General features: G+C 37.1%; 1 long non-coding RNA gene across 1 annotated transcript; it reads left to right on the top strand.

Annotated features, from left to right (window-relative positions):
* Positions 1-23,475: 23,475 nt before the first annotated feature.
* On the top strand, positions 23,476-64,391 carry LOC131382995 (uncharacterized). Its single transcript, XR_009212643.1, has 4 exons — positions 23,476-23,528; positions 25,692-25,881; positions 45,684-45,809; positions 64,131-64,391. It is a non-coding gene; the product is annotated as an uncharacterized LOC131382995 (long non-coding RNA).
* The last annotated feature ends 7,698 nt before the right edge of the window (positions 64,392-72,089 follow it).

The following is a 72,089-nucleotide window of genomic DNA, read 5'->3' as shown; positions in this document are numbered from 1 at the left end:
CTTTTACCTTTTAAAAAGTAATTTGAGGTGCTTAGCATTTGAGAGATTAAATTAATAGTGGTAAAATATTACAGCTATTTCAAAGTAGTCAAATCCAAACTAACCATTTTTTGAAAAACATGAATTACATATTACATGGTTGTCTATTTGACTTTTCCCTTTTGAATATACTTTAGTTCAAGGTAGATAATCCTTTAAATTTTAGGGAAAAACGTTAAATGGCATGCATAAATTAAGTGCTTAATAATTCTTTCATGATTGTTAAGGATTTATTGTTCTAATTCAATTTCTAATCTTAAAATGACTCATGGAAATTAAATAGTAACAGAATTCCAGCACTGGAAGAGTTTATAATTGAGTCCAAGTTTCTCATTTTATACATGAGGTACATGAAGCCCAGAGAAATTTAATGACTTGACTAAATTTTATAAATTAATGCATAACACCTAGACTTCTCCGACCTGCAAATTTTCTCTTCATACTCAAATAAGAAAATTTAGACAGAGATCACTTTTTCTGCCTCCAAATATGTACTGCCTGGTGGTTAAGTTATCTCATTTGAATAAATGGAAAAAGAAAAATAGTTCCTATTCAGTGTTAAAAAATAAAACAGTGCATATTCTACTTTAAACAGTTAGAAAAAAAGGCAGAAAATACATAAAACATATGTTAAAAAATAAAGATCTATGAAGTGTGTATTTAATAGTTTCAACAGTCAATGCTATTTTCTGGCAACAGGTGATTGCAAGTTTTTCAAAAACTTGACTACTATTACCAAACTTCAAAAATAATCTACCTTCATAATCATTTTCTTTTTCTTTTTTTTTTCTTTTTTTTGAGACAGAGTCTCCCTCTGTCGTCGCGATCTCGGCTCACTGCAAGCTCCACCTCCCAGGTTCACGCCATTCTCCTGCCTCAGCCTCCCGAGTAGCTGGGACTACAGGCACCCGCCACCATGCCTGGCTAATTTTTTGTATTTTTAGTAGAGACGGGGTTTCACCGTGTTAGCCAGGATGGTCTCGATCTCCTGGCCACGTGATCTGCCTGCTTTGGCCTCCCAAAGTGATGGGATTACAGGCCTGAGCCACTGCACCCAGCCCTTCATAGTCATTTTCTATCTGCAATCAAGGAATTTACAGTTTACCTAACTCACACATTTTCTATCTATTGTTATTGCTGTTGTGTTAATGGTGACATCATCAGTTTGAGGAAATCCAGCCAAACAATTGAGTCTCTGTCTTGACCTATCTTATATTCAGCAGGAAAAGTTAAATAGACAACCAGATAGATTAAATCAAACTCTTGAAATACATGACCACTTTCTAAAATCAAAAGAATTTTACATTCACAAAGCAGAGAAAGGTTTTAGTTCAGAGGACTTTTTCAGAAGTCAGGGCTGAGGACTGATAGGGAGGACCTCCAGAGACCATCTCACTAATTAATCAATCTGGTATCCAGAGGTTTATTGTCTCCATTGGCACCTATTCATAGGCAGAAAATAATCCTAAAGGTAGATTCATTTTCAGGTTTTGTAATGCTAAACAATAAACCTAGTCATTACCCAATATATCACCTATCTTTACTAAGGAACTACTTAACAGATTTAAGATGATGGGTGAATAATATATAAAACATTTAGAAATTATGGCAAGTTATTGAATCATGAGTTTAATTATGAATATATGAAAGGAAAGTATTTTAATATTAAAAGATTATCTAAAATTATAGATTCTACAATTTCTTGGGCACTTGACCTTTTTAATCAAATTCAATGAATCGAAACTTAATAGAGCCACTTCAAATGGAAAATTATTTCCCTAAAGAGACTGGGGTTTAAATGTTCTTAGGGTTAAAGGTATATTTAGAAATAAATTAATGTTTCATGAAGCCAAAGTAGATTATAAATTCAGAGAAAATCTCGCTTTGTCAAAATACTTTGTAATTTAGAAATCAAAATAAGCATGCGGAATATTTTTATAACCAAAAAGTTACAATACAGTTTCTCTCTATTTTCTGAAGCACTAGATTAGCTTCCCCAGTTTTTTCAGCAGTCACATTATTCTCCCATACATGTCTATTTTTGGTGTCTTCTATGTAGAAAACATGTTAACTTACTTTTCAGAGATAACATCCAGAGACAGTTAAAGAAGCAGATAATTTCATAATCAAAATCTTTACTCTCTGATATAGCTCAAACAACATTGCTTTGAGTTGTACTCTGGCCCCAAATAATATTTCTAGGAGAAAAACACAAGAGTCTTGGGGTCATCAAAGACAGAAGAGCTTTCATGTAAGACTCCTACAGAGTTTTGCTACTTAGAGATAACCTAAACCCTATCCAACCATGTTTTTATGAAGGAGGTCCTTAACCTGAAGGTTTAAATAACCGAATGAATAATCTAAATGTTAGATTCTTAAAATGTATTTTATTGATGAATTATTTATATAATACCTTTTACTATTTATAGTTTATATTCAGTACCTCTTCTAAAAAGAAATGCGTGGGCCAGGCGCAGTGGCTCAGGCCTGTAATCCCAGCACTTTGGGAGGCCAAGGCGGGCAGATCACGAGGTCAGGAGATTGAAATCATCCTGGCTAACACGGCGAAACCCCGTCTCTACTAAAAATACAAAAAATTAGCTGGGCATGGTGGTGGGTGCCTGTAGTCCCAGCTACTCGGGAGGCTGAGGCAGGAGAATGGCATGAACCCAGGAGGCAGAGCTGTCAGTGAGCCGAGATCGCTCCACTACACTCCAGCCTCGGTGACAGAGCGAGACTCCATCTCAAAAAAAAAAAAAAAAAAGAAATGCACGTTATGCTTTCAATCTCAAAGAGAGAAGATGAAATCAGTCTTTTAGCTCTTGCTCTTACTCTTGCCTTTTTCATGGTTCCTTCTACCTAGGACTGGGCTGGAGCCCATCTGTATGATACTCTGAAGCTCACTCAAAATCCTCATACCCTTTGGCACTGATACCAACTGATGGGCACCAGACCTAGTCTGGGGAGTCGAAGGCGGCTTCCCTTAGGAAAGGACATTTGAACAGAGATCTGAGTAGTAAGTCCTAGATTAAAAAAGTAGGATGAAACTAGATTAGGAAGACTGTTGCGGGTAGAAAGAACAGCCCTAAGGATACAAAAATAAGGAAAAGAGTAGCACAGAATGAACCTGATCACAGGTGCCAAAGGCCACTGTGATGGGCTTTGTAGACCCTGTTAGTCAAAATTGGGCATGGGGTGGGGAGGGAGAAGGATGACGAGAGGACTGCTAAATTTCTCACCTTCTATGAAAAGTAGACAAAAATATTTTTAACTTTGATTTTTGTATAACTATTATCTATTTGAGAAGATTTTTGAAAAAATTAAAAGAAACCATTCACACATTCTGAAATGTCAGTGAATTTATATGAGTGATAAGGAAATCAATAAATGTGGCAGTAAGAAGAGAAATGTGTAATAAGGCCAGGTAGCATAACCATTAAAAGAGCAGGAGTATTGCCTGGAAAAGGCAATAGTGAACATGAATAATGATCCCACTCTAGGCCCCTACGCATTGGAGACATAATAAACAACTTCAGCAAGAGGGCTGCTGGGAAAGCACTGTCTTCAGACGAGGTAAAAGTAAGGTGAGAGGGTAGAGACAACATTTGAAGAAGTAGTTGAAAAAGTAGGAGATGCTTATGGCCATAGAAAATGAGTTCCCCAAAGAGGGATTTTGAAGGAAAAGATGAACTAGATGAACAAATGAGAGTTAAAGAAATATAGAGAAAATATGATAGTATCGTGCGTTTCCATGGAGATGGTTTCATAGGGATGGGGAGGGCAGTGATTAAAGTTGGGCTTTTCTAATGAGAATAACTATAGGAAGTGTGGTAGAATTAGCCTACTCATGATCTCTCTAACCTCACTTCACCACAATTTTTCCACCCACATGAACTTAGCTTCTATCTCCACACTCCAATGAAACTACTCTCTAAATTCACCAATGACTTCCATGCTGCTCAGCCCAGTGGACAGACTTCACATAATCTAACCATCAGCAGCCTTAAGCATATTTGACCATGCTCTCTTTCCTTTTCTGTGTCCCTACACTCATGCATTCCCCACTGTTCCATGGCTGCTGTTTCTTAGTCTCCTTTACTGACTTCTCCTCTTACCCTACTATGAGACTTCTCTTTTTTTCACCCTCTTTCTGGATAATATCAACTAATTGCATGAGTTTAAATACCATTGTAATGATCCCCAAATTTATATTTCCAGCCCAGACTTTTCCTCTGAGTTTGAGTTACATTAATCCAGCAGCTTACCTGACATCTGCATTTGGATGTCTAAAAACCATTTCAAAATTAAATGATTCTCCAATTCCTTCCACTTCCATCCTGCCTCTACCATCACAATACTGTTAGTAGAACAAATAATTAAAATGAAAAACTAGTAAGTATGAAAGGCACACTCTCTGTCTCTTCTTGATTTTAATGAGATAGATTTATTTGCTTTATTATAGTTATTAATGACTTTATTTTAGTTATTATTGTTTCTGTATCAGTCAAATAAGATTAACATATCACAATAGTACTGCTTGGTGACTTAGTAAACTAGAGCCACATTGAGCTTGCATCATTTGGTTTGATTCTTGCTCCATTAAGATTGCTATGTTTTATTTTGTTATCATTATTCATCTTTTTTTGAAAGAAGTCTTGCCTTTGTATAATTTATTTCACATTTTTTCTGGAGATTTATCCTTTATAGAAGCAATTTGGAGAGATGGTTAAGCTCGTGGACTCCAGAGCCACACTATCTGGATACTCAGCCCAGTTTCACATCTTTTCAGCCAAATGACTTGCCTCAGTTTCTTCATCTATGAAATGGAAGTGATGGTGATATTATCTATCTTGTGAAGATGATTTATTACATACAAAGCTCATAAAATGTTTTCTGACACAGTAAGTTGTCATAACTTATGTTACCTACTACTCTTACTCAACCATACCATTGTTTCTGATATGCCAGAGAAGGAAGAAGCCTGTACTATCACTCACTTCAGTTGTTTTCAACTAAATATTATTTTCATTATCAACATTATTTTTACCTCACTCTTACATCTACGGTTTCTGGGGGAAAATTTAATAAACTGATCTTTTAAAAAAGGCAGACTATGTTGAGAAACAGCAAACCTATTAAATAAAACCTCTTAGCCCACCTTTTATAAATCTAACCAATTATGTTTCAAAATAGTAAGACAATCAGGTAACTTTTTATACACTTTCAGACCTCACTTTGAGTAAAATAATTCTTTAGGAAGTTATTCACACAACACAAATTGGGTGTAATAAAGAAAAAACCCAGAAAGTTACAAAATTGGATTGCATCATACTCTTCAGTTACAACAGCCTTCTAATTTGAAAAAAAGAAGTTTTAAATATTGTCTCTGAAAAAATTAAATAATTCTAATTTTTTCAACTTGAGTTGATTAATCTCAAATCTAATTTCTAAAAATTAAAAAGCTATTTAAGTAATATAAAATCAATCTCTGCACTTTATTTATTTTAGTTTCATTTTTAAAGCCAAAAATTCTCAGGTTTTAACATAGTATTCTTGTTAGAATTGGTCATCATGCAAGTTTTAAACATTCATATTAAACTCAACTGAAAACAGAAATTACAGGGCAGCCTTGAAAACATAAACTTTTTTTTTACCAAGTAAGGTCCAAGAAGCATATTAAGCAATGCTAGGCTCAGGTACCATTTTAAAATAGTTTTGGCACAACAATTGGAAAAATTGAGAGCTCAGAACTAACTGTGTCACACATAATGCCAGTAAGCTTTTATTCTGCCTAAGTGCATAGATGATAATCAGATGGATTGTTTTAATAAGAATTCCATAAAAGAAAACCATAATAGTTCTTCTAAGGTTTTATATAATTTTGCTGGCTTTAAAAATGGTATGGAAGTGGTTCTCTGGATTATCTATCTATCAATTATTAAACTATGAATACAAGTAATTTGAGTATGATGCCCTTCAACCTTGATAGCTTTTCCTTTTTAAGATGCATGCACAATAAAGTTAATGCTTTCATCAGACATATAAGGAGTACCCAAAGCAAGTACAGTCTTATTGTAGGTTTTACTGCATTTATAAGTGTGATAAAGATATAATTTTTTCTTATGAGGGCAATAATCAATTAGACGAGAAGATTTGGAAATATTTTAAAGGAATATGGGCAAGGCATAGTGGCAAGCACCTGTATTCTTAGCTACTTGGAAGATGAGGTGGGAAGATCATTAGAGCCCAGGAGTTCGAGGCTTCAGTGAGCCATGATTGCCACACTTCACTCCAGCTTGGGTGACAGAGTGAGACCTTGTCTCGAAAATAAAAATAAAATAAAATAAAGGAATAGGTGCTATGTGGATACCACCAGTATTGTGGCTAAATTTCATTAGGATGATTAGTAGTTACCATTAAATGTAATAATTCTGGCAAAGATAATTTGTTTGTTGTCATGAAAATATTCTGCATTCATCAAAATAATTATTAAAATTTATAAAAAGACACATGAAGTTCATTAGATATATTTTAATTTTACATACTTGAAATGTCATAATAATTATTCTCCTCACAGTAAAATGATGGGACAAGTCTTCACCTATCACCTTATGAAGTAAAGGAAAAAAAAACTTCTGAGTTTAAAGAGTAGCTCTAGCAGACACCTCCAATTTCAATGTCTCAAAAACTTCACTATAACTGCATGTTATAATGACAGAAATTCACAAGAAGAGAGGTGAAAGCAGTAACAAATTTTTGGAACCTAAAAAATACATACAACAAGAATGCTTCTTCCAAAATCTGTAGTAAATAAATATATACCATGGAATACTACTCAACAGTTAAAAAGAACAAACTACTGATACATGCAACAAAGAGATGAAATTGATAAATATGCTAATAACAAAGCCATTTTAAAGATCTGCATATTGTATAATTATATGTATACAAATTTTTACAATAGACAAACTGTGGAGTCAGAAAACAGATCAGTAGTTTTCTGATGCTGGGGATAAAAGAAAAGATTGACTGCAAATGTACAGAGCTAACTTTTAAGATAAAAGAAGTATGATTCCAACTATGTAACATCCTGGAAAAGGTAAAGCTGTAGAGACAGTAAAAAGATCATTGGTTACCAGGGATTCAAAGAATTGGAGATAGTTTGGTTATTTTTCTATTTATAAATAAAAAGAGGAGCCGGGCGCGGTGGCTCACGCCTGTAATCCCAGCACTTTGGGAGGCTGAGGAGGGTGGATAACCTGAGGTCAGGAGTTCAAGACCAGCCTGACCAACATGGTGAAACCCAGTCTCAACTAAAAATACAAAAATTATCCAGGAGTCGTGGCACGCATCTGTAATCCCAGCTACTCAGGAGGCTGAGGCAGGAGAATCGCTTGAACCCGGGAGGCAGAGGTTGCAGTGAGCTGAGATCATGCCACTGCACTCCAGCCCAGGTGAGAGAGTGAGACTCTGTCTCAAAAAAAAAAAAAAAACAACAAACAAAAAAAGAGGGTTGGAGAAGGGATGAACAGGTGGTTAAGCACAGGCAATTTTTAGGATGCTGAAACTATTCTGCATTGAACTGTTATGGTATTAATACATATATGACATCATGCGTTTTTCACATTTTCCAAAACTCATAAGACTGTACAATGGAAAGATTGAAATTTGATTTAAACCATGAGCTTCAGTTAATAATAATATAGCAATTTTGTTCATGAATGGTGACAAACCTACCACACTAATGTAAGATATTAATAATAAGGGAAATTCTACAGGGTGGGGTGGGGGCAGGGGAAAGCAAGTATATGGAATTCAATGCTACTACTCTTTATTATAGCCTTAAATTTTCTGTAAATCTAAAACTGCACAAAAAAAGGAAATGCTTTGAATATTCTGATTTTTTAGTTTTTCCAATAATAACTATAAATTAAAAGAATTTCAGATCTATGAGGCATCCTTTCCCTTCTGGGCCCAAGGAATAAAAGTGCATGTTTCCCTCCTACTGCCATCAAATCTGTTTTCCTTTTCCTCATAGCAAATCTTCTTAAAAGAATTAACTATATTCAGTGTCTCCATCTCTTTCTCTCTATGCTATCTAAACTGATTTCACATTTATTATTCTCAAAGAAGGCAATCAATGGCCTCCTTCCAATGGATGCTTTTCAGTGCTGATCTGATTTTAATTTATGCAGCATTTTTGTATTTTTCTCAGTGCTTTCAGGGATAAATAAAATAGAGTAGAATGTATAAATTTTAAATGTGTCTCTACAGCTTTTTAATACCATTGGTACCGGTGCCCAGTGGGGCACCACATAGCGGAGCTGTGAGAAAAGGGCCACCATCTTCTAGACCCCAAAATGGTAGATCCACTGACAGCTTGCATAGTGTGCTTGGAAAAGCCTCAGACACTCAAGGTCAGCCTGTGAAAGCAGCTAGGGGGGAGGCTGTACCCTGCAAAGCCACTGGGATAGCACCACCCCAGACCATGGGAACCCACCTCTTGCATCAGTGTGACCTGGATGTGAGACATGGAGTCAAAGGAGATCATTTTGGAACTTTAAGATTTGACGGTCCCACTGGATTTCTGACTTGCGTGGGGCCTGTAGCCCCTTTGTTTTGGCCAATTTCTCCCACTTGGAATAGCTATATTTACCCAATGGCTGTACCCCTATTGAATCTACGAAGTAATTAACTTGCTTTTGATTTTACAAGTTCATAGGCAGAAGGGATTTGCCTTATTTTGGATGAGACTTTGGACTGCCTCCCGGGTTTGTGCCCTTCTCCTGCCTCAGCCTCCCGAGTAGCTGGGACTACAGGCACCCGCCACTGCGCCTGGCTAATTTTTTGTATCTTTAGTAGAGATGGGGTTTCACCGTGTTACCCACGATGGTTTCGATCTCCTGATCTCGTGATCCGCCCGCCTCGGCCTCCCAAAGTGCTGGGATTACAGGCATGAGCCACCGCACCCGGTGGCTGATTTTCACGTCAACAGCTGCCTTCTAGCAAGCTTTCTGTCTTAGGCATATGGAACTACTGCTATGTCAATGAATTATAATCATTATTAACCTAATAATCAGTAGGTGGTTGTTGGATTCATACTTTTTGACTTTAGTAGTTTCAAAGTCTCCAGTTTGCAATCCACTGTTCATTTTGATTTGTAGATTCCACATTTATTTCTCTTTTCTAAGAATGACTGTTTAAAGAAATTGTACTTACATTTATTCCTTTTTAAATCTGGAGTGTATCTCCCCAGGTTAAAATAAAAAAATTAAGAGAAGCTGAAAACTAATTTGAGATTTTTTCACACAATCTCTCTTCTTCCTTCAGCTTTTTATTTTTCATTATCATCATTATCAATACACACTGATTAAGGGCCTACTATATGCAGGTCATATTGGGCAACATACTCTGATTACAAAAAGAGACCGAAGGCCGGGCGCGGTGGCTCACGCTTGTAATCCCAGCACTTTAGGAGGCCAAGGAGGGCGGATCACGAGGTCAGGAGATCGAGACCACGGTGAAACCCCGTCTCTACTAAAATTGCAAAAAAATTAGCCAGGCGTGGTGGTGGGCGCCTGTAGTCCCAGCTACTTGGAGAGGCTGAGGCAGGAGAATGGCGTGAACCCGGGAGGCGGAGCTTGCAGTGAGCCGAGATTGCGCCACTGCACTCCAGCCTAAGCAACAGAGTGAGACTCCGTCTCAAAAAAAAAAAAAAGAGACCGAAAACAAAGCCTACATCAAGGGTTTTACAATCTTGTTGAGGCTATGTGAAAAATATATTTTTAATAATAACAATACAAGGTAGTTTGGGACTGGTGTGAGGCCCTTTGAAGTTGAATAATGTTATCTAATCTAGGAAACCATGACCAGATACCTTACTCCTCCCTGTTTGAAAACCACTCTGGCAACCTGACCATTCACTGTCACCCAGGCTCCTGGTGGCATCATTCAGGACATCCTCAGAAATAACTTCCTGCTATGATTCACTCTTTATGGAGGAGTCTTCTTGTTCAGTTCCCCAGATGACTACTACATGAAACATAAAGAGTTTCCCTTTCATAGAGTTTTCAAAAAGGCTGCTGAAAGAAGCCATTATTATTAAAACTAAGAAGTTAATATTAATAGGAACAAGAGGGAGACAGAAAAACAGAGAGAGAAAAAACATACAAAAATGGGGCTAGAAAAAGGGTGGCTATGGCATGAGAAAGAGGACAAAGAGTAAAAGGCCAATACTGTCAAGGGAGCAATAGTTCCCTTCAAGTCAGTGTGAGTTACCTATTGCCACCGTAACGATATATAACAAATGATCACAAAGCCTTGGTAACACACAATGAGCATTTCTTGCTCGCACATCTGGGGACATTAGGGAGTTTTGATCTTGACTAGGCTTGCCATGGGTTCTTTTCTTGGCAATGGCAGAGAGGCAAGAGCAAGCCGACTCAATTGTACAAATATTCTACAAGACTATCAAGTAGAAACAGGAGCTCAGAGCCAGAGAAGACCTGAGAGTATACATTATCCTACATGACCTGAGGCCTTGTAGAAATATTGGTGAAGGCACCAGAAGAAACATTGAAGCCAATCTTATCTTGACATTAAAGACAGAGAAACCCAAGCTGATACCTAGTGTATTTGTTTTCTGTTGCTGCTGAAACAATTATGAATTTAGGAGCTTAAAACAACATAAACATATTATCTCACAGTTCTGTAGGTCAGAAATCTGGGTTGGCTTCACTCATTTCTCTGTTCTGATTTCACAAAATCAAGGTTTTTGTTAGCTAGGTTTTTATCACGATGCTCTAGGAAAAATATACTTTCAAGCTTATTTACGTTGTTGGTAGAATCCAGTTCCTTGTGATTGCAAAGGGTACCATATTCTTGCTGTCTGCCAGCTCAGGGTCATTCTCAATATCTAGAGATCACCCACACAGCCTTGGCTCCCTTCACCTTTAAAGTCAGCATAGTGAGTTGAGTCCTTCTCATGCTTCAAATCTCTTTGACCTTCTCTGCCTCATCTCTACTACTTCCAGCCAGAGAAAATTCTCTGCTTTTGAAAGCTCATGTGATTAGATTGATCCCACCTGAATAATACAGGATGCTCTGTTTTAAGGTCCCTAATCTTGATTGCATCTGAAAAGCCCTTTTGCCATGTAACATATTTCCAAAAATTCCAGAGATTAGGATAAAGATACAGGAGGGTGGGAGGGCGGGGATGGGGATTGCCTGCCATACCTGGGGTCACATGAATCACAAACAATTCTTTTTCATGAAAAGCCTACTACAGATTTAATAATCATGGGCCCCCAGATTGTCTATGCCCAATTTCATATATTTTTATCAATTACTAGTCTGTGTGTATGTTATACCATGTGCTCTCATTTGGATTTCAAAAAATATAATTGCTAATAATCAGAAAACGTCTGTTTCCTGCGTGATTACTCTTTCTCTCTGCCACCAGAAAGAAAAAAAAAAAAAACTGGGTCAAATGTATAGCCAATAACTTAACTATTCCTAACACTTCATCTTTAAGAACAGCATTCTGCCAACCCCACCACCAGTCATAGATTCTCAGACCAAAGATTCTAATTCATCTACAGTTTGTAACTATGTCTAGCTATTATAAATTGGATTGTGTGCTCCAAATATCACACATGGAAGTCCTAACTCCCAGTACCACAGAATGTGATCTTATTGGGAAATAGAGTTGTTGCAGAAGTAATTACTTAAAATAAGGCCATACTGGAGTACAGTGGGCCCCTAATCCAAAATATATGATGTCATTATAAAAAGGAGAAATTTGGACACAGTCACACAGGAAGAAGGTCATGTGAAGATGAGAACAGAGACTTACAAACCAGGGAACCCCAAAGATTGCCAGCAAACCATCAGAAGCTAGAAAGAGGCATGGAACAGCTTTTCCTTTACAGATCTCAGACAGAACAAATTCTACGAACACCTTGATCTTGACCTTCTAGCCTCCAGAACTGGGAGACAAAATATTTCTGCTGTTTAAGTCACCCAATTTGTGGCACCTAATGGCAAACCTAGAAACCTTGTACAGTCATTAACTTGGATAAATCTCTGGTGAAGACCTGAACCTAATTAGAGTGTTTTAAAAGAAATGCATGTTTGGCTACTTTTGATTACAATTAATAGAACCTGGCTTTTAAAGAATGTATTACAAAAAAGAATACAATACCTAGGAATACAGCTAATCAGGGAGGTGAAACATCTCTATAATTAGAATTACAAAACACTGCTCAAAGAAATCAAAGACACAAACAAATGGAAAAATATTCCATGTTCATGGATAGTAAGAATCAATATCATTAAAATGGACACACTGCCCAAAGCAATTTACACATTCAATGCTATTCCTATGAAACTACCAACGACATTCTTCACAGAATGAGAAAAAAAAGTTTTAGAATTTATATGGAACTAAAAAAGTGCCCAAAAGAGCCAAGACAATCCTAAGCATAAAGAACAAAGCTGGAGGCATCACGTTGCCCAAATTAAAACTACACTACAGAGCCACGGTAACCAAAACAGCATGGTACTGGTACAAAAACAGACACATAGACCAATGGAGCAGAATAGAGAACTCAGAAACAAGGCCACACACCTACCATCTGATCAGATCACCATGTGATCTTCAACAAACCTGACAAAAACAAGCAATGGAAAAAGGACTCCCTATTCAATAAATGGTGCTGAGATAACTGGCTAGCCATATGCAGAAGACTGAAACTGAACCCTTTCCTTACATCATATACAAAACTCAAGATTTATTAAAGACTTAAATGTAGAACACAAAACTGTTAAAAACCTGGAAGACAACCTAGGCAATACCATTCTGGATGTCGGATCTGGCAAAGATTTCATGATGAAGATGCCAGTAGCAATTGCAACAAAGGCAAAAATTGACAAATGAGATCTAATTGAATGAAAGAGCTTGTGCACAGCAAAAGAAAATATCAACAGAGTAAACAAACACCCTACAGAATGGGGGAAAATATTTGCAAACTGTGCATCTGACAAAGGACAAAGGTCTAATATTCAGCACCTATATGGAACCTAAACAAATTCACAAGCAAAAAACAAGCCCATGAGAAAATGGGCAAAGGACATAAACAGACACTTTTCAAAGAAGACATACATGCAGCCAAGAAGCATATGAAAAAAAGCTCAACATCACTGATCATTAGAGAAATGCAAATTAAAACCACAATGAGACACCATCTCACAGCAGTCAGAATGGCTGTTATTGAAAAGTTTAAAAATAACAGATGCTAGCAAGGTTACAGAGAAAAAGGAATGCTTATACACTGTTGGTGGGAGTGTAAATTAATTCAACCTCTGTGGAAAGCATTGTGGTGATTCCTCAAAGAGCTAAAAAGAGAATTACCATTCAACCCAGCAATCCCACTACTGGGTGTATATCCAAAGGAATACAAATCATTTTACCATAAATACTCATGCATGCATATGTTCATTGCAACACCATTCACAATAGGAAGGACATGGTGTCAACCTAAATGCCCATTGATGACAGATTGGATAAAGACAATGTGTTAGATATACACCATGGAATACCATGCAGCCATAAAAAATAATGAGATCATGTCCTTCATCCGGAGGCCATTAACTTTAGCAAACTAATGGGGAAACAGAAAACCAAATTCCACATATTCTCACTTTTAATTAGGAGCTAAACAACGAGAACACATGGGCACAAAGAGAGGAACAACAGAGCCTGGGCCTACTTAAGGGTGCAAGGTGGGAGGAGTGAGAAGATCACAAAAAATAACAATTGGGTACTAGGCTTAGTACCTGGGTGATGAAATAATCTGTACAACAAATCCCCATGACACAAGTTTATCTATGTAATGAACTTGCACATGTACCACTGATCCTAAAGGTTTTTTTTCTTTAAGAGAAAACTATTGTGTTGGCAAGTTGTAAATGAAATAGATGGTAATGACAATACTAGCCTATGTTCAGAAATAAAATTATATTGATATTTATGCCAAATTATTAGGGTTTGCAGCCTATATTTGCTTATGCAGATATTAAGCCCCTCCCCCATCCCCTTCTCCTTTATTTCTGAATCTCCTCTATACATTTCTGGGAGTCTTCTTTGGGGTCTTGCATTTTTTTGGGACCCACCTGACTGTGTGCCTCAGCTCTGTCTTCTTCATCTGAGTACCACTCCATCACTTCTGCTCCTGGTGCTATCCAATGGAGCACAATCTGGCATGCTTAACAACCCCACACCAATGGCCTTCTGACTCTTAAAGTGACAACACAACATTGGACTCTGTAGCTGGAGAAGGAGGTGAAGGCATGATTGGAGCTTGTCCTCTCATAAAAATCTATGCTATAAGTGATCTGATGGGCCACAAAGCAATGCTGCATGTATCTAACGTCTCAACAAGTCTTTCATAACTACAGTTCTTCCAGCTTCTAACCTCTGCTTCTCTTGCCACTGGGCTCAAAATCTACCCCAAAGGCCAGAAGAAGAAAAATTCAATCCCATCTCCCACATAGGAATCATGTCTTCACAACTTAACTTTCACAAAACGCCTCCCTCCTGCTGCTCCCAAAACAAAAACTTAACAATTCTTGCACATGGTACCCAAAAGGGACCATCGTTCTACCAGTTTCACAACCAGTCTGACTCTATTTCCCCTTTTAGATTCAGCTAGGATTTACAGCTCAATAATAAAGAGTAGCTAAGGAAAGTCAGAGGAAGGCAAGATTACTGAGAATAGAGTCAGTAAAAGAAATTTAACAGAGGAGGAAAGGTTTTAACAGGAAGTAAGAAATTTAGATAAATGGAGAGATGGGGGGCATTCTAGGCAAGAACTTCAAGAAAGAAATGTCACTAGTAAAGAAAAAATGGAAACATAAATTTTGCTGACCAAAGACAAAGGTAATATTTATCTCACTCAGTCACTCTGGCTCTTCACAGGTATCCAATTTTTAAAAAAATCACCTTTAATCTCAATCCACAGGAATCTCCTTTCATTTTCCCTTATTAGAAACAATTTCCACATTCCTTGGAATAATATAAACCAAAAATATTATTTTCTCATTCTCTTAAAAGAGTATTTTTTTAAACCCAGATAACTCACCCTAGCTTTGCCTACAATGAGTTATTTCAGTTTGCTTTACTTTACCTATGACACAATTTTGATTTCTGTTGAGTTTCCATGCTCTCTCATCAGGCAAACTTCTTGTTTTTCACTCTTCTTCTCTTTGGCACCACCACAAGCTCCAAATTGCAGTTTTCGCTCCTCCGCAAACCTATATGGAGTAGACACACCTTCTCCCCCATTAATTCTTCCTAGCAACCTCAACTTTGCCAACCAGAGGTCACAGTGGCAAGAGAACATAGCCACCTGCTGTTTACATCCAAGACAGAGTAGAACATTCCTAGGAAAAAGCATGTCTTTTTCCAGAAACTCAAGGGATCCAGGGTCCTGTGAACCCAGAGCTGATTTCTATCCTCAAGCCTTTATGCAATCATGAGAGCCACCACTTCGGTTCTGGTTTATGCCAACTGCCCTCTGTGTTTGTGTGTGTGTGTGTGTGTGTGTGTGTGTGTGTGTGTGTGTGTGTGTGTGTGTGTGTGTGTTGAGGATGCGTGTTATGAGGAGCGCTCCTGTATGCTCATTTATTTTTCAGCAGAACATGAAGTTATACAGATACTAATCCCAAGGATTACTTTTTTGTGGGTCAATTTATGGCTGTGGTTTTGTCTCAGAGGAATATGTTTTGGTGAACAGAGTTCACTCAAGATTTAAATTGCTCTAATAGTTTAATGCATGAAATGTACTTGCTCTGAGAATGGGAAGGTTACTTGCTTGTTAAAAAAACAAGGATTACAATTGGTTGACAAAACCCAACTGAAATAGTTATGAAAGGTCATATAAACAGGCACATGTTTTTGTAGGGCTCTTTGAAGTGTAAAATGTCTATAGATAGTAAAATAATCCTGGTGGTGATACAGCAGCATTGCAAAGTCTTGTATAAGAGTCTGTTTAACGTAAAAGAGATTAAATTAGCTCTTGCTGAAAAGTCCATTAAATACACACTAATCTATTGCTGAAAACTCAAGTAAAGAATTTAATCTGTCACATTTCCTTCTTGATTTTTTGCAGTCACTGAAATATACTTGGATTAAAAAATAGGCATGGTAATCTGTGACCTTCACAGTTGTTAGGGTACAGCTGAATCCTGTTTAAAGCCTCCAAGAGTTGGATTTTTTTTTTTTTTTTACAGTAAGTGCTACTTGGAAAAAAAAATGACACATCTTTGGGAAGCGTTAACATTTTGTTGTTGCTGTTATTGCTATGACTTTTGTAAGGAATTCATCTGAAGTTATAAAATGTTGGCAGAAAAGAGAAACAACATTTTCTGAAGGTCTACAATGTCTTGGGCACTTTGCCACAGAAAGCTTTAACTTTCACGTTAACTTTCAACACAGGCATTATTATTTTGAATTTACAAATGTGAAACTAAGAGTCTTAGATAAAGGAAATTGCCTGCTTATGCTCATAAATGACCATGTTTATATTCAGACCTAGATCTAACATGCAAATTCTTTCCCATCTCAAAACGTTTGCTTCTGTAAGTTCATGGTTCTGGAATATTCCTCTCCAGAGTCTGGAATCCCTTTTGATCTCAGCCTTTGTTACCTAGTCAGGTCCTAGGAGGTTCCCTCTGGAACCCCCACCTCCACTGCCTTGCCCCATCTCAGCACCATGTTTCTTTCCTGAACCACTTAAGATATTGTTTAGTTGGTTGGCTTTTGCCTATTTCCTCCTCTAAAATGTCAGCTCTGTGAGGACAAGGACCATATTTGTCTAACTCATTTCAATATTACCAAAGTTTAGCACAAGCCTGACGTATAATAGACAGTTCAATAAATATCAGGTGACTCTAAATGACTCCAGGCTTTTTTCACTCACTATGTTGCATCTCATGGATCATTAATTCTATTGAAAATTGTTTTGTTTATTAATTCCCAAAGTAAAAAATATTAAAGATAAAATAATAAGATTTCCCGATTGGATACTTTGGTCCCATATTACTATTTCTCGTACAAATCTTTTTGGTTTCTTGCATCATCTGAAAATCAAGATATTTTCATACTCTCCAAAACATTTCCCAACCTGGAACAAGTAGAGAGGTGACAACCCTGAAAGAGCAATATGTTTTGTGGAGAGTTCAGAGTTTTGTGCCTATAGCACTATTGTTTATCTTCTGCATGATAGGGGTTGGCAGAACAGTATTATGTGTGCTACAAGTATATGAAGGTGGGATTATGTTGTTCTTGGGCAACTAACATAAGTTAGGCATTATTCTCTGTCTGGAGATTCAAAGCACCAATAGAATACAATTCCTGTCCTTAAGGAACTCACAGTTATGTAAATCAGTTTACATTAATTTTCATGTTTTCACCTACTAAATAAGATTAACATTGACAACCACCTATGTCCCAGGGATACAAAGCCTGGGATGTGGAGGGCAGAGGAAATAGCAGTAAATAGCAAAAGGCTTGCAGGGCTTTGCTTATTTCTTTTTTATTATTATTAGCTGCTATGTAGTGCATGTGCTAGAGTTGACCTTGAAGGAAGGACTTGACTTGCAAGAATTTGCCATTTGTTTCTCATTGTTTCCCGTTGCTGGTTGCCTAGTCATAGTCTAACTTTATTTAAAGCCCAAGGGAAGTTTAAAAAGCATATTTTATTTCCCACTCCACTCACAGGAGGGGAAAGCCATGGGAAAGTAGATGTAATAACATTTGTTGCCAAAGGTACAGAAGTCCATAAAGCATAAGCATACCAAGGTGGAAGCTACACACGCACACGTGTGATCACACCACAGATGAAGTGTCAGTTCACATTGGAGAGAATATGTTATGAAAAATTTCACTGGTTTGCCCGTGTTATGACAAATTTCACTAAAACAGTTTATCTGTCTAGAGTTTTATGGCATTCAAGTCCACACTGAGTAGTTTTTGATACTATTCTCTCATGTTATTTTGGGTAATTCTTAGAACAAATGAAGCAGAGACTCAGAAGCAAAGCATAGCAAGGGTTACTGAATTTTGCAGTCATACTTACTATTGTAGTTATACCTTCAAGAATGTTGTCCCCCAATATAAAAATCAATGATGGAAAAATGGCATTACTATCTACAGATGTACACTGATTAGAACCATGGCCTTGAAAAGGCATTTTCTAGTACTTCCTTTCTTTTTTTCATTTTCTTTTTCTTCTTCCTTTTTTCTCATTTCTTTCTTTTTTTTTTTGTTTTCTGGTGTGTATTTTAAAAATACTGAATCATTTTTATAAAGTGAGAAATCCAAAGCAGATTGCTCTAAAGTTTACTTTAGAGACAACTCCAACTAATGTGCCAACTATTACTGTCAATGGTGAAGTGACATTCTTTGCCGTGGATTACTGAACAGCTTATAAATTCTATGGATGTTTGTGATTTTTCTTCAACTTCTTATAATACTCCAATAGCACAGTTATGTGAAAGGTATTTAAAGGCAATGTTAATAGCTACATGGACCACCCAGAAACACCACAGCAGACTACCACCTGTTTGAAATAAAAAAACCGCCACCCCTGAGATTATGAGAGAGTGCCTACAAGTTTGTGCCTGCAGGTTTGAGTTAAAGTGCCAGAGTTTAAGGGCGTCGTATTAGAGTCAGTTATCTTTGTTCTTTCCCTGGAAGGAGCTAGCCAGAGAGCCATCTCAGGATTTTCTTAAGAACTGTAGTTACTTACCTACAGTAGTCACCTGTCTGTCTTTTCCTTTTTTCCTATTCTTTACAGTTTTCTATTTTCTTTTCTTGCTTGAATATAATTTCTATCCAAAAAATATTAACTTTTCGTTTTGTTTTGATTTCTAAAACTCTAGCTTGTTTACTTGGTATTATTTTCGTATGACTTTTCTTTTTAATTTATATTGTAATATTTGATACCTTTTCATCCTTACTTTAGTAACTATTTGCCTGTTTAATCTTTGTTTTCCACTGTTTAACCATTTGCAGAAGAATGAAACTGGACTCTTACCTTTCACCATATACAAAAATTAACTCAAGATGGATTAAAGACTTAAATGTAAGACCTCGGACTATAAAAATTCTAGCAGAAAGCCTAAGAGATACTCTTCTAGACATTAGTTTAGGCAAATAGTTTATCATGAAGACCCCAAAAGCAAATGCAACAAAGTGAAAAATAGGCAAACAGGAACTAATTAAACTAAAAAGCTTCTTCACAGCAAAGGAAATTATCAACAGAGTAAACAGATAACCTACACAATGAGAGAAAATATTTGCCAACTATGCATCTAAAAAAGGCCTAATATCCAGAATCTATAAAGAACTTAACAAGAAAAAAATAAAGAGCCTCATTTAAAAAGTGGGCAAAGGACATGAACATGAAAAAAATGCTCCACATCACTAATTATCAGAGAGATCCACATCAAAACCACAAGACACTAACTCACACCCGTCAGAATGGCTATTACCGAAAAGTAAAATAATAATAATAATGTCAGTGAGGTTGCAGAGAAAAGGAAATGCTTATACACTGTTGGTAGGAATGCAAATTAGTCCAGCCACTGCGGAAAGCAGTTTGAAGATTTCTCAAAGAACTAAAACATGAACTGCCATTTGACCCAACAATCCCATTACCGGATATACATACAAAAGAAAATAAATCATTTTACCAAAAATACATATGTACTCATGTTCATCACAGCACTATTCCCAATAACAAAAACATAGAATCAACATAGGTGCCCATCAATGGTAGACTGGATAAAGAAAATATGGTACATATAAACCATGGAATACTATGCAGCCATAAAATAGAATGAAATCATATCTTTTGCAGGAACGCAGATGTAGTTGGAGGCCGTTATCCTAAACAAGATAACAGAGGAACAGAAAAGCAAATACTACTCACTTATAAGTGGGAGCAAAATCTTTGGCTCACACACACATAGAGATGGGAACAATAAACACAGGGGACTCCAAAATAATGGAAGGAGGGAGGGGCCAAGGGTTACAAAATTTTTATTGGGTATTATGTTCACTATCTGGGTTATGGGATCAACAGAAGCCCAAACCTTAGCACCAAGCAATATACACTTGTAACAAACTTGCACAAGCACTCCCATGGTTGAAAATAAAAAAAGAAATGTTTAAAAACCTTATTTTCCTGCTTTTATTTTCTTTAAAAATATTTTTACCTTTAGAATTTGATATTTATTTTTCCCTCTAACTTATTTTTTCCTAATCTCCGTTCATCTTTTATTTTTCAAACTCTACATTTGTAACTTCCTTTGATCCACTATTACTACTGTGCTATCTGCCCTGAAAGGCAGACGTCATAGATGTTTCATGTTCTGAAGCTTCCAATCATGAGCAAAGAAATTAGTAATTTAAAAAAAATTAAATAATAAAGAATTTTAAAATTAGGAAGTTTGACTGTGAATTTTGTAAGTAAATCCTACTACAATTGTGAGTGGCTATAACAAAACACTATAAATTGAGTAGCTTATAAACTACAGAAACATATTTCTCAAGTTGTGGAGGATGGGAAGTTCAAGATCAAGACATCAGCAGATTCAATGTCTGGCAAAAGCCTGTTTCATGATCCGTGGATGTTGTCTTCTCACTCTGTCTTCACATGGTAGAAGGGGTAAGGGGTCTCTTTTGTAAGGGCACTAATTACATTCATGAGGACTCTGCCCCCATGACCTAATCATCCTTCAAAAGCCCCATCTCCTAACACCATCACCTTGAGGGTGAGGATCTCAACATATGAATTGTAGGAGGACATAAACATTCAGACCATACGTGAAACAGAGCTTGACCTCCCCAACTGCTCCACTGCAGCATCCCTAAGTAAATGCCCTGGCAGGTGTCTATTTGGAGTCATCTGCATGAAGAGCACTCTATCTAAACAAAATTATCCTGTTGGTCCATGTGGACCAGCAGCTGCATCCTACACCAAGTATGTGACTAAAAAATGATGCCTCTAAATTTGTGAGTGGTGGAAACCAGAATTTAACTCTATTCACAGGGGTATGTCGGTGTGTTTATGTGCACACACACTTGTACATTAATATTTTTGTTTATATAAAGAAAAAAATCCAAATTTTTAATAATGAGTGTTCCTGGAGAGTAAAGGTGGGTGGGGTTTTTAAAACTTAATTCATATTACTTGATTTTTAATGCACATGTGTCCTGTTTAAATTTAAAACAATTATTAAAATTTAAAGATATTTATGAAATGAATACGTAATTCATCACTTCCTTTGAATACTCTAAAACTCTACAGGCCAGTGGGAGTCTGTACCTAAACTGTACCATTCTAGTCTCTGCTGGAATAAATTTTAAATGAATTCTTCTTTAGTGTTATGCCATTGAACTGTATTAAAGGAGGTTCCAAGAAATGTCTCTGTGAAATTTGTTGTTTTATTTACCCTACATATGTTGTTAAGAAAACAAGTCATTACATTTAAACCTGGTATTTTAATACCAGGATTACCGGGCAGGTCTCCTGAGAGGCAGCCTGGATTACCTCTTAATGAGTTTGTGAATCTTGAAACTAATTACATTTCCCTCTTCACTTTGGCTGCTAGAAAGCTCTGAGCCAAATAGCCAGCCCACTTTTAGTAAGTAGATTGAATCTTGCAGCACATGTTAGATTCACTCACTCCTTGTTTCATCTTGTTTTTTCCATAATATATTCTTTTTACCTTGATTCCCTCACTTATTTGTTTTTATTGTCTATATTTTGGTAAGCTGTCTGAAATCCTTTTAAAAACAAAGCAAGGTATAAATAACTAAAATCATAAATATGCAAAGCAAACAGTTCCAGGAGACTGTGACATTTCCATTTATGACCTAAATATTCCTGCTAGTCCTAATACTCATAATACTTTCATTTCCGCTCCATAGCCTTAGGGAAGCCATTTATTCTTAATATACTGTTGAGCCTATTAAGCATCTAAAGATTTTTAAAAGAGAAGATTGTTCAGGGAAAAGGGAAAATATTATCATAATTTTATATGAGTCTCCAGATGAGAAGTTTCCTCAGGAGCACTGTGCAGGGAAAAGACTATATTTATCACATGTTTAATAAACAATGCAGAGGTTTAAGCTGTCATTTACATTTTCCATTAGTTATATCCAAAATTAGAGCATCATCCATTTAGATTTATTAAATTCATTCTCTTTATGTTGTTATTGATTGAGCCCCATTGACAGGCAGAAAGAATTAAAAGCTATATAAGTTAAAAGTAACTCTACTTTTGTTTCATTGCAAGTACTCTGAAAGAAATAAATATAAAATATCCCTTTCAATCTCTTGCCTAATTAAAACGAGATTTCTGGCAAAACATGGCACGATAAAACTGTTTTGATTTCACTACACTAGTTGTGCCTACAAAATAACAAAGAAAAAAGGATAGAAAACTGGTCAAACTACGAATAGTCCCAAACTGTAAACTGTGAAGAATACCTGCCAAAACCAAAGAGCATGACACAAACTGATACATACCTCTCCAGAGTTCTTGCCCAGAAGGGAGTTTGGTGAGTGACATAGCCTTGGAAGCCTCAGCAGCTATTGTTTGCTTGCATCAAGTTCTACAGATACCCAGTTCCACCCACACAGAATCATAGAGTAGAAATGACAAAAGAAGGAACCATTTATATCCACCGCTTTTATTTCCTAAGACATAGCTTCCTAACCCAACAGGTGGAGTAGGAATGAGGAAAATATATAATCATATTTGCAGTAGATACTAGATTCGGTTAATAAAATAACTAAATAACTAAATAAAAACAAACTCATGATTTGGAAAACCATTAACATATAGTATTTCCTTGTATGTATGCTTAAGTGTAGGAGAATGTGCCCCCAAAAAATAAGACACAGAAAATGTGCGAGAAGGGTTTTGAGACAAAACTCACAAATCAATGCTGGTAGCTGCCTTAGATCATGCTCCATGTTTCCCTCTACACATAATGTATATACACATCACAGGCTTCTTATCTATTCATCCATCAATTCGCATTTAGCTTGTTTCCATATCTTGGCTACTCTGAAAAATGCTGCAATGAACAAAAAAGTACAGATACCTCAAGATCGTGATTTCAATTCCTTTGGATATATACTGAGAAGCAAGACTGCTGGATCATATCTGATAATGGTTTGGCTCTGTGTCCCCACCCAAATCTCATCTCTGAGTCTAATCCCCACATGTTAAGGGAGGGTGCTGGAGGAAGGTGACTGGATCATGGGGCGGTTTCCCTTATGGTGTTCTCGTGACAGTGAGGGAGTTCTCACGAGATCTGATGGTTTAAAAGTGGCAGTTTTCCTTGTGCACTCTCTCTCTCCTGCTGCCTTGTAAAGAAGGTGCTTGCTTCTCCTTCACCTTCCACCATAATTGTAAGTTTCCTGAGGCTTCCCCAGCCATGTGGAACTGTGAGTCAATTAAACCACTTTCCTTTATAAATTACCCAATCTCAGATAGCACCTTTATAGCAGTGTAAGAACAGACTAATACAATATGGTAACTTTATCTTTAATTTTTTGAGAGGCCTCCATACTGTTTTCCATAGCAGTAGCACCATTTTACATCTTCACTAACAATGCACAGGGTTCCAATTTCTCTACACCTCACCAACACTTGTTATTTTTTGCAGTTTTAATAATGACCATTTTAACAGGTGTGAGGTGATAGCAAATTGTGGTTTTAATTTAAATGTCCATAATAATTAATGTTATTGAACACCTTTTCAGATACCTGTTGGCCATTTGTACATTTAGAGAAATGTTTGTTCAGGTCCTTTGGCTATTTTTTTAACCAGTGTATTTGCTTTTTTGCTTTTGAGTTATAGGAGTTTCATACACACATTGAATATTAACCCCTTATCAAATATATATTTTGCAAATATTTTCTTGCATTTTTTAGGTTGATTTTGATTATGTTGATTGTTTCCTTTGCTGTGTAGAAGCTTTATGGTTTGATTCAATCTCACTTAATTTTTGCTGTCATTGTCTTCGCTTGTGGTGTCATAACCAAAAAAACCATGGCCAAGATCAATGTGAGGAAGCTTTTTCTGTATGTTTTCTTTTGGGGTCTTACATGTACTTCTTTAGTCCATTTTGAGTTTATTGTGTATGGGGTAGGATAAAAGTTCAAATTTATTCTTTTGCATGTGGATATCCAGCTTTCCCAACAACATTTATTGAAAAGACTATCTTTTCCCTTACTTTATTCTTGGTGCTGTTCTTGAAGATTAGTTGAGCATATATGCATGAGCTTATTTCTGGACTCTCGATTATGCTGCATTGGTTTATATGCTTGTTTATATGCCATATCTCTTATGATAGTTTTTGTCATAAAGACTACTTTGTCTAATATACATACAACTACAATGGTTATCATTGGGATAAAATATCTTTTTCCACCTCTCCATTTTCAGCCTATACGTGTCCTTAAAGCTAAAGTGAGTCTTTTGTAGATACCATATAAATGGTTTTTCTTTTTTTTTAACCCATTCAGTCACTCTGTCTTTTGATAAAAGAATTTAATCAATTTACATTTAAAGTTATTATTGATAGGCAGGACTAGATATTGCCATATTGTTAATTATTTTCTAACTATTTTGTAGTTCCTTTATTTCTTTCTCCATTGCAGTCTTTTTTTGTGATTTGATGATTTTATATTGTTATATTTTGATTTAGCTTATGATATCTTTATGTAGCTACTACAGATTTTTTCATAATTACCCATGAGGTGTACGTAAATAAAACACCTTATACTTATGAAAGTCTATTTTAAACTGATAACAATTTAGCTTCAATCACATACAAAAATTCTACACTTTTACTTCTCTACCCCCACATTTTATGTTATTAATGTCACAAATTACATCTTTTTATATTTTGTGTTCATTACCAAATTACCGTAGGTACAGTTATGAGTCACATAACAACATTCTGATCAACCACAAACCACATATACAATGATAGTCTCATAAGATTATTATAGAGTTTGAAAAACTTCTTACTGCCTAGTGACGTTACAGCTGTTATAACAACATAACACAATGCATTACTCATGTATACATCATGATGCAGGCATAAACAAACCTACTGTGCTGGCAGTCATATAAAAGTATAGCACATATAATTATGTACAGTATATACTATTTAACAAGGATAATAAATAACTATATAACCATTTTATGTATTTACTATCTATACTTTTTATCATTATTTTAGAATGTACTTCTTCCACTTATTAAAAAAATGTTTACTGTAAAACAGTGTGCCATATTATGCTAGCAGCAGCCTCATACATCTTGCATTTATTGTGTCCTTTGATTGTATTATTGTATCTTGCAGTTAATTTAATCTAGTATTGTTTTGTTCATCATGGCCCTTAAGCATACAAAATCTACAAATAATGCTGCTGGTAGAAGCCACATCAAGTGATTGACCTGACTGACTTGGAAATGAAATGAAAAGTGATTAAGGATTATAGAGGGGGAAAATCAGTGATGATTATTGCCCACCAGTCATGCTTGTTCCATTCCCACATAGGTACAATCTTGAAGAACAAGAAAAAAGTGACAAACTGTTAAAGAATCTGCTTCACTGAAGGCAAGGAAACTAACAAAACTTTGATATGGGTATATATCAGATATGGAGACACTTCTAATGAACTGGATTGAAGACAAGAGACAGAAACATATCCTTCTCAGTCCCATGAAGTTCATGGCCAATGTAAAAGGTTTGTTTGCAATATTGAAGGAAAAGTTTGGGCCTGACTATATTGGTAGATTTAGTGCTAGCTTTCGGTTGCTTAAATTATTGAAAAATTGTTATTCATTACATAATGTGAAAGTGAGTGGTGAGTCTGCAACGGCTGATGTGAAAGCAGCTGAAGAATTTTGGGAAACTCTAGATAAGCTGATTGTGGAGGAAAATTTCTTGCAGAGCAAATATTCTATGCAGATGAAATCTCCATATTCCAGAAATGGATGCCTGAAAAGATTTTCATCCTAAGGAGGCCAAGTCAATGCCAAATTTCAATGTTTTTTAAAAAGAGGATAACAGTCTTGCTTGGGGGCAATATTGCATGCTACAAATTGAAACCGTTTGTGATCTTGCGCAGTGAGGACCCCAAGTCTTTCAAACATATCAACACACACTGCCTGTGTACAACAGGAACAATAAGAAGTCATGGATGACCCACCTCCTCTTTCAAAATGTCCTCCTAAATCGCTATGCCGCAAAATTGAGAAACACTGTTTAAAGAATAATATACTTTTCTACATTTTGCTTATTGTTGAGAATGCTTCTGCATATTCTCTTTTTATTGGTGATCTTTATCCCAAAGTCAAAGTGGTGATTCCAGGTACCACATCTTTAAGCAAACCAATGGATCCACTAGTTATAGCAGCTTATAAGGCCTACTACTTGAGGAGGATTTTTGCCCAATTTACTGCTGCAACTGAGGAAGACACAGAGAAGACACTGGTGAAATTCTGGAAAAATTACAACACCTATGACTGCGTCAAGAACCTTGCTTGGGCTTGGGTGATGTGACCATGGACTATATATGAATGGCCCCCGGACGAAGACATGCAAGTTTCATCTGTAATGTCAAAGGATTTGCCAAGGATAAGGACATTATAAAAATGAAAAAAACCCTGGGCACAGTGGCTCATGCCTGTAATCCCAGCAGTTTGGGAGGCCGAGGCAGGTGGATCACCTGAGGTAAGGAGTTGAAGACCAGCCTGACCAACATGGCGAAACTCTGTCTCCACTAAAAATACAAAAAAATTAGCTGGGCATGGTGGCGGGCACCTGTAATCCCAGCTGCTAAGGAGGCTGAGGGGGGAGAATCACTTTCATCTGGGAGGCAGAGGTGGTGGTTAGCCAAGATCGTGCCATTGCACTCCAGCCTGGGCAACAAGAGCAAAACTCCGTCTCAAAAAAAAAAAAAAAAGTGTGTGGCTGAGATGGCAAACAATTCTAACCTGGGTGTGGATGAGGATGACATTGAAGAGCTCCTAGAGGTGATTTCTGGCAAACTGATTAATGAGGAATGGTTTGAACAGGAACAGGAACACAGAGCTTGAGAAAGAAAAACTGTAGTAGAAGAAAAAGAAGAACCCCAAGAAAATTCACACTGAAGGGCTTAGCAGGAGCTTTTGCAAACCTCAACAAGATCCTTAAAAAGATTGAAAACATGGACTCTAACTCCTAATAAAAGGTTTTTATTAATAGAGATGAATACTCAAGGTACATTATTTGCTTACAAGGAAATCTAAAGTGAAAAAAAAAAAAAAACCAACCAATCAAGCAAACCATCATGGACCTATTTCCAAGAGGAGTGACACATTTTCAAGAGTAGCCTCAGGCAGTTTCTTCAGGAGGTATTCTAGAAGATATTTTTTTCATAGGAGACAACATATCCATGAATGTTATTGCCACTGAAGACCTTCCAGTGGGACAAGATGTGGAGGTGGAAGACAGTGATAGCCATGATCCAGACCCCGTGTAGATCTAGGCTAATGTGTGTGTTTGTGTCTTAGTTTTCAAAAATAACAGTTAAAAGTAAAAAAAAAAAGTTTTAAAATAGGCTTTTGGAATGAGGATATAAGGCACAACTATTTTTGTACAGCTGCACAATGTGTTTGTGTTTTAAGATAAATGTTGTTACAAAAGAGTCAAAAAGTTAAAAAAAATTAAAGGTTTATAAAGTAAAAAGGCAACCGTAAGCTAAGGTTAGTTTATTATTGAAAAAATTGTTAATAAACTTAGTGTAGTCTAAGTGCACAGTGTTTATGAACTCTACAATAGTTCACAGTAATGTCCTAGGCCTTCACATTTGTTCACCACTAACTTCCTGACTCACCCAGAGCAACTTCTAGTTCTGAAAATTCATGGTAAATGCCCTATATAGGTGCACCATTTTTTATACCATTTTTTTTTTACTGTATCTTTTCTATGTTTAGATCCACAAATACTTACCATTGTGTTACAATGGCCTACAGTATTAAGTATAATAGCATCCTGTATAGGTTGGTAGCTTAGCAGCAATAAACTATACCATATGGCCTAGGTATGTAGTACATTACACCATCTTAAGTTTGTGTGTAAGTATATGATGTTCACACAATGATGAAATTGACTAACGATGAATTTCTCAGAATATATGCTCCTTGTCAAGCAATGCATGACTGTGCATTTATTTTTCATTCTTTTGTCTTTTAACTTTTATGCTAAACAGTGATTTATATGCCACCATTACTCTATTAGAGTATTTTGAATTTGACTAGATATTTACCTTTACTAGTGAGTTCATATTTTATATGTTTTCATGTTGCAAATTAGTATCCTTCATTTCAACCTGAAGAACTCCCTTTAGCATTTCTTGTAGGGCAAGTCTAGTGTTGATAAACTACCTTAGTTTTTGTTTGTCTGAAATAGTCTTAATTTCTCCTTAGTTTCTGAAGAACAGCTTTGCTGAGCATAGCATTCATTTTGACAGATTTTTTTCTTTTCTTTCAGCACTTTGAGTATATCATCCCATTCTCTTTTAGCCTGCATGGTTTCTGCTAAGAATTCCACTTGAGGTTCCTTTGTATGTGACTGGTGATTTTTTTCTTGCTTTCAAAAATTTCCTCCTAATCCTAGGAGGAGAAGCCCTGGATTATGTGCCTTTTCTCAATTCCACAAAGCCAGGCTGGATACTGAGAGTCTCTCATTTATTTTCCCTAAGACAGTGTTCCAAAGTTTTCAAGGTTGTGGCCATTATCCCAGTCCTACAGAGTCAACCTGGCTACTGAAATTCTGTTCCTGAAATTTGTTGTGCTGTATGAAGGGACTCCTGCACAATGACCATGGGATGCCATTCATGGGGACATCGAGGGCACTGATATAGGGGCACATGCAAGGTGCTGATATTGTCTGTTGGCTGTTTGGGGGTGTCCGTAGGCAAGTTGTTTTGCTGAATTCATGGGTATGTCTCTTGGTAGAGTCCATGATCCAGTTAACAGGAACCATAGCCAGTTGCTGAGATCCATGTGCTACTAGTCCTTTTTCCTAGCTACCCTTAGACCATGTAGCTGTGCCAATTCCTTCAGTGTTTTGGTTGGCATGAAACAGAAATGAGCCTCCAGGGTAGTGTCCTGTAAGACTTCTGAAGCCACAAGTGCACTTCACTCTTGCTCTCCTTCACGGATAAAATTATGGTTTGGGGAAACCTCTCTCAATACTGAGCTGTGTCACCTTCGGGAAGAGGTGGTGATGTAGATAAAGTGAAACTACTTTTCTTACCCTCTTCAATGAGTACCTCCCCAAATGCTGGATTCTCTCAGCTGGACTCTAGGGTTCCCCAAAATGTATTCTCACCCATGGGTAGCTGTGAAAATTGATGTTTCTGTGAAGAGGGGAGGACTGGAATCTTCTATTCCACCATTTTGCTGATGTCTAAGTGGCTTTCTAAACTTCTACTTGGATCTTCCTGTAGTGTACTACAGAGGCAGACGTGATAAAAACTACCTTTCCTGAATGAATTTGTACATACAGTTCCAGGTATGATTTAAATTCCACCAATTCATGCATTTTGTTTTGTTTTGTTTTGTTTTGAAACTTGAAGTCAGAACTGAGGAAGTAAAAATAGAAGCATAGAATGAAGCATTTATTTTGCTAGTGTGGATTATTCCAGCTGCAGCATTTTTCTGAAGCTAGTACCTATAGTGATAGCTTCCCAATTTGGTGGGCAGTTTTCTCATTTTAACAGAGCTATACTTGCAGCCAGCTCTGTTCCATGCCTTTATGAATCCTTTCTGGAAGCTCAGAGTATAATTTGTTTCTGCAATTATTCCAATATTTTTGAATTTTATATAATGTTACAGTAAATCCTTTATTAAACAAGCTAGATTCTATTCTTTGCAACTGAATATCTCTACAACAGAGTATCAAAGAAAGAGCAATCTAAGATTTGCTATCTGATCTAACTAGGCTTCAATAGAGATAGTCTTCCACTAAAACTAAATGGTGGGATCTAGAGAAATCCATAATATGCATTGGTAAAGCAATTACTTATCACCCGTGGTCACCTGGAATGAAGTGTCTTTTGGAGTCAATGCCTTGATGAATCAAATGGCCACTAAAATAAAATACTATGGTAAAAATGAAGAATGTAAAGTTCATGAAGTTCTCTACTTTTAACTACATTATTGAGACTAATAAAAAATGAAACAATTAGTTTAGGATTTAAAATTCCAGTTCAGGTTATGATTAATATAAGCCAGTTCCCAACATTATCTAGCCTTTCTGGATCCAGTAATCTCACTACTGGGTGTGTATTCAAAAGAAATAAAATCAGTACATCAAAGAGATGTCTGTACTCTCATGTTTATTGCAGCATTATTCACAATAGCCAGAATATGGAAACAATCTAAATGTCGATCATTGGATGAATAGATAAAGAAAATGTGGTAGATATACACAATAGAATACTATTCAGCCTAAAAAATAATGAAGAAAATCTTGTCATTTGCAACAACATACACCAACCTGGAGAACATTATGGTAAGTGAAATAAGCCAGGCACAGAAACACAAATTCTGCATAATCTCTTATATGTAGGATCTAAAAAAGTTCAACTTAAGGAAATAAAAAATAGAATGTTGGTTACCAGGGGCTGGGAGAGGAGGGGAGGATCAAAGAGATGCTGGTCAAAAGATACAAAATTTCAATTAGATAAGAAACGAGTTCAAAAGATCTATTGTACGACATGGTAACTATAGTTAATAATAACGTATTCTATTCTCAAAAGTTGCTAAGAGAGTAGATTGTAAGTGTTCTCCTAACAAAAAATGATAAGTTTGCAAGGTAATGCATATGTTAATTAGCTCAATTTAGCTATTCCACAATGCATATGTATTTCAAGGCAATATATTATACATGATAAATATATACACATTTTATTGTATAATCAATTAAAAAAATTTTTAATTAAAAAATATATATTTAAGAAAATACTTCCCGGAAAATTTAGCATATTAATTGGGAAAGCGTGGTATCCTGATAATTTTAAATGTAGACATTTGGATACACTAAAATAACCATGAGTACTCCAGGTCTCTAACTGCCTAAAATGGCAGGGAGGGGGCACCCTGGTTAGCAGAAACAGTTCTTCCTCTGTCTGATGAGTAGAGACTTGCCTTACCTTAAAGTCTTCAATGGCTTTACCTGAGCAAGATATCTTTTAAATAGGCTGTTGAGCCTTCTCATGCTTCATTTCTTCCATCTTTCATTGCTTTGAGATTAATAACCAAAATCTGACCCAGACATTATGGTGAGAATGGTGCAAACAGTAACTCAGAGAGTCAACAGCATATGCACCAAAATAATTAAACTGTTTTGTTATTTTGCATTGTTGTTAACCTGGAGAATATCAAGAAAAAGGATTCTAAGAATGCCAGGGAAGAAGAAACAGAATTAAAGATCACAATGAATTTATACATATAACTATGCTTTCACTAAATAAACTAGACATGCCAAAAATCCTTAGAATACTGTCAGGAAAGAATTTCATGTTTTGAGAAAATAGAAATGTTAAATAGACTAACCAAGTACAACCCACCTCCCAACTAAATTTCCTGAGAGGACATATACAAAATAGACTGTGATTCACTCTTAAAAATAAGGAAATTCTGTTATTTGCAATAACGTGGATGGAATTAGAGAATACTCTGTTAAGTTGAATAGATCAGACACAAAACAACCAACACCGAATATTTTCACTTATATGTAGAATCAAGAACAATCAGACTCATAAAAGCAGAGAGTCTGTAGAATGCTGGTTACAGAGGCTGGGAGTGGGAGAAATAGGGAGAAGATGAACAAAGAGTACAAAACCTCAGAATAAGGTGTTGTTGGGGGTTTTGAGGTCTATTGCACAGCATAGTGAATATAATTAATAATAATGTATCTGAAATATTTCCAAACTGCTAACAGAGTACATTTCAAATGTTCTCACCACAAAAGTGATAAGTATTTGAGGTGATAGATATGTCAGTTAGCTTGATTTAGTTACTCCATATTGTATTCATAAATCATAACATCATCACTTCGTATCCCATAAATATATATAATTATAAATTATCAATTTATAATAAAATTAAATAAATAACATTCACAATAAAAAAGAAAGGAAGTAAATACTTGGGGGTCAACTGATAACCAGAGTTTTGGCTCAACTTCATCTCAAAGCGGGCCTTGTGTGTCTAAGAACATACTTGTGTTTATTCCCGCCGTTCATGAATGCTCAATTGGAAGAGATATACTTAGTTACTGACAGAATCCCAACACTGGATCCCTGAACTATGAAGAAAAGGATTTCGGTAGAAACAGCAAACTGAGAGCCTCAGGAATAAGTCTTTACTACTAAAATAGTAAATCAAAATCAATTCTGCACTCCTGAGAGAATTTCAGATATTAGTGCCTCTATCAAGTACTTAAAAATCCTGAAGTTGTAAATCCTGTTCTGTCCCCATTTAACTTATGCTTTTGTATCATGTAGAAAACAGATTAGCCTTAGTAAAAAAAAAAAAAAAAAAAAAAAAAAAATCAACAGCTTATTATTAACTTAATCAGATGATGACTTCACTTATAGCTGCTGATACATATGTAAGCTTTTTAATGGAACAAATCAGCTAGGCTCCTGGTACCTTGTATGCTACAATTCACACACGCACACACACATACACACACACACACATTTTTCTTCAGCCAGTAGAGTCAGAAGGTTAAGGTCATGATTGCTTCCTTTCAACAATTTGGCATTGTGCTGCAGTTAGTCTTCAAAAACTTACCTTATTTCACCATTCCATAAGCCATCATGCTGATCCTCTATATTAATGACATAATGCTGGTAGAATCTGATGAGCAGGGAGTAGCAGTTACCCTAGATAGTAAGCAGAAAGTATTAGGAACCCTAGGCACTTGGAGAGACAATTTCCCAGGAAATTAAGTTTCCTAATAGCTCTTTGAAGCCTCAGGGAGTTCAGAATCTGAGGCATACCAGGATATCCCCTCTACAGTGAAAGACAATGGTTCTGCACCTTACTTCGTTATCACTAAAACAGAGATGTAACATTGGGTAGGCTTTTATGAATTTTGGAGAAAATATCTGCATGTGTGTCTTCCTTCAGCTCATTAAATAAATAATATATCAATCTGCCGACTTTAAGTAGAAGCCAGGCCACAATAAGATACTCACACGAACCCAGTCTACAGTGTAAGCTTCTTCCTAACCCAGCAATTGGAGTGGGGAATCCAGAAGATCTATTATTAATCCAAAGGTCTATGGAAGAACAGACTTGTATTCACCCAATGACAATCCCTGATTGAAGATTCATAATAAACTTGTAGGATTTTGGAGCCACACCAGCCTGTTTTTAGAAGATAAATATCTTCCTTATACAAAATAGATGTGTTCTTCCTGCCAATCTTCTTGATAGAGGCTGAGACTTAATAGTGAGATGCATAGCATGAGATGAGACTGTTCGTCATAAACTGTGTTATGTGATCTGGGAAGCCCTAAAGGTGGCATGTAAAAATGAGATATACAAGCTTTAGGTCTATAGCAAGACCTAAAGGCACAAGTAAATCCTATGAACATATGGTTTCTGCTCTTGCTGTGCTGTCTTTTCTCCTTTCAGTAATTCCACTCAGGGCCTCCTAGGGATTTCCTAGGGCTAGTTGACTGAGGAAGAAAAAAATTAAGCCTGGTTTGCCAAAGGGTCTGCATGATATGCCACACTAGTCAAAAGTGGCGTGCTATAGTATTACAATTTTGTACTTGGACTCAAAATAAAGAAACTTATTGAAAAAAATCACTACAAAGGTAATTTTGTATAACTTGAGTGTTCTGTTGCTCTGACAAACAGTGCTCTGCATAGAGTTATATGCATTAAAGTAACAAGTACCAAAAGCAGAAAGTCAAAGAATGTTAGCTAAAAATTTAACTGCTGTAAATTTTTTAAAAGATAGTGAAAATGCTTTGAAACTTTTGTCATCATAAAAAGTGTAAAATTTTCAATATCTTGCGATATATTTGTAATCTACCTGGGCATATTAGTTTGGAAGCTCTGGCCTAAAAGATGCATTCAGGGAGATGCAGTTGAGATGGTAACCCATCATAATCATAGAATCACAGAGACACATTATATTTGGAAATGTAAGGTCTGGCAGGGGACAGGAGTGAGATATGGTACTAGAAATAAGGATCAGTTGAAAATGGGTAAATACAGAACATTCAACTCCCAACCCTACCCCTCTTTCCCACGTGTACACACTTACACATATCACAAATTCAACAGTCAAGCTTCTGCCCCTAGGCAAAGAACTAGAGGGTTCCTCTGAAAAGGAACTGACCGTCCCTGAGCAAATACCTTCATATAATGGCATTATACTAAAAAATAGTTTATTGTTTATCTAATATTCAAATTTAACTGTGTGTCCCATATTTTTATTTGTTAAATATGGCAACTATAATGTAGAGTTTCTCCAGTTTAACCCTAACCTCCCTGCATGGCCACCTCAAAGCAAAATCCATCTGTGAACAAATATGTTCTTATAATGTGAACAAAAGTCTCATCAACACACATAACTGCTTTATTATAATATATAAATAAACAACTACGGATTATGAAATATTTGAGGAAAGCTTCAGCATGAAAGTGAAAGACCAATATTTAAAAATGGAAAAATATTATCCTAAATAATATAGAATATTTAAAGAATAGAATAAAACTTTTAAAAATAATATTTTAATTATTTTTAGCAATATTTTACAATTTTTTTTTATTTTATATTTTGCATCCTCTAATCCAAAGGAACAGAATAAAACTTAAACGAAACCTCTTATTGGAAGAACAAAAAAGTTTAGAGGAGATATTGCATCAACACACAAAGTATGTTACAGAAAAGGAAAAATTAGGCCAGGCATGGTGACTCACATCTGTAATCCCAGCACTTTGGGAAGCCAAGATGGGAGGATCACTTGAGCCCAGGGGTTTGAGACCAGCCTAAGTAACATAGGGAGATCCAGTCTCAAAAACAAAATAAAAACAAACGAACAAACAAACAAACAAAGGACCAATCAGAAAAAAAAAAGAAAAGAAAAAAAACATGCCTGATTGAAGATTGAAGAATTCTTGGAATTTTCAATTATGATTACTAAAATTTTTTAATTTAGTAGAATATTTGGAAGATATAATTGAGAAAATGTTTCTGTGAAAGTACAGTAAGAAGAAAAAGATGGGAATGGGGAGAGATTAACCAGGTAGAGAATGAATTCAGAAAGTCCAAAACCAGAACAATACACGTCACAGAAGGAGATATCCAAGAAAGCAGAAATAAGATTATCAAAGTATTCCAGGGAATATGCCAATGCTAAAGTACATAAATCTGTAGAAGAAAGAGTATACTTAGTGCTCATTCCAGAGGATTTTTTTTAAAGATTAGACATAACGATATAAACTTTCAGAACAAAAATCAGAAGGACATCAAAATTTTTATCAGTATTATTGAGTGCTAGGAGACATTTTACAGACTCAGATAGTTATTTCCCATATTCCTTTATTTAGAGAGGTGTGAAAATAAACTATAGCAAAATGAGGACGAGAACCAAAAAAATATGTTGGAATAAATCCAGAAAAGCAAAGAAGGAAGCACCAAGCACTGAGATGGCAGCTGTGAAGCAAGATGAGAGAGCAACTAGCATGGGAAGGAGCACAAGATGCAACTCCCTGGAGGCAAGCTTGGGACATAAAGGGCAATTTCATGATACTCTGAACAGTTTTAAAAGAAAATGAGGAGGGACCTACAGTTTGAACTCTGATATGTAAAGAGATTTGAAGTCATTATTCCCACCCTCACAGGACAAAAGCTGTACAAACTGCAAATTAATGACTTTTCTTAGTTCCATCAGAGAATTAAGGTGACAGGGCTAATCAACACCTTGAAATCTAGAGACAAGCTAATACAGAGAGTTATGGCTGAAATCAGCTTACTTGAAGCTGAAGCCACTAGATTCAGTAACTGGCAGGAACACTTAAATGGTAATTTTGTTGAATCACTGAAATTTAGTGAGTATTAGTTTGAGTGCTAAAAACTCCTGAGGGCCTAATTTTAGAGGGGCCCCATTTTTATATTTTACTTCCAAGAACTCCAACAGATTTTCAAGGTGCAGATCAAAGAAAAATTCCCTCACATTTTGGGCTAGAGGAGGGGGATGTAACTGTTTTGAAATATTTTTCAGAATGCTCTCTGTAATAAGGATCTGTCCTTCAGAGCCTTATGTGATCTGAGTTAAAGGCAATTAGTGAACTCCAGCCCTCTCTATGTTTCCTCTCTTTTGGGTGCTCCCAAGACCCTTTCCTTGGGTTCGATTAATTTGCTAGGATGGCTGACAGAACTTGGGCAAACACTTATGTTTACTGGTTTATTATAAAGAATATTACAGAGTACGGATAAACAGCCAAATGGAAGAGATGCACAGGGCAAAAGATATGTGGGAAAAGATGTTGAGCTTCCATGCCTTCCCCAGGTGAGCCATTCTCCAGAAACATTCATGTGTTCAGCAACCCAGAAGATCTCTGAACCCACTCAGTGCTTTTAGGATTTTACGGAAGCTCCATCACATACATATGATTGATTACATCATTGGCCATTAGTGATCAACTCAACCTTGAGCCCCTCTCCCTTTCCTGGAGGTCAGGGGGTGGACTGAAAGTTCCAGTCCTCTAATCATATGGTTGATTCCCCTGGCAACCAGCCCCAATCTTAGGTTATCTGGAAGTCCCCAGCCACCAGTCATCTCATTAGCATTCCAAAAGGTACTTACCACTTAAGAGATTGCAAGGATTTTAAAGGCTATCTATATACTGGGAAACATGGAGGAAGACTAAATGTATATTTCATAATATCAGAAGAGTAAATTATTTAGAGTTTTGAAAGAAAAAAAAACTGGAAATCTATGAGCAGCAAAACTAGCCTCCAATAATTAAGTAGAAATAAGACTTTCCCAAACAAGTAAACTCTGAGATAATTTGTCATCAGCGGACTTGCCCTGTAAGAAATGTTCAAAGAAGTTCGTCAGAGAAAAATAAATGATATAGATCAGAAACATGGATATATAGAAAGAAAAAAAGAGCATCAGAGAAGGAATAAATTAAGATAAAAACACATATTCTTCTTATTCTTAACTGATAGAATAGATAACTGTTTGAAGTAATAATAGCAATAATACATTGAATGACTGTAGTATATTGACAATTCAATGACAAGAATATTATGAGGAACGGGGGGAGGAATTGAAATTATTTTGTTATAAGCTATCTGCACTGCTCATAAAGCAGTATTATGTTATTTGAAAGTTGGCTTAGATTAGTTGCAAATTCTAGGACAATCATTTAAAATTTTTATGTAAAATGCATAATCAGTATCCTAAGAGAGGAAAGAAACGGAGCCATAAAAAATATCTGGTTTAAAATCATCCAGGAGCATGATAGCAGAATAGGAAGCCTGGACCTTTCTTACCCCCATGGACACACAAATTTAACAACAACACCCAGACAAATTCCCTTTGTGAGAAATCTGGAAACCACTTGAGAAGCTCCTGTACTACAGGCAAAGGCAAACCAGTATCATCAAAGCTGATAAGAAAATCTGAGGCACCCTCTCACAATAAATTCTATTCCATGAGCAGGGCCACATCATCAGTGCCACAGTGCCACATGATCCCTCAACTCCCAGATTTCTCCTTGGGAGAGAAGAAAGAGACTGATCTGTATGTTCAACCCTCTTAACTTTTCTGCAGGCTTCCTGAGGGACTGCTTTCTGTCTTGCCTGAACCTGAATGCTGAGAGCAAAAGGCCACAGATATGAAGCAGCTGAGAACGAAGGCAGAAGCTTGGACTAGCATGCACACACTTGCCACAGCTTCTCCAGCTCAGCAAAGAGTGAGCCAGCAGAAATCCCCAAATCCCAGCTTCTCTCTGGGGAAGAAAGAAGCTAGACCATAAATCCAACATTCCAAGTTTTCTGGGGGCTGCCTGAAGGCATAATTCAGCCAGACTGAATTCTATCTTGCCTGTTTTGCTCACAGGATCTGGCGTACTCTAGATGTCTGGGAGCCTCTGAGAACAACAACAACAATAACGAAAAGAGTTGAGGGCATGCTGTTTCTCTAAAAAGCCCACAGTAGAGCAAATGGACACCAGAAATAGCAAGAGATTATAAATTCCTGAAAAATAAAACCAGAAAGTCCTCCAATTGGGAATTTACTTGCACAAGTCCAGAAAAGATGCATACACAAAGAAGGCTTGAGAGACTCCCAGAATATTTGGATGAGGCGATAGTGAGGGCCTTTACCTGTACGTGGCCAGTTCTTGAAGACTGAGAGAGGTGGCTATTTTTTCTAATGCACAGACACAAACAAAAAGACTCAAGGGGATGGGGGATGGGGATAGAAAAGCATGGCCCAAAGGAAAAAACAAGACAGATCTTTAGAATCTGACCTTAATGAAATGGAAGTTTATGAATTACCTGGCAGAGAATTCAAATTAAAAAAAAAAATCTGCCATAAAGATGCTCAATAAGCTCAGAAAAAACAATGCATGAACGAACTAAAAATTTCAAAAAAGATAAGGAAAATATAAAAAAGAAGCAAACAGAAATTTTGGAGCTAAAGAAAATAATAACTGAATGTGAAAATTCACTAGAGGGATGCAACAGCAACCTTGAGCAAGCAGAACAAATAATCAGCAAACTCAGCAGGACAGGTCATTTGAAATTATCCAGGCAAAGAAGAAAAAAGAAGAGAATAAAAAAGAGTGAAGAAAGCTTAAGAGACATATAGATCACCATCAAGCTGACCAACACACGCATTATGGAAGTACCAGAGAAGAAGAAAGATAAAGAAAAAGAAAGCTAATTCAAAGAAATAATAGCTAAAACCTTCCCAAACCTGAAGAAGGAAATAAATACCCAGACCCAGGATATCCAGTGGGCCCCACTAAGATGAACCCTAGGAAGTTCGAACTAAGACATATTATAATTTAATTGTCAAAACCCAAAGTCAAAGAGAGAATTTTGAAAGCAATAAGAGAAAAACAACTTATTATATCCAAGGGAGGCCTTACAAAACTGTCAACAGATTTCTCAACAGAAACCTCACAGGCCAGAGGGAAATGTGTGATATATTCAAAGTACTGAAAGAGAATACTGCCAACTAAGACTACTATTCCAGCAAAACTGTCCTTCAAAAATGAATAAAATATGAAGACATTACCAGATAAATCAAAGCTATAAGAGTTCATAATCTCTAGCTCTGCCTTGCAACAAATGCTAAAGGAAATTCTTCAAGTTGAAACAAAAAGACCCTAAATAGCAACATGAAAACATATAAACATAGAACTTGCTAATAAAGGTAAATGATATAGATGAATACAGAATACTGTAATCTTTTAATGCTGGTGTATAAATCACTTAATTCTAATATAGGAATTAAAAGAAAAAATATTTTAAAAACTATGCTTACTAAAATATGTTAATGTATACACACTAAAAACATATTTTGGGACATCAGTAACACAAAATGTGCATGAGGTCGAGATAAAAGTATAGATTTTTTTATGCAATTGAAGTTGTCATTATCAGCTAAAATAGACTGTTATAACTAAAGGATGTCTTAAGTAAGCCACATGGTAACCTAAAAAAAAATCCTTTAGAAGATAAACAAAAGAAAGAAATCAAAGCATGACAATAAAAAATCAATAAAACACCAAGAAAGATAGCAAGAGAGGAAAAGAGACAAAAGAGCTACAGGGCAGACAGAAAACAATTAATACAATGTCAATAGAAAGTCCTTCCCTAACAATAATTGCTTCAAATGTAAATGGATTGAACTCTCCAATCAAAAGAGATAGTGTGGCTAAATGAACTTAAAGATACATGATCCAATTATATGCTACCTATAAGAGACTCACTTAGATTAAAAGACACACACATAGGCTGAAACTGAAGAGATGGAAAAATGTTTCATGTAAATGGAAAGCAAAAGAGTGCAGGAGTGGCCATACTTACATCAGACAAAATCAGAAATATTGTCACAAGAGACAAAGAGGGATAATACATAATCATAAAAGTGTTATTTCACTATGAACATATAACAATTATTAATATATATGCATATATCCTACATCAGAGTACCTAAATATATGAAGAAATATTGACAGAACTGAAGGGATATACATTACAATAATGTTAGGAGATTTCAGTACCCCACTTTCACTAACAAATAGAACTCCCAGACAGAAAGTCAATAAGGAAACAGACGACTGAACAACATTATAGACCAAATGGTTCTGACAAACATACACAGAACTTTTGACCCAAGAGCAACAGAATACAAATTCTTCTCAAGCACACACAGAACTCTCTCCAGGATACATCGCATGTTAGGTCACGAAAAACTTTTAAGAAATTTAAGAAGACTGAAATGATACCATGTATCTTTTCCAACCACAATGGAATGACACTATAAATCAATAACAGGAGAAAAATTAGAAAATTCACAAATACGTCAAAATTAAACAAAACAGTCTTGAACAACCAGTGAGTCTGAGAATAAATCAAAAAGAGTATTGGAAAATACCTTGAAAAAAATACAAATTGAAACACAATATACCAAAACCTACGGGATACAGCAAAAGCAGTATTAAGAGGAAAGTTTATCATGATAAATGCCTACATTCTAAAAGAAAAAAAATATTTCAAATAGAAAAAACCCAATGGCACTCCTCAAGGAACTAGAAAAAAACCAAAATCCAAAGTTAGCAGAGGGAGGGAAATAATAAAGATGAGCAGCAATAGATAAAATAGAGAATTAAAAATTTTTAAAAGTCAATGAAACTAAGAGTTGGTTTTTTGAAAAGACCAACAAAATTGGTAAACCCTTAGCTAAACTGAGAAAAAAAGACTCAAATAAATAAAATTAGAAGTAAAAGTGGAGACCTTAACGATACCACAGAAATTCAAAGGATTATATGAGACTACTATAAATAAGCATATGCCAAAAAACCGGACAACCATGAAGAAACAGCTAATGTCTTAGAAATGTGCAACCTACCAAGTATGAACTATGAAGAAATAAAAAAACTGAACAGATGAATAGCAAGTAAGCAGATGGAATCAGTCATCATAAACCTCTCAAGAAAGGAAGGCCCAGGATCAGATGACTTCATGGGTTAATTCTGCCAGAACATTAAGGAAGAATTGAAACCAAATTAAATTAAAAAACAGAAATCATATAAAATATGCTCTCAGAGCACCTTAGAATTAAGTTAGAGATCAATAACAGTAAGATGGCTGGAAAATCCCAAAATATTTGGAGATTAAGCAACACACTTCTAAAGAATACATGGGTCAAAGAAGTCTCAAGAGAAATTTTAAAATATCTTAAAGTAAAATAAAATAAAAATACAACTTATCAGAATTTATGGAATATAGCAAAAGCAGTGCTCATAAGGAAATCTATAGCATTGGATGCATATGAAGAAAAGAAGGAAGATAAAAACTTAATCACCTAAGTTACTACCTAATGTAACTAGAGAAAGACCAGTGTAAGCCAGAAATCAATAAATAAACAAGACAATAGTGATGTCATAATTAGGAAGATGGTGTAAATGGGCAAAAATGCCTAGAAAAGAAATCAAAAGATAATGTCACAATTTAATAGACAGCTGTTAGAAGCACAGCATTTAGAAATATGAAGGAAAACATCAGAAGAAACAGGTTAAAGAATTAGATGTGGTCCTCACAGGGAATATTTGGTGAGATGGGGGTGTGGAAAGAGATGGATAGCAAATGGACTAGGATTTGAGTTCATAATCATAGGAGACTTTAGTCTTCTCTGTCACACTTCAATTTTTATGAGCCACTTATAGTTATGTATTACCTAAATCATTAAATATTTAGAAACGGACAATACTTGAAAATATGATCAACCTCGTTCAAAAACATTAAGATCAAAACTGCAAAAAGGCACTATATAGTTTTCTTTATGATACCTATAGAGATTAAAATGTTGAATAAGATCCAATGTGGATAAAAGTATAAAAAAACAGGTTTATATACACCATTTTTGAAACTTTTCAAAAAATTAATTTGTCACAGCTTTCAAAATCTTAAGTACACTTGCTGTTATTTGTATACATACTCTTTGAAACAGTAATACCACTTATCAAATTATCCTATAGATAGCTCATAGAAATGCTTGGATATGTGTGCAAGAGCATTCACTGCAGCATTCCTTGTAATAAAACAGAAACAAAAATATTCCTCAAATGAAGGATTTATGAAAATCCATAATGTGGATTACTGTGGAGTCACTAAAAATAATTATACTAATCTATGTGTGTTAATAATAAACCTGTCCAAAATATATTAACTGATTATCCAATTTCTATGAAGAAAAATCTATATATTTATTATTATTATTAAGTAAAACTCTAAATTCCAGAAGTGTGTTTGTTAAAACTGATAGAGAAATATAAAACTAATACATGGAATGAGTCTCTGTCAATGTGGTAGCAAATAACTTTGTTTCTCATCACTGCCTTCAAAACAAAGCCCCTCATCTTCCCAGGATAATCTACTGAGGATGCTCCCTTAACTTTCTGGTCATTTCAGTTATAGGAAAAAATCTCATTTCATTAATTACAACTCATTTTTATGTGTTACAAAGTCCAGACAAGTCCAATTTTATCCTTTATTGCCTCATGTAACAAAACTATCCCCAGCCCCATCCAACTTAGGCTCAGAGCTGGGCTTGGAGAACTGCAAGATAGTAGGTTACTGTCAGCATAAGCAGCTCTCTCTCTCTCTCTCTCTCTCCACACACACACACACACACATCCCCTTTCCTTCCCTCCCTTGATTTTTCACTCCACCTTCCCTATTTGTGAATCTTCCACACTCAGTGCAACTGGAATGGAGATTAGAGGAAAAGAATTATTTCATAGTTTCCCTACATGGCTGATGTACTGACTGATCTCTTAATTTTTCCCTTAGCCTCAGCCCCCAGTGACCTACCCACCTCACAGTTCCTCACTCCTAGGATCTCTTCTCTGGAGAAGGCAGCAACCTGGGGCAGTGTCTCATCAGGGCAGCTCAACCTCACTGCTTCCCCTTGCCCTATAGGCTCCATAAAATGGTGGGAAAGTAGACTTGCCTTTCTGTTTCTCTCTCTCTCTCTCTCTCTCTCTCTCTCTCTGTCTGTCTGCAGCCTCTTGAGCATCTCCAGTGTTCCCTCCCACCCCCCACTTCCATGACTTCTGAAGCAACTGTCATTGACATTCTCCCTACAACCCCTGGCCACAGTCACAAAGGATGCATTTCAAGCTCTCCCAAGAACTCTTGCACTGCTCCATCCCTGTGTCCTCAGAAATGGCCCTGAGTCTCAGCAACTCAAAAAGACTCCAGTTGGATAGTGAGAAGCCACTGCTTCCTTGCAAGAACCTTCCCAAATTTCTCTAAGTGATTTTCTTGATATCTCCTCCTACCTACCCTGGAATAACGGCAACACCTGCATAGGGAAGAAAAGAGAAAAGACCAAAGCACTCCTTACTTCTATAAATTCCCTTTCTTCAATACATTATCTTAAATTTCTACTTTTCTGTTTTATAGATTGGATGGTAAGGGTGGTGGCGGGGGTGGGGGAGTTGGATGTCCACAGACTAATTTAGCCACTTCCTAGCAAGCCCTTTGATTTTCTGTCTCTCTTGAAAATGTGCAGGTACTTTATAATACATTATTCTCATCTTCCAGGCTTCAGTCAAAATACCACAAAAACAGGAAATTCCCACTGAATATTCAATTAACATATTTATATAGTTATTAGGATAATATATTTAACTTTTTCATATACATGCTGTTGCTCTGACATTTATCTTCATTTAGGCAGCAGCTAGTGAGTTCTATGTCTCCAGAGCAGGATAATGCAGAAAAATATACAAGACTATTTTTTAAGAAATCAATTTTTTGGCTTTTGGTGTTCAGTAACAAATGCCCAAGTGTAAGGCAAAAAACTGGGGAGAATAAATGACCAGATAGGGCCATGCTGATGATCCAAGAAACAAACAAACAAAAAATGAAAGGTAGCGGCCCGTATAGAAATATGACAGTGACACAGATGAGCTGACCCCATCTCCTTGATGCTATTTGATCTCCCAGAACTTAGAGGCAATCAGAATAATGGGAGTTCCATAAAAAATTAAATTCATTTATAAAAATTAAACTTAGATATTTGCACAACCAGAGGCTCTTATTTGAAATTGGGGGCCAGGCATATTTGCTCACTCCTGTAAACCCAACACATTGGGAGGCCCAGGAGAGAACTGCTTGAGCCCAGGAGTTCGAGACCAGCCTGGGAAACATAGTGAGACTTCATCTTTACAAAAAATGAAAAATTAGCTGGGCATAGTGGCATGCAGCTGTGGTCCCAGCTACTCAGGAGGCTGAAGCAAGATGATCATTTGAGCCCAAAAGGTCGAAACTACAATGAGCCATGATCTTACCATTGCACTCCAGCCTGGGTGATAGGGTGAGACTCTGTCTTAAAAATAAAGAAAGAAAACACACACACACACAATTTGGACCTTGATACAGTTTAGCTCTGTGTCCCCATATATCATGTTGAACTGTAATTCCCAGTGTTAGAGGAGGGGCCTGGTGGGAGGTGATTGAATTACAGGAGCAGAATTCCCCCTTGTTCTCGTGATAGAGTTCTCACAAGACCTGGTTGTTTGAAAGTGTGTAGCACCTCCCGCTTTGTTCTCTCTCTTTCTCCTGCCAGCCATGTGAAGACATGCTTGATTCCCCTCACCTTCACCATGATTGTAAATTTCCCAAAGCTTCCCCAGAAGTGGAAGCCTGTATAGCCCACAGAACTGTGAGCCTATTAAACCTCTTTTCTTTATCAGTTACCCAGTCTCAGGTATGTCTTTATAGCAGTGTGAAAATAGACTAATACAGATCTGGCATGTATCTATTTCATATAAATAAACAAACAAATATATTTATATAAATGTATCATATATAAATATATCAAGGCTAAGATACGTAGCCTCGTATATAAGACATATATCTTATAAGCTGTATGTATATATACACATATATGTATATGTATACGTGTGTGTGTGTGTATATATATATATACTTAGAAAGTATATATGTGTATATATACACATATATGTAATGTCTGGAAGAACGCACAACAAACCATTAATGATGTTTATCTTTAGGGAGTAGAACAGGAGGATAGTAGCAGGGAATATGAACTTTTATTTTCCCCTTAGAAACTTCTGTTAAGTCAAATATTTTTGTAATTTATTCATTTATTCCACAAAGTATAGATTATTTTGTGAAAACATAGGTAACAATTAACAAGGAACATACTAAAAACTACAAGCTAGAAAAACTACTTAATGTAATTTTTTCTAGGTTCTAGGAGAATAACAAAAAGAAGGAAGACTCAGTAGGAAAGGAAAGCAATGAAGAAGCCAAGAAAGAGACAAGCAACCCTGGAAAGAGAGTCAGCAAAGAGAGAAATAGAAACATTAATTTCAGGTATGGGTAGCATGAAGTCAAGGGCTTCAAATACTGTGTCTGTAGCCTCCACCCTTTTAGAGAAACACCGGAAAACTGATGTGCACGTAAAAGGAGACAAGCAGGTTAGTGAAGGAACTGGGAGACATATTGGCTAAGGAACTACAGCAAGTTCATGTTCAAATGAGATCAGAAGCTGTATAAAGACTGTAGTCACCTGCAAGACCTTCAGATGGCAGAAAATTAGACTAAATTTTTGCCTCTGTAGCAAAGAATTAAAACTGAAGAGTAATTAAAAGAAAATGAATTATATCCTTCAGAAAATTTTCTAAAAATTAGAGACATTAATTTGAAACCAATTGTATATATCTTTCAGAGGAGTTGGAAATGTTGTGAACTATTAATCCTTTGGCTTTGCTTTGGACTTGATAGCAAAAGTAGCTGCATGCAGAAGTAAAATTGTTAAGAATGTCACATAAAACATGAGGGTGAGCCCAGCATGAAGGAACAGCCTCTTCCATTGGTGAGGTACAATCGTCCTTTAATAAGAAAGAAAAAGTCATAGCTGTGACAACATCTAGATGACCAGGGTTGCCTGACTTTAGGAACCCAAGAGAAAAGTTTCTGCAGATAGAATTCATGTACAAAATTTATGCATGAATTTATTATTCAGATAAGAAAAGGTATAGACACAAGGGCACTCCTTCCTGCCTTCTTTTTTCCTTCCTCTTAGTATCACTGTCTACCACTAAGCAACAGAAAGATTTAACTCTGAATGTCAACCCTAAACATTTACGTGTTAGCACAAGCTCCCACATGTTAGATGTCTGATGGCTAAGAAGTGTTCAGAATAGCTTAGCATGAGAATCAAATGTTGGCATTATTTTAGAATGGCAAAATAATAAGCCAAGAATATTCTAGTCCCAGTTCTCTTCCAGACATTAATCACAAGAAATGAGCCCTTCTAATTATCTTTAATTTAGGAAGGAATTCACAAATGACAGCTTGTTATTTGCAGGTCAGAATCAAGACAGCACGTACTATTTAACAATCTTGAAGTTGGAAAATTAAACTGAAGGAAAAAAGAGAGACTGGATAAATTTCAAATGGGTAGTTGTTTTCTTAGGTATTTGCAGGAGCACTTAATAACTTAATTGCAAAGGTCCTTTTTAAAACAAGAAAGGCTATTCACACCTATCTGTTGTGGCATTAAATAGTCATTCAGAGTCTTGGTTAAGTGTTCTCTGTTGGAATGAGAGGTAGCATCAAGAGTTCTCGAATAAGAATCCTAAGAATAACTAGTTGTGACTATTGTTATATAGCTCTGTGCAATTATATATGCTTTATCATATATTAACTTGTTTAATCATCACAAGAACACCCTCCTTCCTAAATATCCTCTTTGTATTACAGGTGAAGAAACTGAAGACTGGAAATGTCAATGTCTTAGCCAGAGCCAAGTGGCTAATTCAGAGTTTAATACACATTTGACCTCAAACCCATAAACATTCACCTTTGAACAGTGCCTCCCTCTCTGAAATACTGATTCTGTCATTAATTATTAATTATTGATTAATTTATCTTGATTTTCATTTTCTCCAATGCAAAATTCTGTTACTGAATTACATGAATTCCAAGACCTCTTTCTGATCTAACATTCCATCATTCCTCTATTAAAAAGATAACATAAAACCAGAAACAAAGTATGTAATTGTAATGCCAAATTTTTAAACATAGTTGATTATTCCTCCTTGAAAATGTAAATACTATGTGAAGCATCAACAAATAAACCATTAGGTCAATATTTACTGAGAGTTGACTCTCCATCAGAGGGATGCTTGTAATTGACATGGACGGCAAAATGATTTTAAAAAGTAAGATTCCTGCCTTCTTGGAACTCAGAGACAAATGTGGGAAATGGGCAAGTCAAGAAACAATTTCAAAATCATAAGTCAAGAAACTGGACATGAAAGAAGGGGCATGTAATAGACACCAGCAAGTCAGGAAAGGCTCTCTGTCAAGGGAAATGCACTTTGAAGGACAAGAATTTAACCAAGTAAGTAAACAGGAGAGAGAAAGATGTTTCATGCAGAGAGAGTTGCAGATATGAGAATAAGCTAATAGCCTAAAAGTTAATTTGCATACTGTAGCCATTCAACTCTCAAAATGCACCCTTATTTGCCATGTAAACCACAGGACCTAATGTAGCAGAAGTAATCCTAAATAAATCTGTTCCACAGTTGAGCAAAATGATTTTCATAGATGTTAAGCAACATGACTAAGCCATCCCAATTGTGGCGGATTCCAGAGTACAAATCCTATGCTGTTTTCCTCTAATCATCACCATCTCCTTGTACATTTCTTTCTTGAGGCCCCAGCTGAACATAAATAATTCTGGTGCAGAACACTGGACAACTGAAGCAAAACTGAGTAATTCAAAAGAAAATATACGCATATAAAATCAGCTGAAAAACCAGATATGAACCTGCTCTAAACCCATTTCGAAAGCCCTCCTTGAATCTGTTCTGCAGCCATGTATTACAGGCATCTCAAAGAAAGAGATTTTTTTCTGCAAAATGGTAGCTGGAGGAGAATTTTCTCTCCTCTGAGGTTTAAGAGGGCAAGCCATCAAGCCCACAGAACTGTAAACGTACAATCAGGCTCATTTTGTGTAAGCAAAAGCATAAGTTTATGTGCGGCTTGGCAGTCATGATAATTTATGAATTTATATATTTAAATAAGGTATTACCCACCTATAATTTTTGAACCAAAAAGGTAAAACAAACTTGAGTTTTCCTTACTAATTTTTACATCTCAAGGAAGGAATGATTTTTTCAAATGTCCACTTCATGACATTCACTTCTTAACTGCATGTTTGGTGTATTGAGAAAAAGCAAATGCCCTTAAGTGTGTGGATTTTATATTTAGCAGGTGTTTCCCCAGACTTGACTGGGTTTGAAAAAGGTGCAGACATGTGAGTCACATTCTCAATGACAACGAAAATGAGAAACAATACTCCAGAGATTAAGGCCCCAAAAGAGAGATGCAGATTTTTCCAAAGTTTGATGCTATAAAAGCAATTTATGTCAGAACATGTTAACAACTTTAAAGCAGATATTAGACAACTGTGCTCTCTAAAGATTTTGACTACCCTGCTTCATAAAACTGTTCATCTGCTTAATTGTTAAGTCCTTTCTCAGAAAGTTTCAGAGTCTCACCACGTGACATGGCTCCCTTCACCAACCTCAGATTACAATGAACATATTCAGTTGAACATTTCACCTAGCAGCATTTTTCCATTTTAATGGTATAAGCCATACTCTTGGTGTTTCTCCTAACCCAACTGAAGTGGCCTGTATAGATATTTTTCTAGAGGAAAAGTTCCTTTCCAAAAGGAACTCTGATGCTAATTCTTTTGTTTTTAAAGATGGGAAGATAATGTTTACCACTAAAATAGCAATAATTTTGTTAAATTTAATTAATTTTGAAAAGTTATCATAAACAACAAATGTTAATCAGGGAGATAAATAGAGACTTAAGGTGGGAAATACGTTCATTCCATAAAACCCTTTATTCAACATTTATTTAATAAACATTTACTGAGTGCTATGTGCAATGATCTGTAGTAAATGAACAGTGAAGGACCAAACAGACATGGACTCTTGAAGTTATAGCCCAAAAGGGATGACTGGTCATTTTTTTAAAGTCTACATACACAGAGCTTGCAAGAGCTGATGTGAAGAAAATAGGTGAGTACAATGGCAAACTGGAATAAGTGGCATCTGCTTGGAGAAGATAGAAAAACTGCCTGTAAAGAGGTGCTATTTCCAGCACTTTGGGAGGCCAAGGCAGGCGGATCATGAGGTGAGGAGATCGAGACCATCCTGGCTAACACAGTGAAACCCCGTCTCTACTAAAAAATACAAAAAATTAGCCAGGTGTGGTGGCGGGCGCCTGTAGTCCCACCTACTCGGGAGGCTGAGGCAGGAGAATGACGTGAACCCAGGAGGTGGAGCTTGCAGTGAGCCGAGATCACACCACTGCACTCCAGCCTGGGCAACAGAGCAAGACTCTGTCTCAAAAAAAAAAAAAAAAAGAAAAAGCCAGGGCTGATATTTGGGCCAAGCCCTATAGAATGGGAGGACAGTGTCCACCTGAAGACTCATGTCAGAGTGTCACTGGCAGGACAAGTCTCTGAGGAGGGAAAGGAGAAGCTGAAAGGAAGCCAGTGAGGCTGGCCACAACCACCCCAGACAAACACAGATCTTCTCTCTGTGTTACAAAGAGTGTTACAAAGTCCACCCTTTGTAACAATGAGCAGCAACCTTCACCTGGAGAAAAGGGTGCTGAACCACTCACACTCCTACGGCTCCATGTGGAGCCCCCTTCCTCCTACTCTCTCTTAAGCAGGGGCTCCTTTGAAATGGAAGCCTTAAATACTGTGTTGTGGTGACACTGAAGGAAACATCCATCGAGCCCTCAGGACATGTCAGGGAATGTAAATACTGATCCATCTGCAACTCATTTGCTGACCCTTTAGAAAGTAGACCAACAGACAAACTTTCGACTGATGGCTAGTTTTTTGTTTTGTTTTGTTTTTAAATCTTGCTTATTGGTAACAGAGTCATCAAAACTGCTATGTTTGGGCAGGGGCCTGTGGCAGTTACTTGATGAAATGCAGCAATTGACATTAAGAATCAAAACACCATATAAAAGCCTTTAGAAAAACACATATGGACATGATGGTCAATAGTTGTCCAAAAAAGATGATATTGCTTATTCGTAAGTTAATATCAGTCTGGGTTGGATTTAGAGAATTTCAAAACCCTTTCTATTCCAACCAATGTATGACATATATACTAAACATTGCTGTAGCATCTGTGCCCTATAAACTACTTCTTTGGTATCACAAGTGAAGGTAGATAATAGATATATGAAACAATTCTCAGAGTCCATTTAACTTTTCTTTTTTAACTAGAGACAGTTACTTGTAGTCTTACCAAAATATGTTAACACAAACCAGCAGAGAAAAGTAGATAAACCATAATGATAATTACAACTGAATTTATCCATCACAATAATTCTAATGATAATTGCTAATCTTGGTGCTAATTCACCCAATGAGAAGAGTCCACCAAGGCTGTGCCACTTCAGGATATAACACCTGATATCAAACCTGGGGACTGAGAAGGATCTCAAAATGCATTTGAGAAGTAGAAATCAGGAAATTGTTACTTCTCTTTCTAGTCAAGTCCTCAACATCCAAGTCAAGTTTTATCTTTGAATGTGAGGTGGGAGAGCATATATTTTTCTGAAAAGCTTATTAATTTCCATGATTTTCTCTGCGTGTTCTTATCTGTAAAATGGGAAGAGTTAACACATGAAAAGTAGAGCCTGCCTGTGAATGAGCATATCCGCTGACAGATGACATTCTTCCAGCCACTGTTTTTCACCCTGCTTACTAATATTATTATTATCATTTACAACAAGTATTTCTGTCTATGATGGTTTTGAAAGGACTCTTACATAGTGTCCCTTAATAAAAAGAAACCCATAACCTAAAACAATGACCCTATTCACATGGCATTTTAGCCAAGAGCCTAAAAGGTCATGTAGGAGATCGGTCAGTGTGGTGGGAGAAATTATAGGGAAAGGGTGCAAACCTTCTGAAAGGTCAGAAGGCTCTGCATAGCTTTGGGGAAGAATAAGCTGAAGGCAGCTGTTCTCTTACCCTGAGGCAGAGGGCAAGGATTAGGTACAAGGAATGTAGGGGAATTTAGGTACAAGGAAGTAGGTACAGGGGGAATTTAGGTACGAGGAACTGTAGGGAAAACAGGCTTCTTTACTTATGTTAACCAGGAACCGACGTTTGGTAATTATTTATTTCAGGTGCTTTAAATTATGCCTAATCCCTAGGATGACACGAAGCAAAGTCACCCTTGCTTTCAGGATTACAGAAAATCAAGAATTACAGTAACTTGTAAAAGGCTCAAGCTTTTATGTAATTAAGCTAGGGTTCAAGTTCAGGCCTCACTCACTCTTAAAGCTGTGCTTTCTCCAGCTCAACAAGCACTGTCATAAGTAGTTGCCTCCTTACTTTTTCTTAATTGTGCCCTTCCTTTCCCAGACTTTATCATGGCCAAGTTCAAGCCCTTATCATGCCTCATTGAAGCATTAAAAATGGTTCCAGATTTGCCCCCTTCAAATACACCCTACACACTGCCACCAGAGTTATATAACAGCAATGCAAATTTAACTGTGACTGCTTTTCTTATGTCAACAAATCACTTCAATTACATGCCAAGCTTTCATCCCAGCCTGTGAAGCCTCCATGACATCTGCCTGAACTTCGAGAAACCCACATCTCATGTTTTAATTTCTGGTAATACGAAACTATATTTGGTTCCCCAGGCACACCCTATTATTCATTCTGCACTGCATTTTTTGCTCTCTTTTAGTGGAATAAAAGAGAATTTTAGACACGAACACATGTGACCAGGTTTGGGGTGGAGAAAAGGTGATGACTTCCGTGACTAAAAATCATCTCGGACACCTTTTCCTCCAGAAATGCTGGCCAACTCTTATTCCTCAAGCTGAATAAGAAGAATCTCTTTCAAACTCACAGCGCCCTGTGCCTACTTCTCTTATTATTATGAAATGTTCTATGCATATTTGTATTTCATTTAGCTTTGTTTCTCCAGTACTTGGTAATAATAGAAATTTGGTAAAAAAATTGTTGAAATAAACTGAACCAACTTGCCCAAGAATAACATCTAAGAAATAGAAGAATCTGTACTTAATCTATGTGGTTAAAGATTCAACTGCATAGTCCTTCTTGAAACATAATATGGGGCAGAAGAGCTAGATCATGCCCCTTCATAAACCTACAGTAATTGTCATCTTGGGAGCAAATAATAGAGAAATATTTGTAAACATGTTATAAACCATTAGTATCGATATGTTGTAGATCTCTGCTAATTTCTATTGTGGATCACTGTATTTCTGAAGTGTCTGAAATACAGCACCAAAGTTTGCATCTAAATGAAATATGTTCATACCAACAATGCCCTTTAGTAATCGTGTAATTACTGCATTGCCTGGTACTGTTTACAGACATTCAGTTATTAAATACAGATTTATATGCAAGGAAGGAAATCAGAATTTTTCTTGTTATGCTCTCTATTGAGAAGTAATTGAAGACTTAAATAGAAAACAAAGCATGAAAGACCTTCCACAAACCAAAAGTTAAACATACATTAAATGATCATTATCTTTTACCTTAAGAAAATTACGAAAATGGAGAATATTTTTTCTACTGCCTATAAGGGGTGAACATATATATTAAATATTAAAAGAAAAAATTTCAAATCAACTCCTTGAGACTGATATTGTCTCCTCGTTGAATTTCAAATTAAAATAATTTCCCCTATTGAAAGAAATGCCTCCCTTTCTTTCACTGGATCCCTTCTTTCATTTGCCTCTTTGATGTGAGTGTCTCTTGGATGCCAAAGAGACTTTGGCTCTTTTAATCTCTTTTGAATTCTGTAGATTTCATCAAGGAACTTCACTTCAGTTAACACTCAGAACCAGATTACTACCAAGTTCATGACTTCGACCCATTTGTCTCTTCTGTCCTCCATTCTTTTACAAAGATCTCGTGGACATTTGCAGGTGGCTATACAGGAATTACCTTAACCTCAGCATATCTGATGAACCTGGTCATCTTCTGCACAAAACTTAGTCCTTAAATACACATTCCTTATTCCGGTAAATCACACCACCCAGTTTGCAACTAGTTTTCCCCTGCTCTCTCCCCTACATCCAGTTTTTACCTAGTCATGTTGATTGTTCTTCCTAAACATCTCTTAATCTGGCTCCTCCTCTTGTGAGGAGGAGCTTTAGTACTTTAATGCTTTAGTACTCTATGTTTTTAGGTTATTCTTTGGTGCTTTCAAATACTAGAGAATAATATTGAGAAGAATAGGAAAACTTTCCTGTCATTTAAATATGCAGAAAATATTATTTTTAGGCATTTAACAATGGTTACTGATGCTCTTTCTGCTATTTCCTTAATGAACTTCCTTCTGGAAGTTCAAAAAAGAATTTTTTTGAAATAGGAGACAAAAGAAGTCTGGGCACAGTGGCTCACGCCTGTAATTCCAGCACTTTGAGAGGCTGAGAGGGGATGATTGCTTGAGCCCAGGAGTCTGAGGCCAGCCTGGGCAGCATAGCGAAACCCCATCTCTATAAAAAATACAAAAGTTAGCTAGACATGGTGGTGTGTGTCTGTAGTACCAGCTACTTGGAAGAATCCCTTGGGTCTGGAGGTAGAGGTTGCAGTGAGCCAAGATTGTGCCGCTACACTCCAGCCTGGGTAACAGAGCAAGAACTTGTCTCAGAGCAAGACCTTGTCAAACAAACAAAAAAAAAAACACCAAAAGAAGGAAAGAAGCAACATTGCTAAATTAAAATTTATACCTTTATACATACCTGAATTCGCCACATTCTTAAGTGGCAAAAATATCATTTCTACCTCTAGGCGTTATCCTTAACAAAAGTATGTATGAAGCTGGGAGAGCCTAAAAGCGCTCTAGGTTCATGGTGCTATGATTAATCACTGGGAAAGGCTTCCCCTTCCTTGGGCACCCAGATTTGTTTAGCCTTCAGGGTAATGCACCTTAGTAAGTTATAAAATGAATGAGGAATTTGCATATCCTTTATAAAGTGGTACTTGGGCTTTTGTGAATATAAGCTTGTTTTCTGGCAGAACAATTTTGTAGAAAAGCTACATATGGAAGTAAAGTGTCAGAAAATTGATTCCCTTAAGACTTTTCATGTTTAGGTATCTTGCAAAATGTTCACATCCTCCCAGGTTGGCGCCACTACTCTATGCTATATTGTACCTCTCAAGATTGGGAAGGATGCTAAAAGCTTATGAAAATTATCAGTTAGTAAGTTACTGATTTACAAAAGCTCAAAAGTGCCTCAGTAAAATAATAAAATCTAGTCTTATTGTCATGATTAGAAAAAAGACATAAGGAAGATAATATGACTTAACCCAAGAAAGAGTAATAGCATTAGACAATTTCATATCATCCTACCATTTTTCTTAGGATTGAAGTTCTTTTGGTCCTCCATTGCTGCCCCACTTGCTCTTTCCAGGTATCCATGTACTAATGTATTTCATTTGCTGCAGCAACATACATTCCTTTAGGAACTTCCCTGGGTAGAGTGGAATCGGATTCTGCTACAGTGATCTTTTCTGGGATATTTTCTCAACCTCCCACCCCAGGCTGAGCTCACAAAACCTAAATGTAGTGGCAGTTGTAGAGTCCTCTTACTGTTTCTTTTACTACACGGTGAGAAAATGCATTAGAGAATAACAAAGAAAACTTATCTTTTTGTCACCTTGAAGTTTTGAAGTCCAACTATATTCAAAGCACTATGGAAACCTTGCATAATGATTGGTTCTTTAAAACATAGTTGGATTTTAGCCTATTTGCTTTTATTGTATTGAAGAACTATTCAGCATTAGGTTGGCATGTTTCAGAGGTTCCAAATATAATTGTATAATGTTTAGTGGTAGACTCAACATTCAAAAAATCCTAAATTTGCAACTAAGATATATTGTAATTGTGTTCCACTCAAAAAAAACAAACAAAAAAACCCCCCCAAAAACCCTTAATACCTAATTAGGATACCTTGCCACCAGGTGGCAGGGGAATGCCTTCATTTCATGAACTGAACGACTTGGTAAAAACTATTGTTGCTATTTATTTCATTTATTTGCTTTTTATTGAAATCTAGGATCAATTGGAGACCAGTATTAGCGAGGTGGTAATCATTAACAATTTTAATCATTGATCGATATAAATTACTCTCCTGTATCATCATGACGTTTTGATGACATATCAACTATAGCATCAAACATCTTCTCTAGTTTACTGGTTGATAACTGATAGTCTCTGGGGGTCTTGAAGACCGTTTCAGAGGCTTCGTAAAGTCAACAATATTTTATCACTAATGCTAAGACATTTTTGCATTTTCATTCTCATTTTCTCATAAGTGTATGTACAGTAGAGTTTTGCAGAGGCTACAAGACATGGGATAAGATTATCATACTGACACTTAAAGGAATGTATTATTATTGTATACTTGTATTTTAAATTTTTTCAGTTTTAATTTCTAATGTGGTAAATATTGATAGATATAAGCTAAACAAACAAAAATTATTTAGGATCCCCAATAATTTTGAAGAGATTGAAGGAGTCCTGAGACCAAAATAATTTTAGAAGTACTTCTCTAAGCAGTTAGTTAACTCTGATTAAATGTATTCTCAGCAAACTAACACAGGAACAGAAACCAAACACTGCATGTTCTCACTCATAAGTGGGAGTTTAACAATGAGAACACGTGGACACATGGAGGGGAACATCACACACCGAGGCCTGTCAGGGGTGGGATCTAGGGGAGGGTTAGCATTAGGAGAAATACCTAACGTAGATGATGGGTTGATGGGTGCAAGAAACCACCATGGCACATGTATACCTATGTAACAAACGTGCACGTTCTGCACATGTATCTCAGAACTTAAAGTATAATTTTAAAAAGTGCATGTATTTTTCTATCTCTCCCAAGGATAGGAATTTTTATCAAATTTACCTTTGGATCCTATCCCATTGACAATTTAGCAGTGACCATGCATAATAGGTATTCAAAAAAGAAAGGTTTGTTTAAAAACAGTACTGCTAAGCTGAGAGATATTATTGGAATAAAACAGGTATTAATGGAGACTTTAAAAATAGGTATTTAAAGTTTCCTCATTAAAACTAAAAAACAAAATAATTAATTCTAATATACATCTTCAGGTAAAAACTTAAACCACGTGTAATTTAGTCCCTTTGAAATTAAAATGCAATAGCACTTTGCTGATGAATATTACCTTTATATTCTACAAATTTGTATCTCCTATGCAAACTTTTGTTTTTTAAGTTAGTATATTTGATAGGGTTTGGCTCTGTGTCCCCACCCAAATCTCATCTCAGATTGTAATCCCCACATATCAAGGGAAGGACCTGTAATCCCCAAGTGTCTAAGGAAAAGAGCTGCTTGGATCATGGGGGTGATTTCCCCCATACTGTTCTCATGATAGTGAGTGAGTTCTCATGAGACGTGATGGTTTTATAAGTATTTGAAAGTTCCTTCTCATGCTTCTCTCTCCTGTCACCATGTGAAGAAGGTTCTTGCTTCTCCTTCACCTTCTGCCATGATTGCAAGTTTCCTGAGGCCTCCCCAGCCATGTGGAATTGTGAGTCAATTAAACCTCTTTCCTAAATTACCCAGTCTCAGGTATTTATTTATAGCAGTGTGAAAATGGACTAATACAGGAAATTGGTACCAACATAGTGGGGCACTGCTATAAAAATAAGCTGAAAAGGTGGAAGAGACTTTGGAACTGGGTAATGAGCAGAGGTTGGAACAGTTTGGAGGGCTCAGAAGAAGACAGGAAGATGTGGGAAAGTTCGGAACTTCCTAGAGACTTGTTGAATGGTTTTGACCAAATATTGATAGTGATGTGGGCAATGAAGCCCAGATTGAGGTGGTCTCAAATGGAGTTAAGGAGCTTGTTGGGAACTGGAGTAAATGTGACTCTTGCTATGTTTTAGCAAAGAGACTGGTGACCATCTTCCCCTGCCCTAAAGATCTGTGGAACTTTGAACTTGAGAGAGATTATTTAGGGAATATGGCAGATGAAATTTCTAAGCATCAAAGCATCCAAGAGGTGACAGAACATAAAAGTTTGGAAAATTTGCAGCCTGACTGTGTGGTAGAAAAGAAAAACCCATTTTCTGGGGAGAAATTCAAGCTAGCTGCAGAAATTTGCATAAGCAACAAGGAGCCAAATGTTAATAGCCAAGACAATGGGAAAAATATCTTCAGAGCACATCTGAGACCTTCATGGCAGCCCCTCCCATCACCAGCCCAGGGGCCTAGGAGGGAAAAACTGTTCTGTGGGCTGGGCTCAAGGACCCACTGCCGTGTGCATGCTCATGATTTGGTGCCCTGTGTCCCAGCTGCTCCAGCTCCAGCTTAACAGGGGCAAATTACAGCTCGGGCTGTTGCTTCAGAGGGTGCAAGCTTCAAGCCTTGGCAGCCTCCATGTGGTGTTGGGTGTGCAGGTGCACAGAAGTCAAGAATAGAGGTTTGTAAACCTCTGCCTAGATTTCAGCGGATGTATGAAAATGCCTAAATGTCCAGACAGAAGTCTGTTACGGGGTGGAGCCCTCATAGAGAACCTCTGTTTGGGCAGTGCAGAAGGGAAATGTGGGGTTGGAGCTCTCACACAGAGTCCCAACTGGGGTACTGCCTAGTGGAGCTGTGAGAATTGGGCCACTGTCCTCCAGACCTCAGAGTGATAGATCCACTGACAGCTTGCACCATGCACCTGCAAAAGCCACAGACACTCAATACCAGCCCATGAGAGCAGCCGTGGGGCCTGAGCCCTGCAAAGCCACAGGGGCGGAGCTGCCCAAGGCTGTGGGAGCCACCCTTTGCATCAGCATGCCCTGGATGTGAGACATGAAGTCAAAGGAGATTATTTTGGAGCTTTAAGATTTAGTGAACCCAGGAGGCGGAGCTTGCAGTGAGCCGAAATCACGCCACTGCACTCCAGCCTGGGTGACAGAGCGAGACTCTGTCTCAAAAAAAAAAAAAAAAGATTTAATAACTGCCCTGTTGGATTTCAGACTTGCATGGGGCCTGTAGCCCCTTTGTTTTGGCCAATTTCTCCTATTTAGAATGGGAGCATTTATCCAATGCTTGCACCCTCATTGTATCTTGGAAGTAACTATTAATAACTTGCTTTTGATTTTACAGGCTCCTAGGTGGAAGGGACTTGTCTCAGATGAGACTTTAGACTTGGACTTTTGAGTTAATGCTGGAATGAGTTAAGACTTTGGGGGACTGTTGAGAAGACATGATAAGTTTTGAAATGCATAAAGGACATGAGATTTGAGAGAGGCCAGGGGCAGAATGAAATGGTTTGTCTCTGTGTCCCCATCTAAATGTCACCTCAAATTGTAATCTCCACCTGTTAAGGGAGAGACCTGTAATCCCCATGTGTTAAGGGAGGGAGAAAATTGGATCATGGTGACAGTTTCCCCCATGCTGTTCTTGGGATAGTGAGGGAGTTCTCACAAGATCTGATGGTTTTATAAGTGTTTGACAATTCCTCCTTCACACATGCTTCTCTTTCCTGTGGCCTTGTGAAGAATGTGCCTGTGGCCGGGCTCAGTGGCTCATGCCTGTAATCCCAGCACTATGGGAGGCTGAGGCAGGTGGATCACAAGGTCAGGAGATTGAGACCATCCTGGCTAACACGGTGAAACCCTGTCTCTACTAAAAATACGAAAAAAAAAAATTAGCCGGGTGTGGTAGTGGGCACCTGTAGTCCCAGCTACTGGGGAGGCTGAGGCAGGAGAATGGCATGAACCCGGGAGGCAGAGCTTGCAATGAGCCAAGATCGCACCACTGCACTCCAGCCTGGGTGACAGAACGAGACTCCATCTCAAAACAGAGCGAGACTCCATCTCAAAAAAAAAAGAAAGACTGTGCCTGCTTTCTCTTTGCATTACACAGTGATTTTAAGTTTCCTGAGGCCTCCCTAGCCATGCAGAACTCTGAGTCAATTAAACCTCTTTTCCTTTATAAATTACTCAGTCTCAGGTATTTCTTTATAGCAGTGTGAAAACAAAATAATACAATATTTTTCCATGGAGTATCATATTCTGAATACTGTTTTTTCCTTATAAAAGTTATAAAGTCTTTTATATTAGAAGCTATGAAAACTGAATAGGGAGTCATGCTTAATTATTCATTGAGGACATGAGAAGTGTTTAAAGCATCAGAAACACGGAGATATTTTTATAATGCAGTATCACGTGAAACTGGAAATTAATCACTGAAAACCTATTTATATAAGATATGAAGAACTGGCGTACAGAGAACAGCCTTTCAAACATAGGCAAGTGCAATTTGCTTTGAGAAAAGCTGTGATAAGAAGAAGCATACCCATAGAGGAAAAGTCTTTAGGCCCCTACAATCAAGAGAGGTTTGGGGGCTGACCTACCACTTCTGACTACTCTGGATACAAATTTTTATTGAAATTATCAGCTGGTTTCACTAAATTTCTGTATTTAAAGTACTTAAAGTAATTGTTTTCTTTGTATAATTTTGAACTAAAACATTGATAGTAGCTGAATTCAAGCTATGGAATGAGAAAAATATATAGTAAAGTTTTAATGAGTATAATTATTTATTGGGCCAAAACCTTAAAAATAATATTGTGTGATTCTGACATTTCCTTCAATGTTTTCAAACTAAGGAACAAATTATACTCTCGGGGGGCTAAGAAAATGTTTTAGAAATTAAATATTTTCTCTTTTTTATTAAACAGAGGTTTTATTGTGAACTGATTTCTGTATTCTGTATCTTTTGTATCTCATATGAGACTTGCTAGAATTTTTCCTCTCTTTTATCAGACTTGAAATCAACATCTAATATTCTTAGGTTCTCCAACTACAGTTGTTCTAAGTTTCTGCTTTATTTAAAGATTCTCCATAAACAATTCCTGCAGCTCTTGGATTTGTTCTTAGTTGTACAGAATGTAATGAGCTTTCCTCTCATCCAATGTGTGCTGTAAATTCGTGCTACAGCTGCTCATCATGTAAGAAATGGTGGCTCTATTTGTGTGGTACACAGCTTTCAGTTTCTCTTCCTGTTCTGCCTGCAGAGTCTCTGGTTTCTCTGTAAGGCATAATGCAGTTTTTCACTTTTTGGAGGTTTGTTTTGGGGGGTCCCCCATCTTTTTATTTGCTCCATACTGTACTTGGAAGGATTATATAGATCAACCCTTTTTTTTTGTTACAATTATCTCCCTGATTATTTAACTTAAAAAAGAATTTCCCTCACCAAACGTTATTAGAAATAAATTTTGATTACATGACATTCTCTTAGTCAATCAAAAATCCCCTCTGATCACTGAAACCATTTCATGTTCATTGTAGTGTGGACAATACTTATCCTTCTTTCATCCTGCCTCTTCACAGGACGGAATCCAAATTTCCCAAATGCACTTTGTTACATTTTTCAAACACACCCATCTTTCCAATGGCAACTTAAAGACCTTTTAAAGGAAACTTAACCCCTTTACTATTTCTACATCAAATAACAAAACCATAAAGAATATTTCCTAAAAATGGCTAGAGATTTTGTCATTTTAATTTCAAAACCTATGAAGCATTCTTCAATTGAAAGTATTGAGCACAATTGTTTCTTGAGGAAACACACTAAGTAGGCTGGTGTCAGGGTTCACAGTTGGACTCCTCCTAAGTCCATTAAATGTCTACTGCTTTTTTATCTGTGTCTGAAAAAGTGAAGACCTGGCACATTTATTCAGGTTATTAATGGGAAGCAAAATTCTATTATTGACAATAAAGAGAGATTTCAGATTATGTTCCTTGATCAAATGCTCTGTTTAATTGCTCTACTTCCCTTTTTATTTTTTGTATAAGAATAATCCTATAACAGGATACGTAAATAAACTCAAGGCTAGAGCTGAGGGTGGAAGGAGGGAAGAAATAAATAAATGAGAGAAGTGGGCTAAACCCAGATGGTCTTTACCTCTTCCATCCTTTCCAAACCATCTTGTTGAAGGGCAGTGAAGGTTAACTGAGACATCACCTTTCTTGAACTCCAATTTCTCTCCCCGATTTAGCCCCGAGCATGAGGAAACAACCCCTGTGTGTGATTTAGATGGGTGGCCTACTGCTAGGGCAGCCTATCCCAGCAGGGTCTCCCTGACAGCAGTAGTGTGATAGTGTGACAGAGTACTCCAGATGCACTGACAACCTGGAAAGCAGATGTCACTGATCTCTAATTGTGAATCACCCTCTTATACGTTATCAGCACATTATAAGGATTAACTGTTCAAATTCAAAGAGATAAGATGGAAAGACAATCCAAAAGGATAAAACAACAAGCCATACATGAATTAGCGTAGCTAATAAAGGCTGCTAACTTTATAATATGCATAATATGCATTTGGCTTTATAATATAGAGATTCTTTAAAGAGAAGAAAATAAACCATTCAAGGATGCCTTCTCTCACCACTCCTACCCAACACAGTATTGGAATTTCTGGCCAGGGCAATCTGGCAAGAGAAAGAAAGAAGGGCATTAAATTGGGAGAGAGGGAGTCAAATTATCCCTGTCTGCAGATGACATGATCCTATATCTAGAAAACCCCATAGTCTCAGCCCAAAAGCTTCTTAAGCTGATAAACTACTTCAGAAAAGTCTCAGGATACAAAATCAATGTGCAAAACAGCTAGCATTCCTACATACCAACAACAGTCAAGCCAAGAGCCAAATCAAGAATAAACTCCCATTCACAATTGCCACAAAAAGAAGAAAATACGCAGGAATACAACTAACAAGGAAGGTGAAAGATCTCTACAAAGAGAACTACAAACCACTGCTCAAAGAAATCAGAGATGACACAAATAAATGGAAAAATATTCCATGCTTATGGATAGGAAGAATCAATATCTTTAGAATAGCCATACTGCCCAAAGTAAATTATAGATTCAATGCTATTCCCATTAAACTACCACTGGCATTCTTCACAGAACTAGAAAAATCCTATATTAAAATTCACATGGAATCAAAAAGGAACGCAAATAGCCAAGGCAATTTTAAGCAAAAAGAACAAAGCTAGAGGTATCACACTATCTGACTTCAAACTATACTACAGGGCTATGGTAACCAAAACAAGATGATACTGGTACAAGAACAGACACATAGACCAATGGAACAGAATAGAGAACCCAGAAATAAGACCACACACCTACAACTACCTGATCTTCAACAAATCTGACAAAAACAAAGAATGGAGAAAGGATTCCCTAGTCAATAAATGGGGCTGAGATAACTGGCTAGCCATATGAAGAAGATTGAAACTGGATCTGTTTCTTACACCATATACAAAAATTAGCTCAAATGCATTAAAGACCTAAATGTAAAACTCAACACTATAAAAACCTTGGAAGACAACCTAGGCAATACCATTCAGGACAGAGACATGGGCAAATATTTGATGATGAAGACACCAAAAACAATTGCAACAAAAGCAAAAATTGACAAATGAGATCTAATTAAACTGGAGAGCTTCTGCGCAGCAAAATATATATATATATATCAACAGAGTAAACAGACAACCTACAGAATGGAAGACAATTTTTGCAAACTATGCATCTGACAAAGGTCTAATATCCAGCATCTATAAGGAATGTATAAGGAATTTATATATAGGTATATAAGAAACTTAAAACATTTTCAAGAAAAAAGCAAACAACCCCATAAAAAAGTGGGCAACGGACATAAACTGACACTTTTCAAAAGAAGACATACATGTGACCAATAAGCATATAAAAGAAAGCTCAACATCACTGATCGTTAGAGAAATGCAAATCAAAACCACAATGAGATACTATCTCGCACCAGTCAGATGGCTATTATTTAAAAAATCATAAACTAACAGATGCTGGCGAGGTTGTGGAGAAAAAGGAATGCTTATACACTGTTGGTGGGAGTGCAAATTAGTTCAGCCATTGTGGAAGACAGTGTGGCGATTTGTCACAAACCTAGAGGCAGAAATACCATTCAACTCAGCAATCCCATTACTGGGTATATACCCAAAGTCACATTATAAAGTCACATGCACATGTATGGTCATTGCAGCAGTATTCACAATAGCAAAGACATACAATCAACCTAAATGCCCATCAACGATAGACTGGATAAAGAAAACGTGGTACATATACACCATGGAATACTATGCCACCATAAGAAAGAACAATATCTTGGTTTTTGCAGGGACATGGATGGAGCTGGAGGCCATTATCCTTAGCAAATTAATGCAGGAACAGAAAACCAAATACCACATATTCTCACCTATAAGTGGCAGCTAAATGATGAGAAAACGCGGACGAATAGAGGGGAACAACACACACTGGGGCCTTTTGGAGGGTGGAGGGTGGAGGGTGGAAGGAGGAAGACGATCAAGAAAAACAACTAATGGGTACTAGACTTAATACCTGGGTGATGAAATAATCTACAAAACAAACCCCTATAACACGAGTTTACCTATGTAACAAACCTGCACTTGTATCCTTGAACTTAAAAGTTAAAAAAAAGGAATTTCATTTTTCATAATGGATTTTCTTTTCTAGCTTATGCTCATAGGCCATAAGCTGAGATTACATTTTTTTTTTATTGCTTTCAGCTTGCTGGCCTTGGACCCTTCTGCCTGTGTACTAATTTTATGGCACACTGAACTTCTGCTTCTTTACCAGCTTCTTCTCAAAGGAAGAAAACTGCAGCCCTGACACTTTCAAAATGAAAATAAGCAAATGAACAAACAAAATACCTCCTCCAGGACATGGAGGCAAAGCTTTTCTCTTAGAATTAAAGGCCCACATTTGTTCACAATGTGAACAATGCTGTTATTCTATCCGTGGGCTAGAAAAGTGGACTGAAGAAAACATTGGACAAGTGACTGTATGACAAGAAACAGAGCAGACAGATTGATTCTTAATTAGTACCTGTGTAGAGTCAAGACCCTCATGTATAATAGTAAGTATCTAAGCAAAGCCTTAGTAAGCATTAGGTGCTACTTAAAGCATATCAACTCATGATAGAGGTTTTTCTTATTGCAAATATATGAAAATGGGTATTATTTGCTATATAGCATGCGATATAGTTTGGATATTTATACCCCCACAAATCTCATGTTGAATTGTAATCTCCAGTGCTGGAGATGGGGCCTGGTGGAAGTTGTTTGGATCATGGGGGCAGATCCCGCATGCCTTGGTGCTGCCTTTGTGATGGTGAGTGAGTTCTCATGAGATCTGGTGATTTAAACGTGTATAGCACCTCCCTGCCACTCTCTTGCTCCTGCTTTCACCATGTGATGTGCCTGCTCCCCCTTCACCTTCTGTCACGACTCTAACCTTCCTGAAGCCTCCCTAGAAGCCAAGCAGTTGCCAGCAACATGCTTCCCATAAAGCCTGCAGAAATGTGAGACAATGAGACCTCTTTTCTTTATAACTTAAAAACAAAGAAAATGAACCACTTTATCAAAACAACATATTGTTGATGATGACAATGACAAATAGGATGATGATAATGGATGGTTAATATTATTTAGGTACTTTTTCTCACACAGATAAGGAACATTACTGTATTAGTCAGGGTTCTCTAGAGGGACAGAACTAATGGACTAGATATATGCATAAAGGTGAGTTTATTAAGCATTAACTCATGTGATCACAAGGTCCCACAATAGGCCATCTGCAGGCTGTGGAGCAAGGAGAGCCAGTCTGAGTTCCAAAACTGAAGAACTTGTAGTTCAGTGTTTGAGGGCAGGAAGCATCCAGCACAGGAGAAAGATGTAGGCTGGGAGGCTAGGTTTTTTGCCTGCTTATATTCTAGCCGCACTGGCAACTGACTAAATTATGCTCACCCAGATTAAGGGTGGATCTGCCTTTCAGAGCCCACTGACTCAAATGTTAATCTCCTTTGGTAACACCCTCACAGACACACCCAGGATCAATACTTTGTATCCTTCAATCCAATCAAGTTGACACTCAGTATTAACCATCACAATTACCTATGTCCACAAATATGGAACTTGTTTCATCTCTTTGTCTATTTCTAAATTCATGCATATATTCATTTATTTGTTTAAAGAAAAAAGTAAATTTTGTCTGAAACTATTTCATGTAATACTGGTGGAAGACATGGTACTCCTGGGTCAGAAATAAAAGCATTTTTTTCTCACCGGACAGCAAGCTGTATGTGCATCAGCTCCCCTGAGCAAGCCCACAGGAAAAATGTGAAGGAGGGTCTAGGAGGATGCTTGCCTGTGCTGTACGTTGTATTACAGGGAAAAAACAAAAACAAAAAAAAACAACTCTGGTCTTGGAGAACCTACCACTTTATAGCGAGAGATAAGCAAGTGTGCCTCTTTGTTCCAGGAGGAACATGACTTCATTTCTCAAGGTTGCTCTGGAAAATAAAATCCTAAGAAGTGTCTCAGGTGAAGAGTACTGATGGCCTTGTCAGAGGCATTTGAACCAGAGCAACTCCATTTTGAATAGGGGCTGGGTAAAACAGGGCTGAGACCTACTGGGCTGCATTCCCATATAGTTAAGACATTCTAAGTCACAGGATGAGATAGGAGGTCAGCACAAGATACAGGTCACAAAGACCTTGCTGATAAAACAGGTTGCAGTAAAGAAGCTGGCCAAAACCACCAAAACCAAGACGGCCATGAGAGTGACCTTTGGTTGTCCTCACTGCTACACTCCCACCAGCACCATGACCATTTCCAAATGCCATGGCAATGCGGGACATTACCTATATGGTCTAAAAAGGGTGGCATGAATAATCAACACTTTGTTTAGCATATCATCAATAAATAACCTTAAAAATGGGCAACCAGCAGCCCTCAGGGCTGCTCTGTCTATGGAGTAGTCATTCTTTATTCCTTTACTTTCCTAATAAACTTGCTTTTGATGTAGGAATTAAAAAGAAATTATTTAGGCCAATAGTAAGGAAAGGAAGTCCTCCGTAAGATTTCCCTTTTAGTAAAAAACAGCCCCCAAATTATTTCTTTTCTAACAAAAAGCAGCCTGTAAAATTGAGCTGCAAACATAGATGAGCAAGCGGGAAGCTTGCAGGGGTGAATGCCAGCAGCTAAAACAATAGGAAAATGGTACCTGGGGGCTAGGCATGTTCAACATAGTGGCTCCATCTTCCCTTTTCCTTCCAAACCATGCTTACAGTAAGGAGCAGGCAACATGCTGCTGGCCAGGCAAAGACTCCATTTGCATAATAGAAGATTAGGGTGGGGCAGCCATCTTCCTTGGGTGCTATGTAAATGTCACACCTGGTCCAACCAATCTTTGGTCCCTATGTAAATCAGACACTGCTTCCTTAAGCCAGTCTATAAAATCCGGTGCACTTGGCTATTCTCCTTTCTCTTTCTTTTTCCTATTAAACTTCTTTCCCTAAACCCACTCTTGTGTGTCTGCGTACTTGATTTCCTTGGAGTGAGGAGACAAACCTGAGTATTTACCCCAAACAATGCCACTTCACTTTCATTTTACTCTACAGACTCACCCTGAATTATTTCTTGTGTGAGACCCAAGAAGCCCCTCTTGGGGTCTGGATCAGGACCCCTTTCCAGTAACAGCCTTGCATTCTTGGCATACCTAAAAACATTTCCTACAAGCTCCCAATAATACCAGTGCTGCTGGTACATTGTCTATATTTTGAGTAGCAAGGAGCTAGGGTCGCAGTTAAAAAAAATAAGATCCAAGGTCCCATTCCAAACCCACTGAATCCAAGTCTCCAGAAGGAGGTCTGGATTATGTTACCAAACACCCCAGGTGAGTCTTTAAGAAATGATAAATATTTAAAAAATTAGTCTAGATAATAGTCATAATCTTGAACAGCTGAAAATAAGCAAAATTAATGTGATCACATTTTATCTTCCCATTAACTTACATGCAGTTCTAGACATATTTTATTTTATGATTCAGGCTTAACTCACAGTAACTTTCAAGTCCCAGCTGACAGCCTGTGAAGAGCAGCAAAATATGCCACTTTGTCAGAAGACTTCTTTTGAGCTGAAAGCAACTGAAAAAAAGCAGTTTACAAAAAGCCCTCTGTCCTCCGCCTGTTTGCCTAAAAGCGCAACATAAATTTGTAAAGTTGTCCCCCTTCCCTGTCTCCCAGGAGGACAGAAATTACTCACTAGAGATAAACTACACCCTTATCAGCCTGAAGACTGCACCAGCGAGATCTACATAACAAACCTTGCTAAAATTGGCCCTTATCTGCCATGAGTTTCCCCATATAATTGCCTTTCCACAACTTGCCACACCTAGAAACTCAGAGTCTTTACCCTTTGTCTTATCATGTCTCTAAACATTTATTGTTCTTTTATTAAGATGCTATATATGCCCAGAAGTTACTCATGCTGAGCACTCACTTGTGTAAATGTTATGCATATACCAATTGATATGGTTTGAATCTGTGTCCCCACCCAAATCTCATGTTGAATTGTAATAACCAGTATTGGAGGTGGGGCCTGGTGCGTGGGGCCTGGATCATGGGGGTGGTTTCTCATGGTTTAACACCATCCCCGTTGGTGCTGTGGTTGCAATAGTGAGTTCTCATGAGATCTGATTGTTTAAAAGTGTGTGGCACCTCCCCGCCCCCTTGCTCTCACTCTGACCACGTAAGATGCCTCACTTCCCCTGCCCTTCTCCATGATTGGAAACTTCCTCAGGCCTCCCCAGAAGTAGAAGCTGCTATGCTTCCTGTACAGCCTGCAGAACCATGAGTCAATTAAACCTCTTTTCTTTATAAATTACCCAGTCTCTGGTATTTCTTTATAAGAGTGCAGGAATTGACTAATACACTAATGAACTTCTGTTTTGTTTTTCTCCTGCTTGTCTGTCTTTTGCTAGTCCAATTTACAGGGCTCCCACTGAAGAACCCAGGATAAATAGAGAAAAAGGGTTGTTTCCCACCCTGCATTTGGAATGAGAGAAGTGAAGTTACTCGGGTAGGGTCATTCTGAATGGGGGCCAATATGGAAGCCAGAATAGCTGAGATCCAGCCCTGAAGAAAGTTGGTCAACATAAGATTCTGTGGAAGTCCTCAATAAAAAAAGAACGTAGACTCCAACAAGAGCCAAACTTATAGGAAACCATTCAGAAAGACATTCATTGTGGAAGCAGGAGGCAATGCTTAAAGGAACCTATTGGGTAAGCCAAACAAAAGCCAAGAGTAGCAGAAGGTGAGGAATAGACAGGGTTGGGGCCCAAGCTGTGACGTAGTTAGCAAGGCTCCAGAAACAGGAAGCCAGACACCAGCAGACGAGAAAACATTCCACTAAGGTCATTTTGTGTTATTGTTGTTTTAAGCCTCAATAACCTATCTCTCCCCAGAAAATAAGAATCTGCCAATAAAGGCTTAAATACCCCAACCTAGCAATGCTAAATAAATTAATGAAGCAAATACTTCTCTTCAAATATACATCAGCATTTCTAAATTATGTTTCATAGATTTTTAAGGAGTTGGGTTTCTTAAAACACATCACTGATTCATAATATTTAAAAGAATAGCATGATTAAAAGACAGGAGAAACAGAACAAGTTATTTAAACTGTATTTTAATTATTCTCATGATGTTTTTACCATGGTTCCCTAATGTCCCTTGCATATGATGTCTACCCCATTTTTTGGTCATCACAGACAGTAAGTTTAAAAAAAAATCAAGCCTTTAATCTAACAAGAAGCTGAAACAAATTTAAGACACTTTGAAGTCACTAGATGGAAACTCAAACATATGCCTAATCATCTGTGATGAACTTCAGTATTAAATATGTATTAAACATGCTGTACACTCAAAAGGGTTCATTTTTATGCTTGACAACACCAATTACTATTCAAGCAGATAGCAAAAGATGAATCTCAGAAGATGATTAAATAATAAGGCAGAAGTACCAATTGAAACATGCATACTTTGGAGTCTGTAACTTCAGCAAATGGCTGACATACACGAGTATGGAAAAAAATGTTTGCCTTTGCAGGATCTAGAGGAAAATTAATAATTCAGATGCAGTGTTTCCAAAGTGTTTGAGAAAACTTAATAATCAACTTCTTCCTCATCATAATTTCCCAGATTTCTCTATACCTTTCTTCCCTCAAAGTTCTTCTTATTCACTTCCCAGCTCTGATCATTATTTCCATACAGATGACTATAAATCTACATCTCTGTCCCAGGGCTCATTTTGGAGCTTCAGATTCACATTTTCAGCTATTTCTTGGCTGTTATTTCCTAAATCACTTACCTGAACCATAAATTCAGGATAATCCTAAACTAGTTTAACAACTTTCTCCCCCAAATGAGATCCTTCTGTGCTTTGTAGGTAATGGGAATTCCATTTCTTCAAATGTTCATGTTCATGATAGCTAAGTTGTTTTCAGCTTTTCTTTCTCCTTCACCTCAAAATTCTGTCAACATCTGGTCATATAGATTCTATCTCCAAAGTATTTCTTGCATTCTTCCTCCTGTGATCCTCATTTACTCCACCTTGTTTAAGTCCTTATTATTTTTAACTGAAGCTCCATAACGGGAGAAAGAGCGACCCCCTGTCCATCTTGAGCACAGCTACCAAATTATTCTTTCTTATCCACGGGGTCTCACCTTACTCTGTGGCTCTAAAATCATCAAGGGCTCTTCACTGCTTACCAAATAAACATTTACACCCTGGGATTCAAGATCCTTCAAAATATACAGGCCTGGCACACATTCCCAATCTTATTTCCTACTACTTTCCCTCAAATCTGATTGCCCCTCCAAATAGAATCTGTGCTTTCATCCTTCTAAGGTGTCCTTCCCTTCCTGACACTTAAAATGCAGCAAACATGGTGGAGAGAAGGGCTGGGAGCTTTGGAGTCAGAAGTCATGTTGCATTGCATTCCATTTCTCACTAATCAGCTGTGTAATTGTTGGCAAAGTACTTCGTTTCTCTAATCCTGTTTTATAATCTGTTAAATGGGCATAATTCCTACCTCACAGTTATAATTTAAGCTTTAAATGAGATAATCCAGTAAAGGGATTCAGTTGTTCCTACTGTCTTTCCTTCAAGTGGACAAATCTCAAACATTGTGCTCTCACTCCATTAACCCTTTCTTTATCTTCTAAACCAGATATGATCTGTCCCTTATTTTCGGCGTGAATTTTTATACGAATCTTAGGGCACTACTTTACTGTGTATTAAAATCATTTAACAAATTGCAAGATATGTGAGGTCAATAATTTTGCTTTACCTACTTCAGGATTTCTGTGTTACCTCACGTAGTGTCTCGAATCTAGCTCAGTAAATATTCATGTAACTGAACTGATTCAAATACCTGCAATAAAAAATAGGGTGTATGAAAGAAGCCCCTAATAGGCCTTGGGTCTGTGAAGACAATCTACTAATTAGAGAAATAAGAAAGGAGGCTGCAGAATAGAGAGTGGACATATTTAACTACAGAGAACAAGACTACGTGCCTTCTCACAGATTGTTTTTGAACTAAGGGAACACCAAACTAAATATAAAGACCATAGCTCCAGGAGGGATCAGGACAGTAATTGCTCTGTCCTGTAATTTGAATAATTCAATGCCACTATAGGGAAATAACAGCAAGAGTTAAAAGCTGAAAGAGATAAGAGGGACAGAGCAATTACTGTCCTGACAGAGGTGATCTCATCAGTGGATGCCAAAAGTGACCCAAGGCACAAATAGTGTAAATAAACTCAGCGCAGGTAAACCAGATCTGACCGTTAGGTAGGATACACCTTCAGGCTCTTTGCTACTATTCTGTGAAACATCTCTATTCATTCTTTAAAAGTTTTTTGCTATTAATACATATTTCACATGAATAAAAATTGGTATGATATGGTCAAAAGTTACATTTGTCTCAGACCACAAATCCTTTTCAAAATGGCTTGGTGAAGCCATCTTTTATCTTATTATCTAGAATTTCTTCAGATACACTTTTTTTTGAGACAGAGTCTCGCTCTGTCACCCAGGCTGGAGTACAGTGGCGTGATCTCTGCTCACTGCAAGCTCTGCCTCCCGGGTTCACATCATTCTCCTGCCTCAGCCTCCCTAGTAGCTGGGACTACAAGGCGCCCACCACCACGCCTGGCTAATTTTTTGTATTTTTAGTAGAGACGGGATTTCACATGTTGGCCAGGATGGTCTCAATTTCCTGACCTTGTGATCCGCCTGCCTCGGCCTCCCAAAGTGCTAGGATTACAGGCGTGAGCCACCGCGCCCAGCCCAGATACATTTTTTAGATACCTTAAGAAACTTGGAAGTTCTCTCTTTTTCAGCATCAATTTGAAGGAAAATATTCCTACACATTTTCCCTTTAATCTGGAGATTATTATGTTTTAATCTATATAGTCAACTCGTTTTCAAGTGGTTTCAATTAATAGCTATGGGAATAAAAGCAAGATTAAAAATAATGAATGTGTAGAGAATTTTTTAAAGGTTTTTTGTAATTATTTTACTTCGGGAGAGGAGAGTAGGAAAATAAATATCAAGTGTTTATAACCTCATAAGAAAGAAGTAACAACTTTGTGTGAGATATTGCTGACCTGGCTGTAAGAA

This window comes from Hylobates moloch, unplaced genomic scaffold, assembly GCF_009828535.3.
Source record: "Hylobates moloch isolate HMO894 unplaced genomic scaffold, HMol_V3 SCAFFOLD_3, whole genome shotgun sequence".
Taxonomy (NCBI): domain Eukaryota; kingdom Metazoa; phylum Chordata; class Mammalia; order Primates; family Hylobatidae; genus Hylobates; species Hylobates moloch.
This window is presented reverse-complemented; position numbering and strand designations above follow the sequence as displayed.